The 72,089-nt window shown below is 39.8% G+C and overlaps 1 protein-coding gene across 1 annotated transcript; it reads right to left on the minus strand.

The window, feature by feature from the left end:
* Nucleotides 1-3,843: 3,843 nt before the first annotated feature.
* On the minus strand, nucleotides 3,844-56,669 carry LOC124776786 (putative defense protein Hdd11). The gene is made up of 4 exons (XM_047251925.1): nucleotides 56,628-56,669; nucleotides 32,626-32,950; nucleotides 24,904-24,995; nucleotides 3,844-4,356 (listed from the first exon to the last, which is right to left on the minus strand). Exons 2-4 carry the CDS (start codon nucleotides 32,947-32,949, stop codon nucleotides 4,287-4,289), a joined length of 486 nt encoding a protein of 161 aa, XP_047107881.1. The 5' UTR covers nucleotide 32,950; nucleotides 56,628-56,669; the 3' UTR covers nucleotides 3,844-4,286.
* Between the last annotated feature and the right edge of the window lie 15,420 nt (nucleotides 56,670-72,089).

Raw genomic sequence — 72,089 nt, forward strand, 5'->3', positions numbered from 1 at the left:
TGTTCCTTGACTTTGCAAATAAATTATGAGTGATAAAGGAAGTGACAAATGTGTGGCGATCCTCTATGCAAGGCTCTCTCAAGGAATCCTTTGTCCTTTTCTGGCTCCATGTCGGCCGTACTCATGGTCACTTCCTACATTGTGAGGACCTACCTCAGTGTCGATGTGGTTAACATTTGAGAGTGGTCCACATCTTGTTGGACTGTCCAAATTTAGCAGCCCTGAGGTGGACTTTTAATTTCCCAGATGCGCTTCCTTTGATTTTTGATGTCAATGCCTTAACAGCTAACATAAAAGTTTTAACTGTGAATGAGGTTTTTATCATTATATTTAATTTCAGACAATAGGATTCTTTTAGGGTATGGTTTTAATCTGAGACCTGTGTGACTAAGGGAAAAGGGACTGATAACCTTGCAGTTTAATCCCTTTAATCTACAAACTATCCAACCAACCAACTTACAAGTGTGAAGTCATCACAAATTATAATTACCAACAATGAACTTATGATGGAGTGCTGTGAGGCGTTATGATAAACACTATCCAGTTAATGAAATTATGCATTTGCAGTGCCATGAGTAAATACAGGTGTGTGGAAACAAAACTTCAGCTTGTGCAATAATTGTGATAGTCACCGATAACTACATGGGTGTAGCTATATGACAGAGGTATGATATTGTCAGTGTTCCAAGGGCAACCAGAGATTGTCGATCAGGTTCTCTCTGGTTTACAAGTGATAAATCATGGAACATTGGTGTTCTTTTAAAAGGTTACCAGATATGAAAGCAGAGCTACACTTTTTTATAACACGCTACTTCCTAATCTAACCATTCAGAACAGATACAAGATGGTCAAATCATAAGTGCTTATCCCATTCTTTTATAGGAAATTAACCTTTAAAAAGTGCTTATATATGCATGAACTGTTCCATGTTCTCACATCACATTGTAAGTGTGGTGCTATGAGGTCTGATCCCATTATCTTCCTGTCTGAAAATCATCCTTGGTCTGATGTCAAGGACTTTCTTCATCTCCCCATTTAGGTCTTCAGCCAAACTTCAATGTACTGTTTAAGTATGTAATAAATCAAATGGACCACATGATGTTGTGCCAATGCCTCCTTCAGTGTATTACTAAACCAGATGCTTTATTTTCGTGTGCCAGTGTTGACCCATTTGGCTCCACCAAGAATATTTACAAAACTTAATGCAAAATTAACACACTTTGTTGCAACCAAATGTACAAAATGATTTCCTCTCAACATACAACAACATATTATTATCTATTTGCTGCAAAGAACTTGAAACAACTTTATATGATTGTGCATGAATATCATTCCTGATTAACACCTTTGTAAATTACTGAATGGGAAACATGGTTGAGTGAGCTTTGTTCCAGGTTTTACTTGGAACTCTTGCCTGAATGGCACATTCTTTGTAAATAAATGGCAATGGCCATACTAATCACTTAATATGCTACAAAAGCAATTAGTAAATATAATTTTCAACCTTTTTTATAAAATGGTAGCACTTTATTACTAGCTACCTAGTAAGCTACAAATATTGTTGTAAGCAGTCAATCGTGCCCTTTAGAAATCATTACAAACAAAACATGTTTTTGAACATGACACAGTCCTTAGTGGATGCAAAATGTTCCTAAAACAAAATTTCACTGCCACGAGGGACCATATAGTATATCATAATTGTGTTGGTGTCATTTGCATATATGAAAAAGGAAATTCTGATTTCTGTGACATGTACACAGAATCAGTGACCTTCTGTATTTTCAAACAGTTTTTACTTGTTGTAGGGCAAGAAATATAAATCAACTGTGAGAGAGGTTTACACACTTTGAACTCTAGAGCTACATTGTGGAAAGAAAATTTCCGTGCTATGTTAATCTGGTGAAGAGACTCACATTTTTGTCTTGAAATCTGATGAAAAAGTATGCATATTGATGTTAGTCTCAATGTTTTTAATAAGGGTATTGTTTCCAGCAGCCATTAAAGGTTGTCTTAAGTTAATTCAGTTTCAGTGTTGCAAATGGTGTGAAGGATATATTTTCTTACTGAAAATGTCATAAAGCAGTTTATTTCTTTAAAAAGTGACTGATTTAATATTGTGGCTATGGACTACACCCATAGAATCTGCTTACATGGTGATTTACTCTTTTGGGAATATTATTTTCCCATTTTCTGATTTATGAAATCCTATGGTGCCATAAAGGCAATTCAAATCTCATCACAGAACTGTACTTGGACCTATGCAAACTCTGCTGATTCTATGAGGACAGTTAAAGCATATTTCTAGGTTACAGGTAACTGAGAAAATTTTGGCTGAGTTGCTGCAGGTCTACAAGACCCTCAGAACCTAGCACAGTGATTTCTAGCAAGTTTTGATATCTGTTAGCTTCAACAAAAGCAGTTTATAAATATAAAGAAACGCTTAATTAATAAACTAAACTTTAAATAAACTCTAATCAAGCTGTAACAAAAAAAATGTTTAAATAAATAATAAGATTTTGTTAAATATTTTACTTTAATCACTTCAGTGCTTAATTCAAAGATCTTCATATGTCTGTACAAGTTATAATGATACTGATGAAACCATTTTTAACACAAGATATTGTCTGACAACTTATAATTTTTATACATCACCTAGTAGATATATTATTTTAATACCTTCTACTAGTTTTCCAGTTAGTGTACATTTTCCTCTTTTGGTTAGCTTCTTTTGTTTTCTCTTTCCGAGCAGTTCCCCATTACTTTTCCACCCTTTTCCTTTCCCTGAGTCCTTTTGGGAATTGTTTTAACTTGAGCCTTGTTTGCATGAGGAAAAAGAGATGGATGACCCTGTAGTTTGGTCTCTTTACACCCCAAACCAACCAATCAAATGGTTCTGTGGTTTTCATGTTTTCTAAAAGCTGGACAGCCAGGAAATGTCAGAAATGTATGACATTACTGAGTGTCTCAGGAAGCTCATACAACCTACAGAAAAGAAACAGCACTCCAGAAGGCAGCGCGCAGTGTGCAGCTGTGTATGTGATGCAATGGAAAGAAAATGTATAGAGGGTTCATTGTGCATTGCATTGATTGCAACATGTCCTCTGTTTACTACCTGTATCTGTGTTTGTTACACTACCAGCTGCAGTAAGACTGACATTCTGAGTAATAAATATGACATTTGATATTTAACATGGTCTTATACCAAAAGGAAAATTCTCTCAAGTAAGCTATAAAATTGTGAGACATAGTTGCTGCTCAGTACTTACCTTCAAGAGAAGTGACAATAATGTGTCATAGTAACTTGCAGGGTGACTTCCCTACAGCATTTATCATAAATAATAAAATTCTATTACAAATATTTTCTGGTTCATCTTCCATTAGAATTTACTTGGTGCTCTTGACTTAGCCAATGTTTTCTTCCCATATTTACATAATTTTTCACATTCTATTTTTTTCCTTATTCTCCACCACATCTCTTAGTATTGTTTACCACTGTAGCTGTTATTAACTTAAAGTAGTTAGTTTGATATCACAAAATAAAGGCAAATATTTGTTGTTTTATGTTTTATAGGTGATTAAATGTGTTCCACTGAAAGAAATGTAAGATTATGTTTAAAAAATTAATTTTAAACAGCATGGAAGTAAGTAATACAGTAATATATGTAGAATGAGGTTTCCAGATATATTTGTCTCATGAAGAGTCTTTACATTTAGGCCAAATTGTTGTTAAACTTTTGATCTGCAATTACCTAAGAATATCATACTCTAATTCTTTTCATGTCATTGAAAATTATATTTTCTGGAATTATTTGCAACTGTGTTGTTGAAAATAGAAAATTCTAATTTGTTTTGGGAATTCTGTATTTGTGAAACATTTCTTGATGACATACACAGCTTCACTGATGTCCTCCATTTATTACACCTGAACAGTTCTTAGTCATTTTAGTTTGAACATATGGTGTACTCATTATACTGATTTTCATTTTCGACTAGTGTCTGTCTATTTCACACTTATTTACCCATAAATACACTTTCAGTCCTTTAGCTTCTGTAAATAAACAATGTGTCACATTGTGGAAAGTTGCATTTAATATTTTAGTGTTAGATATCATCATTTTGCCTAACATGTTCCTTGTGATTTCACAAAGATTGTTTCATGAGAAAAGTTCCATCAGCCATGGGCTGACAGTCTCATTGAACTTTAAGAGTTTTCATTTCTTGTTCATGTGGTATTAAAGTGTTTCCCACAGTTTCAGTACTGTATAGAAAGCACTCACTGCTTGCATCTACTTCACTGAAATAGGCTCAGATTTCTCAGCAACCCAGAAGGTACCTCCATCTTTAGCAACTGTACATCTGTGAAAAAAAAATTATCAATAAGACAAAGGATACAAACAGGTTAACATTGATACACTTTGGTTTATAATATCATTAAAGACTAATTTACAATCAATAACTTCAGAACTATTGAGATGATGTGAGCTGATATTTTGTAAACATGCAGATTACTTAATTAAAATAAGCATCCCATTAATTTTCTTAATCCACTGAAGAGCACCAATATCCTGTATGGCTGGGAAAAGCAGAGAGGTCAGTTACCGTCTTTTATGGACTGTAAGTCGCTACGGGCTGCAAAACTCACGATAATTTTTAAGCATTTTTTTTTTTAAATTTACCATTCTTATCAATAGATTGCAAAGCCAGACTAAAAAAAAAAAATCTTAGTTTATAAAACTGAACTGATCTTTAAAATGCCTGAAAATTATCATCTGAACTTTCTTCTTCTTCTTCTTATCTTCAACATCACTGTTGTCCTCTTCATATGTAAGATGGTCTTCACTGGCATCAAGAGCATCACTTATGTTGCAGTTCTTGAAAGATTTAGCAATAATATCTCCTCTCTCTCTAGACCATGACTGTTTTATCCACTGACACACTTGTTTGATTGAAGATTGTTTTAAAGCTCCCTGCAGTGTGAATTCATGTTGGGTTTCATATGTCATGCATTTGTTCCATTCCCCTTTCATATACTCTTTACATGGTTTATTTATCAAGACATCAAGAGTTTGTAATTGTGAAGTAAGTCCTCCCAAAATCTCTGTCACATAATTTTTCAAATGATTACTAAATTGATCTAACACAAGAAGAGAATTCTTCTTCAATAAAGCATCTTTCCTTCTCTCCCACACTCTGTTAATCCAAAATTTCATACCAGCCTGATCCATTCAACTCTTGTCACATAGTGAACAACAACATCTGGCGGTGTTTCAGAAGGTTTTTGCATTGTTTTGCCATTGAAAATTATCATTGGATTAAGTTTAGCACCATCAGCACAACGTGAAAGGACCACAGTGTAGTGCACTTTTTCATGTGAACTTATTTTCATAGTTACAATTTCAGCACCTTTCATGGTAGTAGTTCTGTTAATCAGCATGTAAAATTTTAGAGAAGTTTCATTGATTTTCACTATATGGCATAGTTCCACACTGGATTTCTTTCGATGTTGAATAATAATGCAATGAAAGATAATATTTTCTCTTCATACTCTTGTGGCATTTCCTGAGATACTTTGGTTTTGATTTGCATGCTAAGTCCACGACACTTCATAAACCTTTAGCACCAACCATCTCCACCCTTAAAGTCTGTTAAGTTCCACTGTAGTACCAGCTTCTGAGCGTGTATTTGAATCATTCTTGTATTAATTCCAATGCCATTTTGATGGTGTCCTTGAATCCATTTCAATATGTCTTCTTCTAGTTTGGCCATTTTGCAGTCAGACCTCCATTTGCACATTTAGTCTTCTTCATTTCTTTCAGTTCTTCATTGTGGTTTGATGAACTCTCTGCCAGGTGCTTATGTGTGATTTGGGGAGTATCCAGGTAGATGTAGATGTACTAGCCCACCAATTGCGAACAGTTTTTTGTGTTGGTGGAATGCTGAAATGCCACACAGCTGGTCTGTTTCCATGTTATTCTGCATAGGCTATTGGTTTCAATTTGTGGCCCACATTATATGAATATCTTTTATTTTTTTTTCCATTATCAAACTAGCTACTAACAAATATATTGTACTATTACTGATAACACAAATCACTTTCAATTCGAGTTCACTGGGACCATAGACTGCAATAATGCATCATAGACTAGACAGTGTTCTGGGTTTGTGATGGCGGGGTGAGAGGGAGACAGTGTTATCAAGCTTGTGAATCCCCGCAACTCATGTTCATTGCATTGGTACACTGTTGCTGCCCCAGTTGAATCTAATGTTGCTGGATAGAGACAGGTCTCCTGCAGACATTTTTAAGACTGGTGGAAATTTTAAATCAAACAGTGGACATTTTTATATTAATTTTGGGTGTGGTATAAGACACACCTGAATTTTGGAGCCAATTTTTCCATACGTGTCATGATTAAAGAACTCTGTAAGATCAATATGAATCATGCAAGCACTTATTTTGTGAAACCATGTTCACTCTTCATGAAACACATATGCATATAATTTTTTTTAAAACCAATTGACAACTATTTTGAAGCCAACAATTACCTTTTCCAACCTTTTTTTTTTTTTTTTTTGCCCGTTCTCTTTGGGACCTCCATATTTCATATTTAAGATGTTCACTTACTTTTAACATTATTCAATAATGCCAAATTTCAAGTGGTTTTATTTTATTTTTCTCTGAATTTCCCATGATCTGTTTTTCACATCCATACAATCAGTCTACATCTAGATGTAGATTTAGAGAAATTATATCCTCAGTAATGTATCAGTATTTCACACTATGAGAGCTGTTATATTTGAGATAGTATTCTTTGTCTGTGCAGATAATTCTTATATTATCCTCATTGTTTCAGTCATCCTGTATAACCTTGCTTCCTAGATAGGAGAAGTCTTTCACTTTTTCTATTTTTGAATCACTCATCCATTCACTAATTTTCAGCAGATCCCATCAAAAAGGAGAACTTCTACGGATGTGAAACAAGTCAAGGTGCACATTAACAAAAGACAAACAACAGAAATCACTATACTATTTAATGCTGTTCATGTTAAGTTAGTTACATATTCCATATAACATTTGAATGATTTTTTTTTTCAAAATGATGTGGAATGAGTCAGTTTAGAGGATATATATACATGATTAGGGTTAACATTAATGAACACATTATTATTTTAGTCCTACAATTAAAAACAAGGTGTTTTGTTTACAGGCTACCAGTTTTTAAGTAGAAATTTGTCAGTGGACTAGAAGTAGCTGTCCAGGACAAATGATCTGAAGTTAGATTTAAAACTTAATATGTTATTGGTTAAATGATCAAAGGCTTTTGTTGATACATATTGATTTCCTTTACAAGCTACTGGCAGCTTTAATAGTTGGTCATACCGGTAATTTTTCCTTCTAGTGTTGTAGGTATGGACTTTATTATTGCTTTGTGAAAGCACAGTTAAAATACCTAGCTCCTTGAAAAATGCTTGGTTTTGTGCAGTCAATACTTTCTTTTTAAGTGATGATTTACCCCAGAAAAGTATTCCATAGGATATTACTGAGTGTAAATACACAAATAATGTCAGGAGATTGATTTGTTTGTTTCCAAGACTAGGAATTATATGAAGAGCAAACATACCTGAACTTAATTCTTCAAGAAACTCAGTAATATGCTTCTTCTAATTTTCATCATTATGTACACCCAAAAATTTGGAGCATTCTACCCTATTTACTGATTCCTGTTCATGTGCTACATCAATTGTTGGTATGACCATTAGATGTACAGAACTGAATATAGTGTATCGTTTTCAAAACTGAGGGAGAGTCCATTTTCTGAGAACCACTTTATAATTCTTTGGAAAATATCATTTGCCATCTCTTCTGTTGCTGTCTCTCTAATGGGATTTATTATAACACTAGTATTGTCTCCAAGAAGCTCCAATTCTGTTTGCTGAATGATAAGTGGAAGGTCATTCACATATATAAAGCATAGGAGCGGGCCCAAAATTGAACCCAGGGCCTTCCTTTGTGATTTCTTCCCAGTCACTAAATTAGTCACTAAATTAGGTAGAAAAAAGGTTGCTAATTTGAAAACACCTGTTGCCTGATAGTGCTTCTGTCCAATTGGAAGCTTAATATTTACTTGATTACAATGGTGTGTTTCAAAAGAAAATATTCAACTATATCTTAAAATAAGGAACCCTGTTTACAGTACATAACTACTTGTCATACACCTTTACAATGAACCCTGCTACTTGAGATACAGCTAACAAAAATTTTCAATCTTTAAATATTCAGATAATTTGTCGATAAAATAGCTCATGAGGTACATATTTAATTTTCTTTTGGAGTGGTTGGGATCCTCAATTTCTTGTTTTGTCTTTGATGGGGACCTGTTAAATATTTTCTCTATGAACCCTAGACATAGAGGCCAAGTTTATATACAATTTTTTTTGTGTTTTGTGTAGATCACAATTCAGCTGAAATTAATTTCTTGTATCAGCAGCAAAAGCCATTGAGGAGTTAATGTGTTGGGTAGCGAATGTAAGAACTCCTTAAAAAGGCTACTCAAAGATTTAGGCAGCCCATTAATTTTCATAATTAATGTGCTGAAGAACACCAGTGTCCTGTGTGGTTATCTAATTCCAAACAAACCCCATTACGTCATTCCTAATTTTGATGTTAAGTATGTTAGGATGGAACTTTCTGTCTTTCTATTACTTTTCTTAACCTCTGCTTTAGTTTTGTTTATCCTTAAGCCATATTACCTACTAAGTATGCTGTCTGCTCCATTCAGCAGGTGTTCCTTACTTTCAGCCAGATGGCCCATGTTATCTTGACTATTATCATATATTTTTGCTGAGCACTTTCACTTCACTTCCAAATTTTCACTTTACCTCCTTCATTGCTTCTTTGGTGTACAATTTAAACAGCAGTGCTGATACACAGCAATCCTCCCTTCCACACTACTTAACATGAGTTTACTTTCTGGAACTTCACTTTTTTTCTCCTACTTAGTTTTTGTCAATTTTATAGATTACTAGATTGTCTCTCTAAATTAGTTCTAATTGTCTGAAGATTGCAAAACCTTTCATTTATTCATACACACATCACGTTCTCTGAACTCCATCATGAAGGGCAGCCTTTGAGGATATGAACTGAGACAAATTATATGTCAAGCACCCACAGCAGGCTACATCTATAGAGTATACGGTAGCCTGCAGCCAGGCGACTAGCACGAGTTTTGGTGTTCTCGTAAAGTTAAGTCATTTTAGATTATAAAAACAAATAGTTTAGTACTGATTACATGGTAAATAGGTGCATTAGTGTGCTTTTTAAGCGTACCATTAAAGGTTTCATTTTTATTTACGTAATATAGCAGAAAACGCGAAAAGATTGTACAGTCGTATTTTCCGTTTACGTTTTGCCGCAGCAAGTCAATAGAATTTCGTTTAGTTGCTCTTTGTTCTCTCCAGCAATTTAACTGCAGCGTACCTCTTCATTATTTAACTCACATTTCCGGGAAGTAGCGTAAAGTTTAAGTTGTTGTTTCAGAAACTTTGCACTGTTGTTTTTGTTTACACACAGTCGCGTGTAGGCCAAATTTGTGGAACCATATTTTTGTGTTTATCTGTAATTTAACTGCCTTATTCTCAATAAACTATTACGTTTATCATGAGTGAAAAGTGCTTGACTTGTCATAGAATTGTTAGGTCGGGGCTTTGGTGTGATGGGTGCTGTAGTTTTTTCCATGTGGGTGACTGTAGTGGCGTGGGAATAGGGGAAGTAAATGAGACTCATCAGTGGTTTTGTAGGATATGTAGTATAGACAGGAAGATACTAGAACAGGAGGGGAAAATTGCCACCCTTCAGGTTGAGTTAGACAAGGCCAGGGGAGATCTTGACAGATTAAGAAGGGAGAAGGGTAAAGAGAGGTGGGAAGTAGCAACAGGCAACAGGAGGAACAGGCCTAGAACTTTGTCTGACAGCTTCGTGGTGAATGTAGAAAATCGATTTGATCCATTGCTTCAGTTAGAAGCTGGTGAGCCTCAAGCAGTTTCAGGTGTAAACAGGGCACAACAAACTTTCAGCAGCAAATTGAAAAGTAAGAATGTAGGGAAATCAGTAAAGAGAAAGAAAGTGTTGTTGTTAGGTAGTTCCCATGCAAGAGGTGTGGCCAACTTTTGCAGGATGAACTAGGATCAGAATACCAGGTCACCAATTTTTTTGAATCTTGTGCTGGTCTTGAGCAGGTGACAGAGGATTTAGGATCACTTTGCAAAGATTTCACTAAGGAAGACACTGTGGTTATAGTGGGTGAGGCAGGTAATAGTATTGACAGAGATCCTGGGTACAGTACACAGTGTGACCTGGCAAAGATTGCATCAGCATTGAAGCATACTAGTGTTGAGTTTGTATCTGTTCTTGGGCACCATGACTGACCTCATTTGAATTCTTCTGTCAAAAGAGTTAATTTGGAGTTGGAACAGCTGCTTATGTTGGGTGCAGGGTCACACATTGGTGTGGTTACTATTGATTCTCTCAATAGGTGGGATTATACTAGGCATGACCTTCACCTCAACAGGAAAGGGGAGGGCAAACTGGCTGGGAAAACAGTAGGAAAGTTAAAGGGGGAGGCACTGTCATGAGTGATAAAATACCAGTGGTTATAGGGTTCAGAAAAGACCCTTTTTTAGGGTAGGGAGGATAGAAAGAAACCAAATTTTAAGAGAGGTTAGGACTGAGACAAACCTTCAGTTTGAGAAAGGAACCAAAACACATAATTCTAGCTTTTTACATCAGCAAAAACAGCTATTGGTTAAAAATTTTCAACAGTCAGCAGATATTTCAACTTTACCCAATTTTAACTCAGTCAATGTGAAATGTCAGCTATCTTTATTGCGTCAAAATATTCGAGGACTGAGAAATAAAATTAATGAATTAATTGTCTGCATAGATGAATTAGAATCTTCAAACCTATCTGACATAATCTGCCTCTCTGAAGATCATGTGACCAACGGTATAGAACTTTTAAGTGTTACAGGATTTAGGTTAGCATCTCACTTTTGTAGAGCAGTACTGGAGAAAGGAGTTGCCACATTCATTAAGAACTGTCATAAATTTAAGAACATAGACATTCATAAATTTTGCCTAGAGCAACATATGGAAGCATGTGCAACAGAAGTAGAATTTCACAAAAAGTCCTTCATAATATTAAGTGTACATTGAGCACCTGCAGGTAACTTTAATCTGTTCATAAACCACCTTGAAGCTGTACTGGCCCATTTAACAACCAAAAACAAAGAAATAGTGGTTGCTGGTGATTTCAATGTAGATTTCCTTAACGACTCTCCCAATAAGAACTTATTTGAGTTAGTAACACTATCATTCAACTTAATTCCCACTGTAAAGTTTCCCACTAGGGTAGCCAATTGCTCACAAACAGCCATTGATAATATCTTTACAGAAAAGTCCAATGAACAAAATTATGTTACAAAACCAATAGTTAATGACCTCTCAGACCTTGACATGCAGTTCCTTCTGTTAAATGTTTATACCGAACAGGATATAAAATCTGTTAAATCTGAGCTCAAGATGTTAATCAATAAGCTAAAAATTGATTACTTTAGGACACTCCTCAGAGACATTCACTGGAACAATGTTTACAGTGCTCATGGCATGAGTGAAAAATACAACACTTTTGCTGATAAAGTGCTTATGTTATTTTTCTCCAAAACTAACCAAGGTTAGAGCAAAGGCTACAAAGAAGCCGTGGATTACTCAAGGAATAGGGGTATCTTGTAAAACAAAAAGAAAACTGTTTCTGTCAATCCGAAACAGTTCTGATGTTGATGCTATAGCACATTACAAGAAATACTGCAAAATATGAAAGACAAGTAATACGGACATCAAAGCAAATATATTACAAGGAAAAGATAGTCATATCAGATGACAAAATATAGTGAAGTAGGAGACTGGTAGAACCAGACATGAAGAGGAACAAATAGCATTAAGAGTAAATGATACATCGATGACAGGTGTGTATAGTGTTGCAGAACTTTTTAACAAACATTTTATAACTGTTACTGAAAAGATGGGGTTGTCAGATTCTGTAGATGCTCCTATGGAATACCTCAGATTAGACATTTCAAGTAAGTTCCATAATATGAATTTGACCCTCCCAACCCCAGCAGAAATAATTTCCATCATAAAATCTTTAAAATCAAAAGCATATAGTGGGTATGATGAAATATCAACAAAGTTAATTAAAGAATGTGATTCTGAGTTAAGTAACATATAAAGCTATCTGTGTAACCAGTCGTTTATCAGTGGAATATTCCCTGAATGGTTAAAATATGGTTAAGTTAAGCCACTGTTTAAGAAGGAAGATAAAGAAATAGCATCAAATTTCTGTCCAATTTCACTTTTGCCAGAATTCTCAAAAATTTAGAAAAAGTAATGTACAATTGGCTTTATAACCATCTTATCTCAAATAACATACTGTCAAATTTGCAGTTCGGATTTCTAAAGGGTTCTGATATTGAGAAGGCTACCTACACTTACAGTGAAAATGTTCTTAATTCATTAGACAAAAAATTGCAGGCAACTGGTATATTTTGTGATCTGTCAAAGGCATTTGACTGTGTAAATCACAATATCCTTTTAAGTAAATTAGAATATTATGGTGTAACAGGAAATGCTGCTTAATGGTTCAAATCTTATATCTCTGGCAGGAAACAAATGGTGTTATTAGGAAAGAGACATGTATTACGCTATCAGGCATCATCCAACTGGGAACTAATTACATGTGGGGTCCCACAAAGTTCCATTTTAGGGCCCTTACTTTTTCTTGTTTATATCAATGACCTTTCATCTGTAGCATTACCAAATGCTAAGTTCATTTTATTTGCCAACGATACAGACATTGCAATAAATAGCAAATCAAGCGTAGTCTTAAAAAGACTGGCTAATAAAATATTTGTGGACATTAATCACAGGTTCCAAGCCAATTCTTTGTCACTAAACTTTGAAAAAACGCACTACACGCAGTTCAGAACTTGTAAGGGGTGTCCCACGAGTATATGCCTAACATACCATGTCAAGCAGATAGAAGCAGTCTTGGGATTACAGCTTGATAATAAATTCAACTGCAAGGAGCACACCACAGAACTGCTGAAGCATCTTAACAAATCTCTATTTGCAATGCGAAATGTGTCAGGCATTGGGGATACAAAAATGAAAAAGCTGTCGTACTATGCTTACTTTCATTCCATAATGTCATATGGGATTATTTTTTGGGGTAATTCATCAAGCCAAGCTGAAGTTTTCTGGGCACAAAAATGTGCAGTAAGAGTTATATGTGGTGTGAACTCAAGAATATCCTGCAGAAGCCTGTTTAGGGAACTAGGGATACTAAGTACTGCTTCCCAATATATTTATTCCTTAACGAAATTTGTCATTAAAAATGTATCACTTTTTCAAACCAACAGCTCAATTCATGGAATAAATACTAGAAATAAGAATAATCTTCACAAGGATTTAAAGTCACTTACTCTTGTGCAAAAAGGTGTGATTATTTAGGAACACACATTTTCAATAACTTGCCAGCAGCCATAAAAAGCTTAACAACCAATGAAATTCAGTTTAAGAGAAGCCCAAAGGATTTATTGGCGGTCAACTCCTTCTACTCCATTGATGAATTTCTCAGTAGAACCAACTGATTTTGTGTATATCTGTATATAAGTACAATATAAATTCTGCACAATTTCAGTGCAGTAATGTGTTCATTGTAAATAAGTGTGTGTGTGTGTGTGTGTGTGTGTGTAAGTACAATCTAACTTCTGCACCAGCTCAGTGCAGTAATGTGTTCATTGTAAATAAGTATTATAGTAGTTCTATTACATGTTTATTACCTTATAAATAAATAAAACTTTTTTATTTTAAATTCAGTGCATTAGTGTTTGTAAAATGATTCTCTCATTTAGTGTTCATAAAAAAAATGATGATCATTCCACTTGGGACCTGTGGAAGGTACATTATCTTATTTGTTTCAGTTGTAAATATTTGTCATCTATTATTATTTTTCTGACATGTTCTACATCCTGGAGGACCTCCTCACTACAGATCAATTGGAATGAAAGTAAATCTAATCTAATCTAATCTAATCTAGTAACAACCAATTACAACTAATGCTAATCTGCTCATAGTGATAATCATAGAAAATACTCTTAGTTTACTCAATGCATATATACATAAATATTAAGGGGAAAATAGTACTTTAAGAAAAGGCCACTTCCCTTCATCCTATGCTACTCAGCTGTTGTTTTTGTGTGCTACTTTATATAACCTTTTATGTCACTTTACTGATATCACAGAACACCAACAGCTGTCTGTATACCAGCAAAGTTAAAAACCTGAAATAAGTGATGGGGACGTTACGGATATGTGGCTATGACATGTAATGTCAGAACAACTGTACTGTGTATGTATACTACACACAAAGTTAAAGAGAACTGAGTCACAATGCACATTGTAAATAAAAGAAAAAAGGCAGAACTATTCAAGTAAAGAAACATCTGAAAGTACTAAAGGAAGAATGTAGCAGCAACAGTTTAAATTCTAAAGTGCTCCCTCAGTTTTTACAGCCATGATATAAATTAAGAAAGAAGTCTTGATTTGATAATTTTAGACTTGATGACCACACCCTGCAACACACTTCTCAAGCTTGGATGGATGTCTTCTGTTGGCTGATATTCCAGTTTTTGTGGGAATTCTCAAAGAGCCTGACATATTAAATGAAACTTAATGTGAATATATTATGTCTTTGAGAGAAAACTTGATTGTATGCTAACTTTCCACCAGGGTGACTGTTCTTGAACAAAGAGACATTTTACAGGTACCTCAGTCCCAGTTCTTTAATGAATAATGACTGGTGAATTGCTTGATTGTTTGAATATCATGAGATCACTACTTTGGAAAAGGTGAATTTCTATACCATTTACAATGCTCCATCAGTTTTGGTACATTTATCCTTGATATATATTAGCTTCCTGTTGATTGTTAATTTGAAATCTCTCAGGATTCACTTAGTAACTTGCCAATGAATAATATTCTGACTGATTTAACTTACTGACTGCATAAGATATGTCAGACTAAGTAGTTACAGCAATGTACATCAGAGCTCCAGCCAGTTCCCTGAATGAAAGATGAATATGATCCTCTGTGGTGAAAATTGTAGCATTCAATTTGGTGTGCCACAGCCAACCTGCCTGGTAAATTCCATAAATGGTTTTCCTCAAATTACACACATCATCACCAGATACCATCATCTATCAAACAATGGAAAATCCAGGATTGAACGTAACAATATTACGAAAAGGAAAGTTGCTACTTATCATATAGTGGAGGTGCTGAGTCACAGATAGGCAAAACAAAAAGACTGTTACAAAAAAAGCTTTTGGCCAGCAAGGCCTTAATCAAAAATGGATGACAGATACACACACATACTTATGCAAATGCAACTCGCACGCATGTGACTGTAGTCTCAGGCAACTGAGCCCACACTGTGAGGTGTAGCCCTAATGGGTGATGGGAGTGGCAACAGCTCCTTCTTACCCCACCCAGTTGCCAATCCCATCATGCAATGGTGCCTCAATTGCCTGAGACTATAGTCACATGTGTGTGAGTTGCATTTGTGTGAGTGTGTGTGTGTGTGTGTGTGTGTGTGTGTGTGTGTGTGTGTGTGTATCTGTCATCTATTTTTGATGAAGGCCTTACTGGCCAAAAGCTTTTTTTGTGCCAGTCTTTTAGTTCTGCCTATCTGCAACTCAGCATCTCCACCACATGGTGAGTAGCAACTTTTCTTTACATAATATTGTTAGCTATAGATATCTAGAGCATGTTTGTCAACTTCTTGACTATGCAGTCATCTTTGTCAAGTTGTGTCATTGACTGTAAGATTTCAACAAGGGACTTTGACTGTTACATGAGTTCTTGTGCTGATGTTCAAAATATAAAGCCATCCAAGAATAAGCCAAAAATAATTTGGAAATTATTAAATAAAAAACAAATAAAAATTAGTATCTAAATGAAATTACACTCTCAAAACCAGCCGCAGTAAAAATGGTGACACTTTCAAATCATTGGTCAGCAAGTTCAAAGATTACTTTCTCACAGTGGCTGAGAATTGTGCATCCACTAATAAACAACCAAAACAGATGCATTAGATTTAGTTGGGCAAACACTACATAGACCAGCAGTAAGTATTAGTGTCATAAATATAGCCAACAAGGAAAATAAAGAATTCACTGGATCACCAAAAAGTAGTAATTCTGCTGATTATTAAACTCTTTCACTGACATGATAGGATTATCCATATGCTATCTTTGTAATCAGTCAGTGATTCATGGGAAAAAATCAGCTGAAAGACTTGAACCTTCTGTAGTAAAATCCAACTATAAAACTGCAGATAACCAAACCACCTCTAATTACAGTCAAATTTCATTCCAGCCTTTCCAAAAGTGTTTGAAAAAGTGATCTATGACAGAATACTGATTCATATAACAGGGCAGAACATGTTAACTGCCCCCGAGTTTTGTCATTTTTAAGGAATTTTACAAAGGGAAAACAATACAGGACTTCATAAATGATGTGATGGGAAAGGTAACAAGAAAAATTATGACATTAATATATTTTGTTTCCTTGGCAAATCCACAAGCATATTAATTAAGAAACCAGACTCAGTCTTATCAGACACAGCTCAAACAAACCTAAAAGCGATTAAAACTAACAGTTTAAGCCTGAATCTAACAAAGAATAATATTATGTAATTTCTAAAAAGCAATAATGGCATGTTATCACCAGAAGTAGACATTAATAATCACACACTAAATGAAACATCCTGTGTAACATTCCTTGACTCCAGTTGGATAATAATTTAAAATGGAGCCAACACATAGATGAGCAATCGAGAGGCTCAGTTCAGTGTTTTGCCCTGATAAGCATAATTCACTGTGTTGGATGAAAACCAAGAGTGTTTGCTTATTTTGGATAATTTTGTTCCTTAGTGTCTTATGAAATGTATCTTCTGGATCAGTGCACTTAAATTAAATAGGGGATTTATTTAGCAAAAGTGAGTAGTAAGAACATGGTGTAGAGTAGATACTGTAACCATATGCCTTGAAGAAGCCTTTTTCAGATCTTGGAATTCTGACAGTGGCTTCCCATCACATTCTCTATTACTTTTGTTTTGTTTTGTTTTGTTGACAATAAAAATCAGTTAAAGCTGAACCTTGATTTACACTGAATGAAGTTATATGCCCAGGGGGGAAGATATTCAACAAACTCGAATCTAACATAAAGCTCAAAATTGGAGATTACTATTGCTGTAGTGGTTTTCAGTCAGAAGACTGGTTTCATGTACCTCTCCACACTCGTCTGTCTTGTGCTAGTCTCTTTATCTTTGAATAACTACTGCAATTCATGCCTTTGTTTCACTCTAAAAATTTTAACCCCCACCCCTTGACAAGCAACTATTCCTTGACGCCTCACGATATGGCCTACCAACCAATCTCTTCTTTTAGTCAAGTTGTGCCATAAATTTCATTTTCCAGTCTGTTTCAGTGCCTCCTCATTAGCTATTCTATCTACATATCTAATGTCCAGCATACTTCAGTACTACCACATTTCAAAAACTATTCTCTTCTTGGCTGAACTGCTTAGCATCTGCATTTCACACCTATAAAAGGCTACAATCCAGACAAATACCTTCACAATAGACTTCCTATCACTTCGATTTAAATTAGATGTTAACAAATTCTTCTTTGTCAGGAATGTTTCTCTTGCTGTTGCCAGTCTGCATTTTACACTATGTGATTAAAAGTATCCAGATGCCCTCAAAAACAAGGATATCCTTAAACTGACTTGATTACTGAAGTGCCTTAGTAGTAAAGAATACACTATGTGATCAAAAGTATCTGAAAAACCCCTAAAACATATGTTTTTCATATTAGGTGCATTGTGCTGCCACCTACTGCCAGGTACTCCATATCAGCGACCTCAGTAGTCATTAGACATCATGAGAGAGTAGAATGGGTTGCTCTGCAGAACTCACAGACTTTGCACATGGTCACGTGATTGGGTGTCACTTGTGTTAAATATCTGTATGCAAGATTTCGACACTTCTAATTATCCCTAGGTCCACTATTTCTGATGTGATAGTGAAGTGGAAACATGAAGGGACACACACAGTACAAAAGCGTACAGGCTGACCTCATCTGTTGACTGACAGAGACTGCTGAAAGTTGAAGAGGGTTGTAATGTGTAATAGGCAGACATCTATCCAGACCATCACACAGGAATACCAAACTGCATCAGGATCCACTGAAAGTACTGTGATAGTTAGGCGGGAGGTGAGAAAACTTAGATTTCATGGTCGAGCGACTGCTCAAAGCCACTCATCATGCTGGCCAATGCCAAACGATGCCTTGCTTGGTGTAAGGAGCTTAAATATTGGATGATTGAACAGTGGAAAAATGTTGTGTGGAGTGACGAATCATGGTACACAATGTGGCAATCCTTTGGCAGGGTGTGGGTATGGCAAATGCCTGGTGAACATCATCTGCCAATGTGTGTAGTGCCAACAGTAAAATTCAGAGGCGATGGTGTTATGGTGCGGTTGTGTCTTTCATGGAGGGGGCTTGCACCCCTTGTTGTTTTGCATGGTATTATCACAGCACAGGCCTACATTGATGTTTTAAGCACATTCTTACTTTCCACTGTTGAGGAGCAATTCGGGGATGGTGATTGCATCTTTCAACACGATCAAGCACCTGTTCATAATTCATGGCCTGTGGTGGAGTGATTACATGACAATAACATCCCTGTAATGGACTGGCCTGCACAGAGTCCTGACCTGAATCCTACAGAACACCTTTGGAATGGTTTGGAACACCGACTTCATGCCGGGCCTCACTGACTGACATCAATATCTCTCCTCAGTGCAGCTCTCTGTGAAGAATGGGCTGCCATTGCCCAACAAACCTTCCAGCACCTGATTGAACATATGCCTGCGAGAGTGGAAGCTGGCATCAAGGCTAAGGGTGGGCCAACACAATACTGAATTCAAACATTACCAATGGAGGGCGCCACAAATTTGTAAGTCATTTTCAGCCAGGTGTCTGGATACATTTGATCACATAGTGTATGTTTTCTCTCCTGTGCCCAGCTTCAGTTATTTTGCTGCACAAGCAACAAAACTTACCTACTACTTTAAGTACACAATTTTCTAATCTAACTCCTTCAGTATTGCCTGATTTAAATTGATGAAATTCCACTACCCTTGCTTCACTTTTGTTGAGCTCACCTTATAACCAGATTTCAACTGTCCTTGGTTTTTCTTTACTACATTGCCAATGTACAGATGATAGTCAGATGTAGGCTACATCCACATCTCTTTCACTTTGCAACCGTTGCACCTCCTTCCATCTCCTGTAGCTCTTATAACTGCAGCCTGTTTGCTATACACATTGTAAATATCCTTTTGCTCTCTGTATTTTGTCTCTGCTAGCTTTAGAATTTCAAAGATTGTACTCCAGTCAACATTGTCAGAAGCTCTAAATCTACAAAAGCTATAAATGTAGGCTTGCCTTTCTTCAATCCATCTTCAAAATATGTTTTAGGGTCAGTACTGAGTCATGGGAATCCTGGAAAAACATAAATTCTGTCCATAGGCCCTGGCGTGTCCATCTGTAGCAACTGACCTCCATGTTATTGTCTACTAATGGTGTCATTGGATGTAGTATGCAGGGGTGTGAGGTCACCACACTGCTCTCCCAGCCATTGTCAGTTTTTGTGACCTTGAGGTGCTACTGCTCAGTCAAGTAGCTCCTCATGAAGCTGAGTGCACCCTGTTTCAGTCCTCCCACCAAGGAACAATTCCTGGCAGTGCCAAAAATCAAACTCATGTCTTCCAGACGGCAGCCAGCCTCACAGACCATTCAGCTATGGAGGTGGGCAATTGGAATCCACACTATTTATAAATAAAGTTAAAAACGTACCTCATTTGCCATTTTCCCTACAAATTACCAAAATATCTAGAGTCAAGCACTGAAAAGTTCTGTTAGCTACATGGCAAGTAGCATGGTTTGTTATAAAGCAGTATGTTGAGTAGTAATGCAGGCCACTGTAAATAAGATTCAGTACGTACAGATATAGGTAAATATTTTCTTTGAAAAATATTATTGTAATCAAATAAATATCAAGCTACCAAAAGGAAATATATAAAAATTGAAGAAGCAGTATATTTCTTCAAAGTAAAACCTTTCTTTCTACTATGTTGTATTAAATTTAGATGGCATAAAAATGAACAGTGTTAAGTAGTGTAGTCACAGTTTATTGTTAATACAATACACAGCCTAAGTTTCTGTTTTTTGTTTCTTTTTTGGTAAAGTATACCTTGGTTCATTCCACATCCCTAAAGGTTCCCTTCTGGATGGGCTCACTATGATTGAGTGAATCAGTTCATACACTCAAGGTTAGAGAGTTATTTGTCGGAAATAATTATGTTATTTCAGCTTATTTGCGTTTGTGGAAACAAGGGGGAAAAGTCACATGGCCTATTGCATCAAAATAATCAACAAAACATATTGATTGATTTATTATAGTGGTTTTGCAATGAACAAACACACCAAATGCTTCAGATCTTAGAAAAATGGCTTTTGGTATTGTGTAAAGCAGTCTCTGTCTTAGATGTGAAATGCCACACATTTTAATTCTTCCCTCAAACTGGGAAAAAACCACCAGTACTGTGTGTGTCCAAAGGACATGAACTGTACCAGTTTGCTTTTGTTCTACAATATTGTAGAACAAAAGCAAACTGGTGCTTTTCATTTATTATTATAATGTTGTTCTACCAAGAACCGACGGAAGATTCTGTTAATATGACATGAACTGTATTCACAGCTGTGAATATGGACTACCATCGGCTGTAGATGGACTGACGACAGTGAAAATTTGTTCTGGACCATGACTTGAACTGGGATTTCCTGCTTATTGTGAGCTGTTGCCTTACGGTTTGGCTATCTGAGCATGACCCAAACTTCCACATGTTGCCAATCATGTGTCTACAACCTGTGCTCATACATTCATTATGTTTATTCCCATAAAGGGGAGACATTTTACTTAAAAGTCACTTCCCCAATGTTGGGGGATACATATGATATTTAATGTCCTTCTGGGCACTTTGTCATGAACAGCAGTAACTACTTTTCTCCAAAATGTGCTCTGGCCACTCTTCAGTGGTGAAACATGTCAACAATTTCATTCATTGTTGTCTACAATGACACACTATAGATTAGATTAGATTAGATTAGATTTACTTTCATTCCAATTGATCCGTAGTGAGGAGGTCCTCCAGGATGTGGAACATGTCAGAAAAACAACAATACATGACAAATATTTAAACTAAAACAAATAAGCTAATGTACCATTCCACAGGTCCCAAGTGGAATGATCGTCATTTTTTAATGAACACTAAGAGTCATTTTACAAATACTATTGCACTGAATTTAAAATAAAAAAGTTTTATATTTATTTATAAGGTACGAAACATGTAATACAACTACTGTAATACTTATTTACAATGAACACATTACTGCACTGAAATGGTGCAGAAGTTAGATTATACTTACACACACACACACACACACACACACACACACACACACACACACACAAATTTTCAGTGAACACATTACTGCACTGAAATTGTGCAGAAGTTATGTTGTACTTATATACAAATCAGTTGGTTTTCCTCAGAAATTCATCAATGGAGTAGAAGGAGTTGGCCACCAATAAATCCTTTAGGCTTCTCTTAAACTGAATTTCATTGGTTGTTAAGCTTTTTATGGCTGCTGGCAAGTTATTGAAAATGTGTGTTCATGAATAATGCACACCTTTTTGTACAAGACTAAGTGACTTTAAATCCTTGTGAAGATTATTCTTATTTCTAGTATTGATTCCATGAATTGAGCTGTTGGTTTGAAAAAGTGATATATTTTTAATGACAAATTTCATTAAGGAATAAATATATTGGGAAGCTGTAGTTAGTATCCCTAGTTCCCTAAACAGGCTTCTGCAGGATGTTCTTGAGTTCACACCACATATAATTCTTACTGCACGTTTTTGTGCCCGGAAAACTTTAGCTTGGCTTGATGAATTACCCCAGAAAATAATCCCATATGACATTATGGAATGAAAGTAAGCATAGTATGCCAGCTTTTTCATTTTTATATCCCCTATGTCTGACAAAATTCGCATTGCAAACAGAGATTTGTTAAGACGCTTCAGCAGTTCTGTGGTGTGCTCCTCCCAGTTGAATTTATTATCAAGCTGTAATCCCAAGAATTTAACACCGTCCACTTCTTCTATCTTCTTGTCATCATATGTTAGACATATACTCTTGGGACACCCCTTACAAGTTCTGAACTGCATGTAGTGTGTTTTTTCAAAGTTTAGTGACAAAGAATTGGCTAGGAACCAGTGATTAATGTCTACAAATATTTTATTGGCTGATCTTTCTAAGACTACACTTGATTTGCTATTTATTGCAATGTTTGTATCATCAGCAAACAAAACAAACTTGGCATCTGGTAATGTTACTGATGAAAGGTCATTGATATACACAAGAAAAAGTAAGGGCCCCAAAATGGAACCTTGTGGGACCCCACATGTAATTAGTTCCCAGTTGGATGATGCCTGATAGCTTGATACATGTCTCTTTCCTAATAACACCCTTTGTTTCCTGCCAGAGATATAAGATTTGAACCATTTTGCAGCATTTCCTGTTACACTATAATATTCTAGTTTACTTAAAAGGATATTGTGATTTACACAGTCAAATGCCTTTGACAGATCACAAAATATACCAGTTGCCTGCAATTTTTTGTCTAATGAATTAAGTACATTTTCACTGTAAGTGTAGATAGCCTTCTCAATATCAGAACCTTTTAGAAATCCAAACTGTGACTTTGACAGTATGTTATTTGAGATAAGATGGTTATAAAGACGACTGTACATTACTTTTTCGAAAATTTTTGAGAATGCTGGCAACAGTGAAATTGGACGGAAATTTGATGCTATTTCTTTATCTCCCTTCTTAAACAGTGGCTTAACTTCAGCATATTTCAGCCATTCGGGAAATATTCCACTGATAAACGACTGGTTACACAGATAGCTTAATATGTTACTTAGCTTAGAATCACATTCTTTAATTAACTTTGTTGATATTTCATCATACCCACTAGATGTTTTTGATTTTAAAGATTTTATGATGGACATTATTTCTGTTGGGGTAGTGAGGGTCAAATTCATATTATGGAAGTTACTTGAAATGTCTGGTCTAAGGCAATCCATAGCAGCATCTACCGAACCTGACAACCCCATCTTTTCAGTAACAGTTATAAAATGTTTGTTAAAAAGTTCTGCAACACTATACACATCTGTCACCAATGCATCATTTACTCTTAATGCTATCTGTTCCTCTTCATGTCTGGTTCTACCGGTCTCCTCCTTCACTATATCCCATATTGTCTTTATTTTGTTATCTGATATGACTATCTTTTCCTTGTAATATATTTGCTTTGACATCCGTATTACAGTCTTTAATATTTTGCAGTATTTCTTATAATGTGCTATAGCATCAACATTGGAAATGTTTCGGATTGACAGATACAGTTTTCTTTTTGTTTTACAAGATACCCCTATTCCTCGAGTAATCCATGGCTTCTTTGTAGACTTTGCTCTAACCTTGGTAAGTTTTGGGGGAAAGCAGTGTTCAAATAAGGTAAGCACTTTATTAGCAAAAATGTTATATAAGATCTGTCAATGTTGTGGGTGTCTTTCTCTCCCTCCAGCTCAGCCCCTCCTGCCACCATGTGTAAGCAAGTAAGAAATCTCTTATTCATCCATGCTTCCCTAGTACCCTACCACTCTTTCTTTCTGCTCAATATATTTCCAATATGACGCACACTATAAACGAAATTTTGCAGCAGTTAAGAGTCTATATTCATGTTTGGGAAAGGTGAAACTAAAGGAAGATCTCATTAATATTGTTAAGGACACTGAATGTGAAGAAAAAACTCAGATGGCTTAAGTGGGATGGAGCGATAATCATGTATGATCTTTATCAAGCAATCATTTAAGTGTCTAAAGTCAATTAAAGGAGCCAGTTGTAACTGAGAGGAGTATGGCAAGGAATTTTATACACCAACACAAGCTACACATAATGAGCTGTTTTGAAATTGAAACAACATGCACGGTTATCACAGCGGACACTTTGACAAATGTTGTTCAAACAATACTTCACCTAAATGAAAAGCGTCTGGTGCACGGGTCTTGGTTTTTTGGTTCTTCCCAACTGCAGTGTGCATTTGAATTTGTGTAGCACTTCTTTTCTCCTCTCCTTGCAAGATATCTTCATTCACTCATTGTGTTCCTTCTCTATTCTTTTGTCGATAATATAGTTTGTTGGGGGCGGGATTCAGAGCAAATTTGTGAGTGTTAATTATGGTTCAAAATTTTGTTCAATCCTGAAAGATATCTTTACATACTTCAGTTTCCTATACATATTCATGAATTTCTGTTATTCAGTTGTTTTGGTTCTTTATCAGTAGAGCAATGTTTAGAATTTTCTTTGTGAACCTGTTATTATTGATTCTATGTATGTTGCCATTAAATTGTAATCACCAGTTTAGTGTCATTGTATTTGCACAGTTTCTCATTTATTAATTTTTTCTTTGTTTATTTTCAGATGCTGTTTTCTCAGAAATTTGACACATATTCAGACTTATACTAAAGAAATCCATATTATCTATTATGTTTATTAAATATAATAACTTCAAAATAAAGGAAATATTTCAACTTACACAAATGTCAGAGGTTTATCGAGCTTCTCAGATGCTACCCAGGTAAATTCTACTTTTGATCTCTTGTCGGCATTGATGTGAGTTACAGCATCCTGCAAATGGTTGAAACTGACTGTAAATTTAAGTTTTATGTGCAGGAACACTTTCTAAGTAATATCAATATTGAAAACTTAAAATGGAACAATAATATTACAGACATGTGAAGCCATAGACTATCCATAAAATACCATTTTTTTTGTTATAAAAATTTATTTACATTAAGGCATCACCTTGCAATAATGGAAATGCTGCTGCAAATCAGCAGCAATGGTGGTTGATTTCAAAGCAGACTCAGTCGTCAACTGTTCATAACAGGGCACTCTACCAAACTACAATTCCTCACTGACACAGGGGTTGATCTCTCAGTTCACCCTTCTTCTCATCCTCCATGGCAAAGTACTGATGGCAACTACGTGCATGCTGCGAATGGATATTCCATCAAGATTTGTGGCTGTCTCACATTACACTTAAATTTAAATTTTTGATGTGACCTCCTATGGATATCCATTGTTGCCACTGTGCTATGCTGAATTGTTGAAGCAGTTTCCTTATTGTTTACAGCCTCCTCCCAGATCTTCACAATCAATGCCTGCTTGAGTCTACAACACAGTTGTCTCATCATGGACACCTACACCATGCCAACCATGCTGGAGCCAAATTTATTGCTGGAAATTCACCATATTACAACCTGCTTTGCTAGTACTCTGAAGTCACCCATCCATTGCCAACTCTAGTATTGGAAAAATACTCGAAAGATCATCACAATTTCAGCACGGCAGGATCATCAGTCCACCCACAGCCTCGTCATCTGCCTCAAGATAAACTGAAGATTGCAGAGCAAGAGTTCTCATCAAGTTATCACAAGGAATTTGTCACTCTTCAAATAGTATCTGGGTCTCACCACTACATATTGTTCCTAAGAACAGTGATGGGTGCACCTTTGAGGCAGCTGTCAACAGCTTAATACCATAACAATACCTGATCATTACTCAGTGCCATATGTCGAAACTTTTGTTATGCACATCCACAGCAAGACAGTTTTCTCCATGATACACCTCATCCACATTTTTTGTCATATACCCATTACACCAGAAGGTATACTGAAAATCATTGCTTGTACCCCATTCAACTTTATGAATTTCTGCAATGTCATTTCAACTATACAATACCTCCTGTACCTTGCAGCACCTAATAAATGAAATAAATTAGAGTTCTGTTATGTGTATGCTGATGATGTGCTTGTAATGTTGTCCAATAAGGCAGAGCATCTAGCACATATACAGCAACTGTTTACTAGACTATAAGAATATAGCTGGGTTATTAATCCAACAAAATGTGTCTTTGAAGTGGTGCAAACAAAATTCTTAGGATGCTCAAGGAATCCTGTCACCTCAAGACACAGTTGAAGCTCTCTCTCAGTTCCCATTGCCCACTGCTATATCAGGACTATGCCATTTCTTGGGCTTGACAAGTTTTTATTGACTTTTATGCACAATCATGCATTGTTGGTAGCACACCTCAATGAAATACTAAAAGGTTTGCCTAGACCTAGACATGTGCTACAGTGGACTTATGCCTATTCTCTTCCTGGCGCATGTCTCGAGTTATGGTGGATGAATTGTCAACTACCACTGAAGCTGTATTACAGTAACATGTACAATGTGACTTGCAACCCCTAGCTTTGGTTAGTAAAAAATTATCAGTTTCACAAGCAAATGGGTCAGCGTATGATTGCAAGCTCTTATGAGGCATATGTCTCAATCAAAAAGTGTAGGCAAATGCTTGAAGGTAGACATTTCGCTATTGTTACAGAGCATAAGCCATCCGTGTTTGCATTCTGTCAGAAGTCAGACATTACATCACCACACCAGTTACAGTATTTGGACTTCATTGTGCAATTTACTGTGGATATTTTACATATTGCTGGTGACTAGAATGGACCAGCGGATGCACTATTTCATACTGATGCCACTGCAAAGGAGCTTGACTTCATAGTGCTTACCAATGACCTGGAAAGAGACAATGAACTGAAGGCGTTTCCTGAAACATTGTCAGGCTTACAGTTCCAATGCATTCAAATACCATTCCCAGACTAATCGCTACAATGTGATCTATCAATGTCACAAGCATGACTGTTTGTTACAGCAGATTTCTGCAAGCAAACATTTTCCTCTCTTCACAGCCTCTCTCATCTATAGTAAGAACTATTGTATGACTAGTGAAGAAGTCATTTTCTTGGCCAAATATCAAGAATGATTTCAAGGCATTTCTCTGCCAGTGCAATGCTTCTGAGAAAAATGAGCTAAATTGGCACATTACTGTTCTGCTCAGTACTTTCATCCCACTGAATCAACAGTGTGACAATGCCCACTTTGACATTACTGTATCTTTATCACTTGCCAAAGAATATCAGTACTGCCTGACAGTTTAACAATTTCTCTTGCTGGCCTGAAACCTATCAAATGAAAGATACAACAGCAGCAACTGCAGCCACACCTTCTTTTGCGAGTGAATTCCACATTTTAGCATCTCTCTCCACATCACTACCAATCAGGACAAACAATTTGAGTCTTACTTCTTTAAAGCATCTGAGTTTTACTTCTTCAAATCACTTTCAGCATTTCTTGGCACGAACTGAATTCGAACCTGTGTCTACCACATTTCTGCTAATGGTCTCGTGGAAGAGCTCCATAAACAGTTCGAGGTCTCACTCAGATGCTTCACAGAGTATTGAACTGACAGCTTCCCTGTTGTCCCACTAGGCCACCAAACAGCTTTAAAAGAAGATTTCAGTGCAACAACAGCTGAATTGATGTGTGGACAAAGACTTTGACTACCTAGAGAATTCTTCATTGACATGTCAAACAATGTTATTGAAGCATCAGACTTTGCACAACATCCACACTCACAAGTTCACTAGCTGCATCCAGCTGATTCAGAAGGAAATTTTATCAAGTGACAATTCATTTTCTATGACTTACAGTCCTATAAACAGGTTTTATCTGACATCACAACATTCTAAAAATTCTCCAAGCACCATACGATCATCTATATACAGACAGAATACTCAATGTTGACATCAATGACTCTTCCTTCATGATATCCATTGACAGGCTTAAGTCAGCCCTTTCCTCAGCTGAGACTCTCATCTGTTTAGGGATAGCAGCTAACAATGAAATGCTGTCTACGAGTGATTCCACAAGGACACCAGATGCCTGTGCTTTTGGTAAACATCCAGTCACAACTCATTTTGGGCACTGTGTACACTTCAACCTAAATATTGTTGACACTTACATAAACTCTTTGGTTATTCATGTTGTCTGTGAACTTCAAACAAATGATAAGCATACAGAATTCAGCAAACATGATCCTTAGTCCAACTATGATGAAACCCCCACCTTCCTATCATTATAATCCATTATTGTGGTTTGCACAACTGGAAAGCCAGTTTCTCTTGGCTCACATCACCTCACATGAAACTGAATATAGTTATGTGGTGGCTGCACTTAAGAAGCAGATGGGTATGGAAGTACAAGACATCTAGCTTCACCATCATGCCCTGAAGAATCCATCTCTATCAAACATGTGCTTGCTGTAGTCAGAAGCCAAGTGACCTGAAAAATTGCTCTGCAATGAAGAACTCAGTGCCTGCACACCATCCCAACTATTTTGTCTTCTTCACATGCTGGTAGTCAATGCAATTGACAATGATGTTCTGCACAATATATGACTGTCACTCTTACTTGCGGATGCACAGAAAATACTCACACAGCACATATGTCAGAGACATTTTACTGTTATATTATCTGCTGCACTCTTCTCATCCAGAATCACAGTTAACTGCTAAAATCTTAGACTACTGTCCAATTGTACCACACTTATGCTGCCAATAGGTAAAATGGGTGGCAGGTCCCCACTTAAATTAGCTTCTGCCCCTCAGCAAAAGATGAAAGTAACTCAGTTAAAATATGGAATGCAGTAATTTTTACACCACAGACGCAAGGGACCACTTTTGAAAGTGTGAAGTCATGCATTAATAGTTAGTGTTCAATTCAGAGGTGGATCAGGATTACTTCATCCCATTGGAGTCTGATGTGAGCACATCATTGGATAGTTTCTCCAATACAGTTAATAGTCCCCGACTACCATTGACTCCTCCTCCCACAGTTGCATAACACAGTGATGCACAGAGATGATGGTCAGCAGGTGAATCATTCAATACGTCACATTTTGTTCCCTGTAGGTCACTTTGATTGCTAAATTTGCTTGCTCATTTCCTGAGGTTCCCTGCAACCCAGCTGAATGATAGCGACTGCCCTGCTGTTGAAGAAGGATGAATGAATCCTGTATATTTCATGTGGATACATTTCCTAAAGTGTATGAGGGCACTTGGGATATTTTATCATATGAGAAACTTTGATGACATGTCATTTTCTCCAGTGTCTTTGAGAATTGTGTGCTGTTCTGCACTAAATAGAGTGTACACATTAGTAAGGTGAATCCTGAATATGTGACTGGTAGTCAATCCTTGGTTTAAACCTCAGTGTACAGTATGTTATATTAAAATAGTGGTGACTATCTAAAATTTTATAAAATAAGAAAATAGGAAACATTGACTGAATTTTTGTCGGTGGTTGGCAGAACACGATTAAAATATTCAAAAGGAAAACCCTTACTGATGTTCTGCAATCTTATATTTATTTGGTCACAGACTGGCTTTCAGCTTCTCAGGCCATCTTCAGGTGACAATTGAAAGTTGCAAACACAGATGTTCATTATGTGTAACTTACACAGGCATTATTTATGCAGAAGACACAAAAATGACAAAGTGTTTACATAAGAAAACATTACAATAATTACTTTAACTGGAAAATAAGGTAAACAAATTTTTATGTGGGGATACATTTAACAAAGATGATGATGTTTCTACAAAACATTTGGTAGCCCATGATTTAAAAATTGCTGCCGCTCTTAGTGATGAGCTCTCATACATTTAACAAAGGTGATGATGTTTCTACAAAACATTTGGTAGCCCATGATTTAAAAATTGCTGCCGCTCTTAGTGACGAACTCTCATGCAATGGGTTCAGTATGTCAAGAAGAAAATAATCTCCAGTAATGTCATTGCTACCAAAGCAGATGAATCAACAGTTTAGTTCTTTTGAACAAAGGTTATTACATTACAAAAGTGAACCAGCACCTTAATAGTTCCAATTTCCAACATCTACAAAATGATCACATTGCTACTTTCAGTGAACAAATGAAAACTGCCATCAGTTCATGCAAAAGTATTATATCTGAAACCGACAGTTGTATGCTAGCTAATATGAATCCCTTGGCTCCTAAATTATATGGCTTGCTCAAATTACATAAAGATGGTGTTCTAGTATGTCCACTAGTGGTATCCTTGTTTGCTCCCATGTTACCTGCTATTGAAAGGGCTTGATTATACTATTAAAATGAAAACCAGTTTTAAACCTAAGTTTGGTATCAAAAATTTTATGACTCTTGTCGACAAAAATGGAAGATATGCAAATCACACCCAGTTCTAAAGTAGCATCATTCAATAGCGCTAGCTTATTTTCAAATGTTCCTACTGATGAATCTGTAAACATATCAGTTGATATTTCCACTAATCCAAAGTAAATCTCAGAATTACATGACATAATTGATGCTACTCAAATGAGTGTAGAACAGAACTACTTCTACTTTCAAAACAAGTATTATGGTCAGTATAATGGTCTAAGCATGTGTTCACCTCTTAGTCCTGTACTATCTGAAATTTTCATGGAGAGTTCTGAAAAAATTTTCTTACCAAAAGAGCCATTGAATTGTAAAATCAAGTATTAGTTCAGATATGTTGATGAGGGCTGTGTTTGTGGAGTAGTGACATTAGACAATTAGATACATTACTACTGCATTTAAAGCCACAACATAACAAAATTCAGTTTATAATAGGTCTGGGAGGCTCTTCTATAAATTTCATGGATATTAACATAAATGTTATTACAAGAAAGCATGCATCTAGCATAGTTGCTGATATGGTGACTCCTGCAAGTTCCCAGCATCCTCACAATCACAAACATGCAGCTTTCCATTCAACAGTGCATTGTCTCAATCTATTCCACTATCCAAATCAGCCTTTCAAACAGAACTACAAACCATCAAACAAATTGCTTCCAGCAGTGGCTAAAGCACTGCCTTGATTGATAGTATTCTATGAAAAAATGAAGATGAATAAAAATAAATTTACATGACTTCTATATTCTGGTCAACAGCAGTCATTCAGCATTTACAAGGTCTGGTGCAAAAATCAATTTATTGGCAACATTCCAGACAATCTTGTGAGAAAAGTTAAAGTTTCACAACTACAGACCTGCATTTTATAATACTAATAACACATCATAATTTTAATCAGAAGTAATGATAAATTGCAATCCTTGGCAAGGAGTGGCGTATATAAAATCACTTGCAAACAGTGTGAAAAAGGGTATATTGGTCAGTCAGGAAAAACTGTGGCAGTTAGGCTACATGAACACGAGAGAAGCTGGTGGTTAAGGAAGAAAGATTTGACCTTTTCTGCTCATCTTTTAGTAGAAATAATTAATATGATGTCAAATGTGAAATTTTATATTTTGTCAAGAAAAGCAGAAAGATGATTCTACTGTAAATACTGAGAATCAAGAAACACATGACAAAGAATGCCAGCCTAGTATTAAATGATCAGACTCATTTTCCATTTCCCCTTTGTTAAATTAAGTTTTTGTTACAAATACTAGAGTCAAACTGTGCATTCATCTTATTTCTCATTATTTGTTGAATGTATCTTCTTATAAAAACTTTTGTCATTTTTGTGTCTTCTGTTCAAATAATGTCTGTGTAAGGCGGACAACATATTTATCTATGTTTGCAATGTGCAGTTGTTTCTCTGAAGATGGCCTGAGGAGATGAAAGCCAGTTCATGAACAAAGAAATATAATTTTGCAGAACTTTCAGAAGTGTTTTCCTTTTTAATATTAATAAAATATGAACTTAAAAGTTATATCAGGACTGCATTACTTCTTAAAGTTTGTCAACTCCAACATAATTCTGGGCAAAGGTGGAGATCTGCTACAACCTTAGTGTATAACTTTCAAATGGCAACCCCATCTCTGAAAGTCAGCTCTTCATGCAGATCTGAAAAGGCCTTGTTGTCCATCAATGAGGCCCAGAACTTGCATGTTCAGTGCTCTGTAGCTTGATAAAGGACATCTCGATGTGCATCATGAGGTGCAGTTCAGAAGTATTTATATGCCAGACTGGTATTTGGGTGTATAGCTTTTCATCATTGACACATACTGTGTGCATCTACATCATCTGACGTGTCTGTCAAGTATACAATCTTTATGTCCATTAAACATGATGTGAATCTTTGTGGTACACAGATTGTCATGTGTACATGTTGTTACTGTGAAACAATAAAAACCATTTCACAGATGATGTGCCTGAATACTGAACTTGAAAATAAATACTTTCAAAGTGCAGCTCATGGTGTACATTAATATGTCATTTATCAGTGAGGTCCATTAAAACACAGCAGCCATCACCCCCATTCCCACACCTAAGAGCAATGATATTATCAAATTTCCGAATTATTTCTACTGCTCATTGTACAATAAATTATTTCTTGAGTAAAGTCCTTACCTGCTTTCCTGGGCTACAGTTAACAATCTGGACTTCATCAGCTTCTTGGAAGTCACCCACTCGGCCTTTCTCATGTGCCTGACACATAAATCCTTTGAACTTTTCACCTTTTTTACCAGTGATGGTGACCTTAATTGGCTCACCTACTTTAATTTCCCTCTTACTGACAGTGATAACATAGGGACAGGGGTCTTTCCGAGCTGGTACTCCGTGTCGTGGCACAAGATCTTCACAAGCATCGGTGGGTGCACCACTGCTGTAGCCAGCTGCATGGTGCATCAGTGCAACCAAGCATATTACTACCAGCAAAATAAATGCCTTCATTCTGAAACAAGGTGTTTGCTCACTGTCAGTTTCATATCAAAATGGTTACATGTACAATAGCACAGTTATGGGGAATGGTTAGTAATGCAATGATAGAGTATGTAACATACATATATATAATCTGCAAGAAGGACAATTTTTTTCAATCACTTTAGCAAGTAATTCCACAGGTGCGAGGCAAAACAATGTAAGTGATTTGATTTGATCTATTTGTTGGCCCATTTATTCTTTTCTGTACAAGGGTGCAGGAGGATATAGAGAAGTCCATTTGTGATGAGAATGAATATTGAGAGAATATGTTCATGACTGTGTTATGCATACATTGGTAATGTTATAATTATGTAATTATTACAATCTTTTACAGTAAATAATGACAACAGAAATTGTTGTGCACATAGATACTGCTGTATCGAGGTCTTGCACCCACTCAGCCAGCAACCGACAACCCAGATGGATTATGCAGGCACAGACTTCATAGGGGACAGCTCCTCATATGACAGACAAGGAATGACTGCATATCATGTGACCACCAAGTGGCAACTCAAGCACCACCAGAGGTCACTCACCCCACAAACCTTTTCTCCTCCATGGGCTGCATGCCTGAAAGTAGTGCCTGCAGTGTACTGACACCCAGGCAGTATTTAGGTCAGTGCCTGGGCAACTCTCTACCAGTAGTTGAGTTTCATGGGCCAGGCACTGATTGCAAAAACTTTCCCAGAAACAGGATCTCACTCTGGAGCCACTGCTATGACACCAACACTGTCCATGTTAGCCTTTGCCTCCCAGAGCTGCCAGCTATGGACCTACACCATTCATAACCTCTACACCAAAGAGACGGCCTCCAGTGCTGTGACAGCAGTTGGACTCTGTTATATTTGTCTTTATTTTCATTGGCAATATGCTGATCTTAAACTTTCATGTCCCTAGGAACTTTAATTATTGTTTGTCCTCCTGGGGCTTTGATTGTGGCAGTCTTTGTGTATACTCACTAGATTTTGGAACTTTCAGTTTACTGTGACATTTTCAGATCTTCAGACTTCAGAGATTATTATTGTTCTCCCAGTATTAAAGAAGTGACTTGGTTTCATCTATGCTGCCTCCAATGGACACATTGTCTGGTGATGAGGTTCCTTCTCTTCTCCTTCTTCTTCCTGCCCCAAGCCAGTGTCTCTCATATTTGCTCTGACCCATGTAGACATTGTTTTTGTGTGTCTTCTTCCACTTTCTAGTAGTAGGCTTACTCTCATGATGGAACCAGTAGATGTCTCTGACTGTGTGATGTTAATGTTCTAGTAGAAGCAGCACTCTCATGACCTGCAACCTGCCTTTTCCATGTCACCTACAGAGCTCTCTAACTGCCCCCCCCCCCTCCCCACATCAACTCCATGGTCAAAGCTTCTGGATGGTGCCCCCCTGTTCTAGCAGTTTGACAGGAAGGTCAGTCTGTGGGCACACTATGTTGCACACATGGAACAGCACTTCTTAGCCCACGGCATCACAGGTAATCTGCAGCAGTGTGCCTTCTTTCTGGCATACAAGGACCCAGACATTTACCACCTCCTGCAACAACTTAACCCAGAAGTGGAACCCCACACTCTGCCCTATGGCAGGCTGAAATCCAGTTTGTTAGAATACTTTGACTCCCACGTGCCTGTGGCAGCAGCTCGCCCTAAGTTTTCCAGCTACCATAAATTTAATGAACTGTCTTACTGGGAATGGAACACCCGTTTCTATGGTTTATCTCATGACTGCCATTTCCAGTGTAGTAATCCTCAGTGTCAGTAATCGAATGTGGCTTTCTTGGTCTGGAACGTGATTTTCATGCATGCTCCTTATGTGGGACTGCACATGGATCTCTTTAAAGTGAAAGACCCTTCTTTACAAACAAGTCTCCACATTGTCAGAGCTTTTGAACAGTCTCTCAGATCATCATCCACCCTGCATGCCCCATCACAAGTGTTCACCACCCAACAAACATGTTGCCCTCAGCCCCAGTCATTACTCCCCCCCCCCCCTCCCCCCTGCCCCACCTGGGTCAGATTCATACAATTCAGGCAAAAACTCAGCAGCCAGATGCCACCATCAACAGGTCTATTTCTGTAGCTAGCATTTTATTAGTCATTAGAGACACTTGTGCTCCTACCAGCATGCTAATGCACCTCTTGTGAGTGGATGCAAAGATGGATCACAGGGTGGACCTGTTCACAGATGTATCATACTCTCAGTCTGTGCTCCTACACTCAGAGGAATCTCCATTGCTCATGGTAGCCATCAAAAATGCACTCATCAATCTGCAGACAGATACAGGGTCCTCTGCGACCATCATAAATTGGCAATCTTATTATCGTGTGATGTCCTCTCCCCTTCAACATTTTAACACTCCGCTGTGTATTTATAGCAGTTACATCATTGAAGTCAATGCCCAATTTACAGCCCAAGTTCAGTACCATTCAACTGCCCTCACAGCCAGGTTTTGGTTGTTGACACTCTGGGAGCAATCAGTCTCTTGGGCCTGGATCTGTTCAATTTTCTTGGCTTAGAAATCCACAATACTGTCAAGCTGCCGGTTGCCAAACCCCACCTAGAACAGTTCTTTTCTAAGTTAAGCTCAGTGTCCATTCAACCCTCCTCAGTTGTCAAAGATTTTGAGGCACATATGGCTCTTCTCCAATCAGTGGCACAGAAGTTCTTCAAAATCAGAAATGTTCCCTTTGCACTCAGAGCCAATCTTCAACTGCAGATACAGTGGTTTCAGGATGAGGGTATTCTCTCTCCTGTTTCCAACAGCTGAAGGGCCATCCCCATCGACTTTGTAGAGAAATCAAACAGCACATTTTGCATTTTCAGGGACTTCAAGACAACCATTAATGCCCAGTGAGTAATAGACACTTTTCCTGTTCCCAAGGCAGAGGTCACAATGCTCCCATGAGCAGTTGCAGAACAATTACACCACCTCTTATGCAAAAATGTTCACTGTCATCAGACACTGGCATGTGATAAAGCCTTCCAGGACTTGATATGTGCCCTCCTCCACCCCCACATGCCTCACAGAAAAAGACCCTTCCAAGCCTCCAATATTGGAAGCAGAAGCATCAGACAATGGGTTGGGGTGGTCCTTTCATATGTGACTGATGGGAGTGGCCAATTGCATTTGTGTCTAAGAGTCTCTCCACTGCAGAGGATAACTCCAGTTGGATAGAAAAAGAAGCTCTAGGACTCAAATTTGGCTCAAAAAAGGTTCCATGACTATGTCTATGGCCGCCATTTCATGCTGTTCATAGACCACAAGTATTTACTCCCTCATTTCAAGGTGTCAGCAAATATTCCAGCCAATATGGAATGCTGCCTGCAATGCCAGGCTCTATTTCTTTCACGCGTGCTAATGCTGATCTCCTCATGCCTTTGGGCCAGGAACCGGGCTTCCACATCAATCCCACAGTCTGCTTCCACATGGAAGTCACTGCTGAGGTTGCTGAAGCTTGATGCCAACCTTGTCGCATGCCACACTGCCAAGGAACCAGTGATTAATGAGGTATTCTGCCTGGTGCTACATGGTTGGCCACCAGACTGCAAGCAGCTGCAACATCCAGAGGTCCAGGACTACTTGTATTGTTTGATTGAGCTCTCCATCTTCAATGATATGCTCCAGCTCCAGGGGGACAATGGATGGACCAGGGTTATGGTCCCAGTGGCCCTTCAGCAGTGTATCTTATCTCTCGTGCAAATCTGGCAATGGGAAGTTGTGCTGACAAAGTGCCTGGCCTGCCATTGTGTCTACTGGCAGAGCATGGACACAGCGATCACCCACATGATTGCCTCCTGCAGGCAGTGCAAGCAGGCTACCCCTCCAAGATTTTTTTTCCTTGACCAGGCCCTTCTGCCACCTGGTTGGGGCTACACATGGATTTTGTGGATCCCTTTCTGAGATAACCCAGGTTAATTGCCATAGATGCTTGCTGTGTCTCTCACATGTCTACCATACATGCAGGGCACACCACTCAAACCCTATCTCAATTTCTTTTCAATTGGAGTGCTCCCAGAAACTATTGTCACAAATAATGGCTCTCAATTTGCTTTCATGGAATCTTTGCTTTCTGTGAAGCAAGAGGTATAGTGCTGATACATACTGCACCTCATGAGGTCCTTATGCTCTTTCTGGATCCTTATTGTTCTATTCCCCAGGACAGGTCGACACCAGAGAAAAACTCCACAGCCCACTACATTGGTTGCAGATATCTGTCATACATCCCATCTGCACCCACCCCTCCTCTCAGTGGTCCAGCCACCACTGTTTCTCTCTCTAATAACTTGTGTGGGTACTTCTCTTCAAAACAAAGAATGCCAGCATTGGTTTCTTGCAGTCATTTCCAATCTTCTTGATCAGGCCATGGCCAAAGAGACATTCAAGATGGCACAGTATGCTGTAAACACATTAAGCAATTGTGGCCTCTTTGTGGTCCTTTTCCTGGGTCTGTCAATCTGTCATCATCTTCTGTTCCAGAGGCGGAATTGTCCACAGTACCCATCCCAGACACTGCTGGCCTATCTCAGTTCCAGCCTGTGGCCAGTCCCTGAATGGGCACTTAGCTGCCCCACATGCCATACCAGTGCCAACGCTGATGGAGGTAGACCTCAGCTGCCCCAGCCACCAATGGGAACTCAGCCCATTTCAGAGACATGGAGATGTGCTACCACATTTCCTCCCCTTTGGGGGGGGGGGGGGGAGACAGGATGGAGGGGGAAGGGGGGAATACTGTGGTGAGTCTTTGTGCCTACTCATCCAGAAACCAACAACACAGACTTCACAGGGAACAGCTCTTCAGATGACAGACAAAGGATGGCCGCACTCTGCTGACCCATCAGCCATGACAAACCCAAGTGCTATGAGGGGTTACAGGACCTGTGAACCTTATCTCCTCCATGAGCCATGTGATTGAAAGTAGTACCTGCAGTATCCTGTTGCCTAGGCAGTATTGAGGCTGGCACTCTGCCCTACACTTCACCAGTAAGCTCTGAGTGAGTTTCCTGGGGCAGATGCCAATTGCAAAAGTATTGCCACAAACGGGATCTCACTCTATGGCAATGCCTCCATCCACACCAATCTTCATCTTCCAGAGCAGCCAACTATGGACCTGCACCATTCATGGCCACTGCACTAAAGTGCAATGATCAGCAATTGGACTTTGTAATATTTATCTTTGTTTCTCATTAGCAATATGCTGGACTTTAACTTTAGGAATTTAACTTTTGCATGTCACTTCCAGACTTTGATTGTGGTGTGCTTAGATTCTGGAACTTTCAATTTACTGTGACATTTTCAGGCCTTTGCCTTTCAGAGATTGTTATTGTACTTTCAGTATTCAAGAAGCGACTTCATTCCAATTATTGTGTTCCAAACTGATTCCCATTAGAGAATAATGTTTTTGTGTGTTACAATAAACTTCATATTCATTTTATACGTGGGTATTTCTCATGTGCCACCTTCATTGGATACATCAGATGTGATGGTAGGTCAAATGAAAACTTTAGATGTTTCATAAAATAACCCTAAAATTGCACCTGCAGCCTGTAAAATGCCAGGTGTTTTCCTAATAGTGTGACACATAGTCAGAAGGAGACAGTATCATGCAGATGAACAAACACTATAAAAGATACAGTGTAATGATGGCTTTCCAATTGCAATAGTCACCATGGATGAATAATGTTCTGTTATTCATTTTATATGTCTACATCTATACTTTACAAACCATTGTAAAGTGCATGACAGAAGGTACTTCCCAATGCACCACATATTCTTCCTATTCCCTTCTTGCAAATGATAGTGGTACTAATAGCTTCCAAAGAATAGCAGTTATCTAGTTGCTCAAGACAGAGATATTTCAAGAGCAACAATTGCTACTTGTCATGCTGTTATCACATATCTGCAGACATTGAATCTTATTTATGTATGGACACGAGTGAATTCTTTAATTGATGGGAAGTTCTTCATTGTTGACTAAGTTTTAAACACTCAATATGACTCAACATAAAGATACAGCTTTCTTTTACATAAGCACTCCATCTTCAGGCCACAAGTGGCCCGTCAGGACCATCTGACTGCCATGTCATCCTCAGCTGAGGATGTGGATAGGAGGGGCATGTGGTCAGCACGCCGCTCTCCCAGTTGTTATGATGGTTTTCTTTGACCGAAGCCGCTACTATTCGGTCGAGTAGCTCCTCAGTTGGCACCACAAGGCTGAGTGCACCCCGAAAAATGGCAACAGCACATGGCAGCCCGGATGGTCACCGATCCAAGTGCCGGCCACACCCAACAGCACTTAACTTTGGTGATCTGACGGGAACTGGTGTATCCACTGCGGCGTCCATTGCCTTTCTTTTACATGAAGATGGGCAAAAGCATTCGACAAAGGTTACTTTAAAAATACATATGAGGCAGGTCAAGAATGTCAAAAAAAGTTCAAAACTAGTTTTCAACAGCATTTTGTTGCAACTTAAAAACAAAATTACTCAAATATTGTGCTGATTTGGTAGTACCCATTTTTGTAGTCAGCTAATTAATCTAGGTGTATATCCTGAAAGACTGAAGCATAGAGGGGAACCTTCTTTGTAAAACTGGAGACAAATAAGTGATCCTCTACTTATAAAATCTTTCTCTTCTCATGTTCTCAAAAATTTTTCAGAAGCTGACTTTAAAAGAAGTATTAAACTGCTTCTCTGAGAACATCTTAGTCACAACTTAGTTTAACTTGCATAAAAGCATTCTATAGAGAAAGCAATATGGTCTCACAAATGCATTTCTAGTAGAAATAAATAAGAAAAACTACTGTTTTGGCAATTTGTGTGTTCTTGCCAAGTCCTTTGATTGCGTGGATCATGAAATTCTACCAGGGCAACTAAAATTGTATGTTGTCAGTACCATTCCCCTTTAATGGATGGAATTGTGTCTCAACAACAGAAGACACAGGGTCACATTAACAAATGGTACAACATAAATATGAATAAATGTGAAATGGGGAAAATTTTAAGGTGTCCCACAAGATCTGACACTTGGCACCACTGTCATTTTTTAACTAAATAAATGATTCTTCTGCAACATCAGCAGGTTCTTCAAAAACTCTGATGTTTTCTGATGACACTAATACATCAATATCAGGTCAAAACACATTCATAACAGACACAGCCAGAAGAACAAGGGAACAAGCTTGTGACTGGTTCATAACAAACAGTTAAACCTTAATCTTACAAAGCAAGAGTGTACCCATATTGGTTGGTTGGATGATTAATGTGGGAGAAGGGACCAAACAGTGAGGTCATTGGTCCCATCAGATTAGGGAAGAATTGGGAAGGAAGCCAGCCATGACTTTTTAAGGTAATCATCCCACCATTTGCCTGAAGTGAATTAGAGAAATCACGAGAAACCTAAATCAGGATGGCTGCATGTTGATTTGCACTGTAGTCCTCCAGAATGCGAGTCCAATTTGCTAACTACTGTGCCATCTCACTCGGTAGCATACCAAGATCTGGTCTAGGGGTTTGGGGGCGTGCAAGAGTTGGACTGGGAATGAGCATCATGGAGGGGGGAGGTATTACTCATGTTAGTGTTGTGTTGAATAGTGAAATAGTTGTTAGATTTCACAACAAATGGCTCTGGGAATGCATGCTACTAGTAAATGCCCATTACATATTCTGGTTATTGTGAAACTGACACTGAGTTGATATATCTGTCTGTTTGACTGGACAGGATGCAAGTTTAGTTTAAGAAGACCATTTTTCTTACATATTTTACATACTTTTACTCAGTACTGTCCTACAGCATAATGTCCTGGGGAACTGCTACTAAGGTCAAAAAAGCATTTACCTTTTCTGAAAAACAACTGTTTCTAATCTGCCAGGAAGTTTCATATCATGCATACTCAGCTGCAGAGTGAAAATCTTATACTGGAAACATCCCTCAGGCTGTGGCTAAACCCTGCCTCCGCAATATCCTTTCTTTCAGGAGTGCTAGTCTTGCAAGTTAGCTTTGGTGAAGTTAGAAAGGTAGAAGATGAGATACATGTGGAAGTAAAGTTGTGAGGACACATTGTGAGTCATACTTGTGTAGCTCAGTCGATAGAGCACTTGCCCACAAAAGGCAACAGTTCAAAGTTTGAATCTTGGTCTGGCACACAGTTTTAATCTATCAGGAACTTTCATATCTCTGCACACTCTGCTGCAGAGTGAAAATCTCATTCTGTAAACATCCTCCTGGCTATGGCTAAGCCAGTCTCTGCAGTATCCTTTCTTCTGTGAGATCTAGTTTTGCTAGTTTCACAGGGGAGCTTCGGTGGAGTTTAGAAGGTAGGAAAAGAGATACTGGCAAACGTAAAGCTTTGAGGATGAGTCATGAGTCATGCTTGGATAGCTCATTCAGTAGAGCATTTGCCCAGGAAAGGCAATGGTGCCGAGTTCGAGTCTTGATCTGGCACACAGTTTTAATCGACAAGGAAGTTTCACGTCAGCACACTCTGCTGCAGAGTGAAAATCTCATTCCGATATCAAAAAGGACTTTACAACTTTGAAAACTCATATTGATTTATTAATTTAGCTTACAGACATGGTTTTAATGTCATATTATAGCAAAACATATCAATTTTTTTACCATATACCTAAACAGGTTAAAAGTGAGATCCACTGAGTGTGTGACACATATGCCATCTGAAGCCAATTTCTTGCCAAACTTGCTGCAGCATGTCAGCCATGACTTGTTCAATTGTGAGGCAGATTCTAGCTCTGAGCTCTGGTAGAGAGGCTGATAAGGTTGGAACAAACAAGATACCCTTCAAGATATCCCAAAAACAAAAATCATAAAGCATCAGGTCCAGTGAATGTGGGGGCCATGCATTTGGTGAACTTCAGGCCATTTGCCTACGTGGAAAGTGGGCATTTAGGAGATAATTAGGTTGTTAACATCAATATGCATTAGGATTTTGGAGCATATACTGTGCTTGAACATTATGAATTACACAAGGGAAATGAACTATTGACAAACAGCCAACACAGATTCAGAAAATATTGTTCTGGTGAAACACAACTAGCTCTTTATTCTCATGTAGAAATGAGTGCTATTGACAGGTGTTGCAGCTAGATTTGTGATCAGAAAGGTCACAGTTCATAGTATTTGACAGAAAGTCATTGAGCACTACAGTAGTAATATCTAGCATCCCCCAAGGATTAAAACTGTGTGCCGGACCGAGACTCAAACTCAGGACCCTTGCCTTTCGCAAGCAAGTGCTCTACCAACTGAGCTATCCAAGCATGACTCACACCCTATCCTCACAGCTTTACTTCTGCCAGTACCTTGTCTCCTACCTTCCAAACTTTACAGAAGCTCTCCTTGGAGAACTAGCACTCCTGAAAGAAAGGATATTGCGGAGACATGGCTTAGCCACAGCCTGGGGGATGTTTCCAGAATGAGATTTTCACTCTGCAGTGGAGTGTGCGCTGATATGAAACTTCCTGACAGATTAAAACTGTGTGCCGGGGTGTGAGTCATGCTTGGTTAGCTCAGGTGGTAGAGCACTTTCCCGCGAATGGCAAAGGTCCCGAGTTTGAGTCTCGGTCCGGTACACAGTTTTAATCTGCCAGGAAGCTTCATATCAGTGCACACTCCACTGCAAAATGAAAATCTCATTCTGGAAACATCCTCCAGGCTGTGGCTAAGCCATGTCTCTACAATATCCTTTCTTTCAGGAGTGCTAGTTCTGCGAAGGTTTGCAGGAGAGCTTTTGTAAAGTTTGGAAGGTAGGAGACGAGGTACTGGCAGAAGTAAAGCTGTGAGGACAGAGCGTGAGTCGTGCTTGGGTAGCTCAGTTGGTAGAGAACTTGCCTGTGAAAGGCAAAGGTCCTGAGTTCGAGTCTCAGTCTGGCACACAGTTTTAATCTGCCAGGAAGTTTCATATCAGTGCACACTCCGCTGCAGAGTGAAAATCTCATTCTGGAAACCTAGGCCTCATTTAAAGAACCTTGGAATAATTTAAGGAAATAGTGAGAAACCTAAGTTAAGATGGTCACAACATGATTTGTAACTCATTCTTCCAAAATCACATGACCGAGCGAGATGGCATACAGGTTAGCACACTGGACCCACAGTCAGTAGGATATGGTTCAAATCCCCATCCGACCATCCAGATTTAAGTTCTCCATGATATTCCTACATTGCCCCAGGAAAATGCCCCAATGGTTCCTTTGAAAAGCACATGGCCGATATTCTTCTCCATCCTTTCATAACCAGACATTGTGTTCCTTCTCTGATGAACTGATGAGACATTAACTCTAATCTTCTTTCCTTCCAAATACCACAACTTCTGTCAACATGTATCTTCTGCATTTGCTTGTCAGAGGAGTAATAGAAATACTACTATTAGTCTTGCAGAGTTGTGAGTTAGGTACTACAGTGAATAATATACCTTCCTGTATGTCCATACAATTTACGCAAATAAAAAAACGTTTTGCATCACCTCAGTGCCGAGAGTTCTGGAGCCTATACAGAAAATTGGAAGAGAGATCAACATAAACAGCATATCTACCTTTTTTATTGCCCATGAAAACCACACATTGCATGTTGTACCACTAAACTGCGAGACCATCAGAGGCAGTGGTCCAGATTGCTGTACACACTGGTACCTCTAATACACAGTACTATGTTCTCTTGCATTGATGCATGGCTGTATTCATCATGGCATGCTATCCACAAGTTGTTCCATATTAACCCACACTTCAATGGCAATTTGGTATAGATCCCTTGGAGTGGTTGGTGGGTCACGTCATCCATAAGCAGCCCTTTTCAATCTGTCTCAGGCATGTTTAATAGGGTTCACATCTGGAGAACATGCTGGCCACTCTAGTCAAGCAACATCATTGTCCGGAAGGAAGTCATTCACAAGATGTGCATGATGGGGATGCAAATTGTTGCCCACGAAGACGAATGCAGCACCAGTATGCTGCCGATATTGTTGCACTATCGGTCAGAGGATGGCATTAATGTATTGTACAGTTATTATGACGCCTTCCATGGCCACCAGGGGAATACGTTAGCCCCGCATAATGCCACCCCAAAACAGTGGGGAACATCCACCTTGCTGCACTCACTGGGCAGTGTGCCTTAGGCATTCAGCCTGACCAGGTTGCCTCCAAACACGATGCCTCCGACAATTGTCTGGTTGAAGGCATATGCAACACTCATCGGTGAAGAGAACGTGATGATAATCCTGAGTGGTCCATTTGGTATGTTGTTGGGCCCATCTGTACTGTGCTGCATGATATCATGGCTGCAAAGATGGACCTCGCCATGGATATCAGGAGTGATGTTGTGCATCATGTAGCCTATTGCACACAGTTTGAGTCATAACACGATGTCTCGTGGCTGCACGACAAGTATTATTCACGTTGGTGGCATTGCTGTCAGGGTTCCTCCAAGCCATAACCCGTAGGTATCAGTCATCCACTGCAGTAGTAGCCTTTGGGCGGCCTGAGCGAGGCATTTCATCGACAGTTCCTGCCTCTTTGTATCTCCTCCATGTCAGAACAACATCGCTTTGGCTCACTCATGCATGGTTGTTTACTTCTTTGAGTGGGTTTAGTGAAATCTCTGAACAGTTGAAGGGACTGTGTCTGTGATACAATATCCTAGTCAACGTTTTTATCTCCAGGAGTTCTGGGAACCGGGGTGAAGCAAAACTTTTTTTGTTGTGTGTATAATAATGGATGTACATTTGTATGAATGTAAGTAAGTATGTTCCATATTTCCTCTTAAACCATTAGATCAGTTTCAAGCAAACTTGGTACTCATATTATTTACTGTCTGGAAAGAATCACTGTTGGGGTAAAAATCACCCACCTATCAAAGAGTTGGGGGTGCGGGTGAAAAAGCAGTGTAGCACGTGAAGTGAGAATAGCTACTTTAGTCATCCAGTATTTGAGAACAAGAGCACTTAGAAACCTGCACAAAACTTTACACATAATTTAGGACCTATGTGACACTTTTTCTCTCTGACAACTGCCACAAAATAATGAAAGGACAAAATTTTGTCACTTACTATATTTTCGTTGTACGTGAAGCACCACATTTTAATTTATTGCCCTTTTGCTACTAACCATATTCATGTCACTTTTTGCATACAGTATTCACATATACCACTAAATGTACCAGAAAAATTACATCATTATATGGCATTTGGTTTACGAGATAAGACATCATAAACACTGAAATGAGTGAAAAACTACTGCATCATGCAAGACGTTTTAATTTATTACTTCATAGCTATTATTTTCTCAACATTTTTTCAGGCAGTAACCGTAACTGCTGCTGCTTGTGCATACACAAATTTATCATAGTATGACACACTGAGTTGCATGAGAAACTGTGACATATTGCATGTTTCAATTTATTACTTCTTTACTCCTAACTCTATTTGCAACACATTTTCCAGATGGTATCCACATATGCCCCCGAATGATTGTAGAAAAATACTCTCAGATGAGAATGGTTATGGGATACCTCCTAATGTAATGTTGGACCGGGGATTGCCTGGCATAGTGCAGCAACTCAATGTGGTACAATGGGATTCATGTTGGGCGATGTGGGTGGCCAGATCATTCGCTCGAACTGTTCGAAATGTTCTTCAAACCAATCACGAGCCATCATGACCCGGTGACATGGCACATTATCATCCACGAAAATTCCATCGTTGTTTGGGAACATGAAGACCATGAATGGCTGCAAATGGTCTCCAAGTAGCTGAACATAACTGAGGACCCAGTCCATTCTACGTTGAACACAGCCCACAACAATATGGTACCATTACCAGCTTGCACAGTACCTTGTTGACAACCTGTGTTCATGGCTTCGTGGGGTTTGTGCTACATTTAAACCATACCAGCAGCTCTTACCAACTGAAATCAGGTCTCATTGGACTGTGCCATGGTTTTACAGTAGTCTAGGGTTCAACCAGTATGGTCATGAGCCCAGGAAAGTCTCTGCAGGCGATGTTGCGCTATTAGCAAAGGCACTCGTGTCGGTTGTCTGTTGCCATAGTCCGTTAACGCCAAATTTCGCTGCACTGTCCTAACGGATACGTTCATCGTACATCCCACATTGATTTCTGCGGTTATTTCATGCAGTGTTGCTTGTCTGATACCACTAACAGCTCTAGCAAATGCAGCTATTCTCAGTCGTTAAGTGAAGGCCAGCGACCACTGCGTTGTCTTTGGTGAGAGGTAATGCCTGAAATTTGATACTGTCGGCACACTCGTGACACTGTAGATCTCAGAATACTGAATTCCCTAACTATTTCCAAATTGGAATGCCCCATGCGTCAAGCTGTAACTACCACTCCATGTTCTAAGTCTGTTAATTCTCGTCATGTGGCATAATGTGCATGTCCCTATCCGATGACTTTTGTCAGTTCATTGTGTATCATTGTGTGACTCATGTTTCGGGAGATATAACGTCATAAAAAATGACCAACGTGAGAAACTGACGCATCATGCAAGACATTTTAATTTATTACTTCTTCATGATAAAAAGCTCATCCTAAATCAATGGAATGATTTCAGCCAAATTTGGTACACATATTAGTCACTACTGGAAAAAAATACTGTAGGGGTAAGTAGCTCCAGCGCCTCTATTGGGGCGAGTAAGATAACGTGCACAGGGAAGGACAATGAGGTGGAGAAGGAAATAGGCACAGATAGGAGGAGGAGGAGGAGGAGGAGGAGGAGGAGGAGGAGATGAACAGAGATAGGGGTGGGGGAAATAGACAAAGAGAGGAGTGAGAAGGAAATGGGCATAGAGAGGAAAGAGGAGGAAATAGGCAGAGAGATGGAGGAGGAGGAAATGGACAGAGAAAGGGAAGAGGAGGAAATGGACAGAGAGAGGGGGAGGAGAAGATGGAATTAGAGAGGGGGGAGAAAATGGACAGAGGGGGTAGAGGCAGATGGATACAGGGAGATTGAGGAAGGGGGAAGGAGATGGGCAGAGAGTGGGGAGCGGGGGTGGAGACGGAGTGAGAGACATGGAAGGAGGAGATGGACTAATAGAAGAATGGAATAAATGCATACCCGGGAAACACCGGATACGCTACATGGTTTATAAAGTGTGGTCATTCCACTTTAGGGCGCTGCAAATGGTTACTTCTAGGTATGTTACTGTTGTTACTGTTTCCAGCAATACACCGCCATCAGTATAGTCCAAAACTAGTGGATTTCTACGGGTATTTATGTGCAATATGTTAACATTTATTTACGTTCAGGGTCAATGTCAGTCCCAGTACCAAAAGTAGATCTTTTGCAGGTCATCCTGTATTTCGTTACAGTCCTCTGGCGTTGCAGTCTTCGTATAAACAGCATCGAACGCAAAAAGCTACTTGGGCTCCCGACGTTTTCCACTGAAACATTTATATACACAGTAAACACGAGTGATCTTATAGCACTCCCCAAGGATTTTCGAAAAATTATCGTTATATCTGTCGACTTGGTTCCGTTAAGATAGCGTCGAATTCTATCTGCTAGGGAGTCGTTGAATCCAGTCACAAACTTGGTCCTGTACTCGGTTAGTTTGTATTTCGCTCTGTAATTGATAGTGCATAACTGTATCGCATACTTTTCGGAAGTCAGTAACATGGCATCAGCTTGGATGGCTGCGGCTCTCTGACGGGGCAAACAGAGCGAGCAAAGTTTCACAAGAACCTTGTTGATTCCTATACTCCAGATTTTTTCGAAAGAGTCATAATACGTGAGCATAAACGGCATAAGGAGCCGCTATGTCAAGCCTGAAGCGTTTCGGTTAGGGCAGTTTACTTTCGCGGAAGAATCGGTAGCGGTTCCGCATCGCTAGCGCAATAACCGCGTGACAACGCTCTATCCCAGTCGCTGTTGGTGAAAGTATTCGAAGTTACGTGTACTACGTTACTAAAATAACTCAGTCCGCATTCATAAACAATTCTTCAAGCTTTCCTTTGCGTGCGTCGAAAGTGTAGTGAAATGTGCGTAGTGTACTAGAGCAGAGAGCAGACCCCTTTCAGTTGTCGTTACTTTGTCAGTGTGCAAAATTGTTTCGACTAATAAACGTCACGACACTGTACAGAACATGGGATATACGTGACAGCGTAGTGGTAAAAATTAAGTCTTATGGCAGTGGATGCCAACCTGGCGATAATTAGCCCGTGAGGGGTAAAATTTAATTTTATGAGGGTAAAAAGAAAAGGGTTCAATTATTTTTCGGTCGCGAAATTAAATTACATTTGAAAGACGATTACTACTATCAGTATTTCCTAAGACTGTATGTAACAGTGATTATGTAAGTTACCAACAGTTACAATTTTTTTTCAAATACAAACATTAATGCCTGATGCAATGTGGCGCAGACTAAAGTTAGCGAAACGAATGTATGGACATCAACCTCCTCACCCAGTCTACCCACAATACAAACACTTTGAAGTTTGTACCATGTACCTATGACAGTAAAATTGAGATATATGCACCACATATGCTTAAATATCTCATGATAATGCCTTCTAATTGACAGCACAACACAACTACTGTGCTGTAGGGCCTACGCTGTATTATTATGATTACTATTATTTGCTGCGGTCAGACACAACGCATTGACAGTCTGGAGTCTCGGTTTATACTAGTAAGGAGTCCAATAATCAAATGATTTACAAACGGTAGGCCGAAGTATAGTGCATACATTTTAATTTGGTTGATTACAAATGGGCTTGTAGGGTGTGGGTGAAGCAAATGTCGCTATAGAGAGTAGTGGTGCAGAGAAAGCATGCTTTGTAACAACTGTCTACCCTCAAAGTGGATAGTTAGCATTCTTTTCTGAGAATAAAGTAAAGGTAGCTCTAGCGATGGGCCGAGAACTGCTACATCCTCCACAAACACTACAAAAATTGACGTACATATGTGTGCGTGATTCATACCTCCTCCTAAACCACCGGACCGATTTCAACCGGACTTGGTTCACACACGCCTTACTGCCAGGCAACAATCGCTATGCGATAAGAGCCACCTACCTATCACAGTAAAGGAAATATAACACCATAGACAATGAGATGAGCGACAAACTGCCGCATCATGGCCCACGTTCATACATATTACACTACTGGCCATTAAAATTACAACACGAAGATGACGTACTACAGACGCGAAATTTAACCGACAGGAAGAAGATGCTGTGATATGCAAATTATTAGCTTTTCAGAGCATTCACACAAGGTTGGAGCCAGTGGCGAAACCTACAACGTGCTGACATGAGGAAAGTTTCCAACCGATTCCTCATACACAAACAGCAGTTGACCGGCGTTGCTTGGTGAAACGTTGTTGTGATGCTTCGTGTAAGGAGGAGAAATGCGTACCATCACGTTTCTGACTTTGATAAAGGTCGGATTGTAGCCTATCGCGATTGCGTTTTATCGAATCGCGACATTGCTGCTCGCGTTGGTCGAGATCCAATGACTGTTAGCAGAATATGGAATCGGTGGGTTCAGGAGGGTAATACGTAACGCCGTGCTGGATCCCAACGGCCTCGTATCACTAGCAGTCGAGATGACAGGCACCTTATCCGCATGGCTGTAACGGGTCGTGCAGCCACGTCTCTATCCCTGAGTCAACAGGCGAGAACGTTTGCAGGACAACAACCATCTGCACGAACAGTTCGACGACGTTTGCAGCAGCATGGACTATCAGCTCGGAGACCATGGCTGCGGTTACCCTTGACGCTGCATCACAGACAGGAGCGCCTGCGATGGTGTACTCAACGACTAACCTGGGTGCACGAATGGCAAAACGTCATTTTTTCGGATGAATCCAGGTTCTGTTTACAGCGTCATGATGGTCGCATCCGTGTTTGGCGACATCGCGGTGAACGCACATTGGAAGGGCGTATTCGTCGTCTCCATACTGGCGTATCACTCGGTGTGATGGTATGGGTTGCCATGGGTTACACGTCTCGGTCACCTCTTGTTCGCATTGATGGCACTTTGAACAGTGGACGTTACATTTCAGATGTGTTACGACTCGTGGCTCTACCTTTCATTCGATCCCTTCGAAAGCCTACATTTCAGCAGGATAATGCACGACCGCATGGTGCAGGTCCTGTACGGGCCTTTCTGAATACAGAAGCCAGCATATTCTCCAGACCTCTCACCAACTGAAAACGTTTGGTCAACGGTGGCCGAGCAACTGGCTCGTTACAATAGGCCAGTCACTACTCTTGATGAACTGTGGTATCGTGTTGAAGCTGCATGGGTAGCTGAACCTTACACGCCATCCAAGCTCTGTTTGACTCAATGCCCAGGCGTATCAAGGCCGTTATTACGGCCAGAGGTGGTTGTTCTGGGTACTGATTTCTCAGGATCTAAGCACCCAAATTGCGGGAAAATGTAATCACATGTCAGTTCTAGTATAATATATTTGTCCAATGAATACCCGTTTATCATCTGCATTTCTTCTTGGTGTAGCAATTTTAATGGCCAGTAGTGTACTTATGCTGCTAAAAGTTCTTACACAATTATATCATGGTATCACACATGGTTCAGGAGATATAACGTCATAAACACTGAGCTGCGTGAAAATCTGCCGCATTGTGCATAACGTTTACATTTATTACTTCTTTATTACTGACTCTATTAGCAACACATTTTGAAGACAGAATCCACATATGCTGCTGAATACAGCTACACAAACATGTCATTGTACGACATATAGTTCAAGAGATAAGACGTCATAAACATTGAGACGCGTGAAAAAATGCCTCATTATGCGTTTTAACACATTTATTATTCACTACTAAGACACTTCTACATCGAGTCAACTTAAGGAAATCCCTGACACCTGGCAGCACTTTTAACAGCTTTCAGCTGCGAAACGCCAACGGCTGTAGGCGAAAACAATAGTTGCCTATAGAGCTATGAAGAGGCGTTGCCACACAAATTTTTACAAAATCGCGTTGTAGACGCTCGAAGCAGCTGCACCTGGCGTACTAGAAATATTGTTTATAATAAAATTCTGAGTTATGTAAACATTATAGAGGATTTGTATTTTGCATACAGTGTGTCTTAATTTAGATACTGTACTTATACATTTGTACATTATGCATATTTCTTTATACCACCGTTTCATAATTTCAAGGTGTTTACACGAATACATGGAAATGAAAATTTTTCGTTTGTCATAGAAATTTAGCAAAATGTATACCTGAGTAATGTCAGATTTGTCATCTAGTCGGTCTATATATAAAAAAAAAAAGATAGTTAGAAATAAGGAGTATCAGTTGTCTCATTGACTCATCAGTTCGTGGTTTAATTAAAGAACCATAAAACTACATAAATATCATTTATCTTTCGTCATTTTAAAGTGTTCAAAGAAAATGCTTTTTCATTTTAAAGTTTAGTTAGGCGCTAATATTGATAATGGTTGTGCAAGGTTATTAGCTAATATCAGATTGCACTCGTAGGTAACAGTCTCAGAAAGTTTGGAAACCAATGTCTTATGGAATGATGGGCTGGTAGACCCCCGAGGGGTAAGTTAAACCACCCAACTGGAAAGGTTTTTCTTCCTTCACACACAATGCCTCTTTTCCTTCTCGAAGTGTTAAAGCGTTGTCTTAAGTTATCTGTTGAGCGCAGGTGAATGCAAGGGATATATGTATAGTGTAATGTCGCGTGATGATGAAACAATGGAGAGGGTGAAACACGGCGCTTGCACACAACGTACCCCTCTCGAATAACATCAAGGCGGCCGCCGAGATCATTACCATTATCGCTGTCACTTTTCCTCAGTCCATGACAGACTGCAGGAGATATGGAATTTAACCCAAGATTTCGCACAGAGTATGGTGGCCAGAGCCGTTCGCTATCACCTGTCCTCTCCGTGCCGCCCTAAAGCTAATGCTGAAAATGTTTTTACTACCGAGAACTAGAATCGGTAACATCTGAAGCGAGCGCCATCTCATGTGTACATTAGTGACCCCGGCCGTGGAAGAGGGCAATGTTCTGGTCATGCCTGTACTACAGGCCTTGGCGACTCAGAAGGAATAGTGAGGCTTAGAGTCATGTAATTGTCTGCTGCCCTGACAAGGAAAGCAAGGTGGACACTTGAAGACGGATACGGGCAAAACCTTCATGCATCCAGTTTCATCAAACGTTTTCTTCTGGTACCGAGACTTCCGTGTAAAACGATAAAACGAGTAACATTTCCCTCAACTGCACAGATATTCTAAAAAAAGATCATCTGAGGCTAACGATTTGACAATGCAGACTTATTTCCAATGGAGTCCTTTCAGATAGCAAATGCATATTGTGTTAACAACGGCACAGTTATAACACACTCCTCGATTCGGGCGTCTTTTGACCTTATCCGTTCTATCCTTACAATACGTAATATATATCGTAATAAGTGTGATAAAATACGATTTCTTATCCGGTAACTCCAGTTATTACCTGACACTGCAAGAATACGAGATGATGTTTTGCTACTTAATTTGGCGGTATTACGGAATGGATGAAGAAAGAAAGAAAGATCAAGATTTAACAGTTAGTAGACGGAGAGATAATCAATACAAAGACAAACATGGGGAAGAATTAGGCCATGACGATTTGAAAATTAACGTCTCGGTATTTGACTTATCGATGTAAGAAAACCACAGGGATTCGAATTCCTGGTGCGAGTTCAGTGCACAATTGCGCCAACCTATTCGGTTTGAGAGCTATTCACGTAATCACTCACTATCCGATAAAGCAACAAGTCTTGATACCCGGAGGTCGTATAACCTGTCAGAGCTACTGAAATTTTCCCATCATTCATCATGTGACTCTTTAACCAGTTTTTTATTATTATCAAAACTAGCTTTCGACTACGTAGCCATTCAATTAGGTTATCTGGTTCTTACAGTGCATTAGTCCTTGTTGTCTCCACACTACAAATAGTAGACGAGTTTTGATATCTGGATTGACGATAGCAGAACTAAAGAATATATACCATGCAAAATGATAAGAGTAAGTAAAACTTCACTGAAAATGAGGGAGACACGTTAGCATCTAATAAATATAGAGGTAGAAGGAAGTCTTTCTTGAATTGCAGCCTTACTTGAGAACGAAATGGGTAGATAAACAGTACAGACAAGACGAGAATCGAAGCATTTGAAATGTAGTGCAACAAAGAATGTTGAAGATTAGATGGGTTCAACGCATAACCAATGAAGAATGAATAAATTTGTGGCTCAACTTGACTGAAAGAAGGAGCAGATTAATAGGAAACATCCTGAGACATAAAAGAAGAATGTTAATTTGGTAATGGGGGAAGTGTGGGGTTTAAAAACACCAAAGAGAGACCACGTCTTGACTCCAGTAAGTAGTTCAAGTCGATGTAGGTTGTACTAGTTTTGTAGAGATGGGACGACGCGGAGAGCTGCATCAAACCACTGTTCAGCCTAAAGACAATACCAACAACAAGAACGTTAATATTTAGACTCGTTATTCATTCGTACGCAGTCACACACAATCTTTTGCCCATTTCTGTCTATTTTAATTCTGACTCTCTATGTACACAAAGTAATGGCGTATTTGAAATCCCCACCAATGTACGAGGCTGAATTCGAACCAGCGACTTCTAGTGTACCAGGCAGCAGCAATACGCCGAGACCGCGGAGAGGACCTATAAACTGAGAAAACTGTTCAGGGCGATTATAATGAAGTACTTGCGTTCTTCCCATTAGAAGAGAAACTACACTACCTTATAAAAAAAATATAGAATTTAAAATTAAAGCTTCAGTAGGGCGGATCACAAATATAGCTTTTTAGCTGGTTGAAGACTGCCTAAATATCACCAAGGCTTTCAACTTTTCATCGCTTTCCTTTGCTCTTCGCGTTGGACCTTCCGCCTATTGAAATATTGTTCTCAAGATTGCTTGCTTGCTAATGAACACTAACTTCCCACTGTTTCGTCAAGTGATAGCACTATTCGCTCACTCCACATGCGAGCGACGTATGTAGCGATCCGTCGCATCGGCAACCGATTACTTCGTGGATCGCACTTGTGTTGGCAAATCACAGCGATCAGTACTGATCACATGAAAATCCCATGCAGTCTGATGATGGATCACCTGCCATTCGTGGTTGCAATGTTTAACTGGCTGGTTATCAGCGATGTGAGACAATATGGTTGCGACTCGTTTCTCTAATTATTAAGTGTTGTCGTGCAGTTTTGTTTCGGCCCTAGTTGAGTAAGAACTTTGCGCTAGAATTTGTAGTTATTACGGAACCACCAACTACTCTGACAAATAATGTGGAGGTTGGACTCGCCATTTGAAGTAAGGAATAATACAAAATACACCCTCCGATTCTGTAGTGATTAGTATTTTGAAGCTTGTTTTATAGAAGTAGAATTGATGGGAAAGTAATAGCAATAGGCTCCATCTGATGATTTTGAGGTAATTGTGGAATAATTATACATACTGTAACTAAAATTTTTAACTTCTAACGTTCGTGATAACTTTACACAGAAGCTTTGAAAAATAGTAAATACACATGCTATACAGTAAAAACTCAACTGTGGCTGAACTCACAATCAGCGAAAGCAGCGTAGGCCATGACTGCAAAAACAGCAATAATTGAGCTACATTACGGCTAACCTTATTTCAGATGAGATGATGGTATGGCGGTCAGGAGATCCCGTCTGGGGTTGTAAGGCTGTCTGGTGCAATACTTTCAGTTTGAGGCTACTTCAGTGACTTGCACGTCTTTGTGAAGAAGGTGAGATGAAATGATTAGGCCAACACAAACGCCAGGTCCCCAAGCGAACACAATCTCCGATTCGGCCGGGGATCGAGCCCGGTACCCCGCAAACAGGCAGCAACACAAACCTTTGCTATAACTAATATATAATAGACCCCGGGCTGTGGACAGTTTCGAATGAACAGCTGTCAAGACTTCGGGATATATTGCGATTGTCCGAATATTTCGCCGAGTGGCATACAACGTTTGGCGCGAGAATATGTTAGCAATCGATTTTTAGGCGAGCTATTTTGACAATGTGAGGCAGACAGTCTGTTAGTCATATGTCATGGTGCAGGTTCGTAATAATGCACCGCCGAACATAGTAAAACACAACTTGTCAGTAAAGTTCTTGTGCCAACTGGTAATAAGTAAGAAGCAATTTAGTAATGTACAGTTACGTGGAATATATTCTTCAAACGTTAAAAATACACGCAACATTATGTGATTAATCTCTTATTTGTAGAACTGCTCAGTCATACGCACATAATCTTAAACAGTGTTATTATTTTCAGTTCAATGGGTAATTTCTCCCCCCTGCCTCTCCCCCAACAAAAATGGCCACTACAGCTGCTGGGTCCCTAGTTGTGCTACATGAGATACATCGATAAGCTGTCTCTCTTTATAAGCATTGAACATTGAGTTGTCTGCCCGCTTTAAGTAGTAACCAAAAAGCATTCAGAATCGACGTTTTTCGATTTCTATCTCGCGTGGCTGCTCCCAGATGTCTCGTTGCCTAGAATCTGCCCAGAGCTGCCTAAATGCAAAAGTGCAAACACGTAAAGTACATAACATAGATTTTTTATTAATATGTGTAAACTCTATATATAAAAAGGAATGTCTTGACTGTTTGACTCATTATCGCCCAGCCCAAAACGCTAAGAACAGAAACTTGGAATGTGGGTCAATCTTTTACTGCAGGCGTCGTTTAAGAAGAGATTTTTCGAAATTCCACCCCTAGTGGGTGAAATAGAGGACTGAAGGTTTTTTGAAAATATATCGCTATTAAGACGATCTTGAGCTAGGACTATGAAAATTTGAATCTGGTTAAGTAGTAGGCAGAAGTTTATTTTTAAAATAAAGTGTTATTAAAAAAACTGCTAAAGCATTTTTTAAAGCTGCATCTATGAAAATTAACATTTGACTTCTCGGTCAGAAATAAAAAGGTACGTATTGCAGCGCTTTTAGAACTTGCAACCCCGAAGGGATTGAAACAGGGGAAGAAAAGTTACATGAAAATATTTCAGTATGAAAGTACGTTTAAGGGAGATACTGTGCACAAGAATACCTGTTTAAGATAAGGCAATTCAGTTCTAGGTGTAACACTGGCGCTAATAACTATAAAGCACTTATCCGATTTGTCTTTTTTTCGGTTTTTGGTCTGAAGTACATTAGGAAAAGTCAAGCTTCAATGGCTTTAATTAGTGTGAAAAGTTTACAAGGTGTTATAATTTATGGACTAAATCATGGAAAACTATTTAAAAGTTATTACTGTAAATCGACTTAGCTAGAATCGCATGGAAAAAGGAGCAGCTCTTTAATACATAATTTTTCAGTAGGTGTAAAATATGTTTTTAAAATTATTTTGTTGTGATTACTAAGCAAACATGAGCGAAGCAGCGAGCGCTGTGTTAGTCGCGTATCACGATGGACGATTCCTTGTAAATTGGGTTATTCCAAAAAACCATTTGACGATAAATTTTTTATGTTGTAGATATTTTATCTGCGAAAGCTCCTAAGACATTAAAAATCTCGCAACACACCAAAGCGGCCAGACAGGGCGGTTGAGAAACGCTGCCGTAGAGCGTTCTACTATAGGCTGCCACCCACAGGCGTTCTCGCTGCAGCGCAGTGGTTGGCCCTCACCTGAGTGTTGTCCGCGAAGATCTGTGCTGCAGACTGCGCTGGTCGCGGCCGCCTTTTGAAAGCGAAAGTGTGGCCCTGGAGGGAGGGAAGGAGGGGGAGGGGGGAGGGCTGCGGCGCTAACCAACGGCCCCGGCCCCCACCCACTACCACCAACAATTCCCTCCACTAATCTCCAACTTCAGCGCTCGGCGTCATTGTTGGCTTCTCCTATCAAAATTCGCCTTATCTACAGGGGCTGGAGAAGGATGATGGATTAAGAAGTAAAATGTTTGAGGCAACACTTCCTAAACAGTTGCCAGCTCTTGGCGTGTGCGTACCGAGGGCGCAACGGAAATCATGAATCCTCCTGGTCATCACTGAGTTCGTCGTCTGTAGTTATAGTTTCGTCAGTACATGAGTGCTCCTTTAGGATTTCATTACCAATAAGGCGTGAAGATCGTTATATTATGCTTAGCGTTACTACACTACTGGCCATTAAAATTGCTACAGCACGAAGATGACGTGCTACAGACGCGAAATTTAACCGACAGGAAGAAGATGCTGTGATATGCAAATTATTAGCTTTTCAGAACATTCACACAAGGTTGGCAACGGTGGTGACACCTACAACGTGCTGACATGAGGAAAGTTTACAACCTATTTCTCACACACAAACAACAGTTGACCGGCGTTGCCTGGTGAAACGTTGTTGTGATGCCTCGTGTAAGGAGGAGAAATGCGTACCCATCACGTTTCCGACTTTGATAAAGGTCGGATTGTAGCCTATCGCGATTGCGGTTTATCGTATCGCGACACTGCTGCTCGCGTTGATCGAGATCCAATGACTATTAGCAGAATATGGAATCGATGGGTTCAGGAGGGTAATACAGAACGCCGTGCTGGATCCCAACGGCCTCGTATCACTAGCAGTCGAGATGACAGTCATCTTAGCCGCATAGCTGCAACGGATCGTGCAGCCACGTCTCGATCCCTGAGTCAACAGATGGGGACGTTTGCAAGACAACAACCATCTGCACGAACAGTTCGACGACGTTTGCAGCAGCATGGACTATCAGCTCGGAGACCATGGCTGCGGTTACCCTTGACGCTGCATCACAGACAGGAGCGCCTGCGATGGTGTACTCAACGACGAATCTGTTTGCACGAATGGCAAAACGTCATGTTTTCGGATGAATCCAGGTTCTGTTTACAGCATCATGATGGTCGCATCCGTGTTTGGCGACATCGCGGTGAACGCACATTGGAAGCGTGTATTCGTCATCGCCATACTGGCGTATCACCCGGCGTGATGGTAAGGAGTGCCATTGGTTACACGTCTCGGCCACCTCTTGTCCGCATTGATGGCAATTTGAGCAGTGGACGTAACATTTCAGATGTGTTACAACCCGTGGCTCTACCCGCACGACCGCATGTTGCAGGTCCTGTACGGGCCTTTCTGGATACAGAAAATGTTCGACTGCTGCCCTGGCCAGCACATTCTCCAGATCTCTCACCAAGTGAAAACGTCTGGTCAATGGCGGCCGAGCAACTGGATCGTCACAATACGCCAGTCACTACTCTTGATGAACTGTGGTATCGTGTTGAAGCTGCATGGGCAGCTGTACCTGTACACGCCATCCAAGCTCTGACTCAATGCCCAGGCGTATCAAGGCCGTTATTATGGCCAGCGGTGGTTGTTCTGGGTACTGATTTCTCAGGATCTATGCACCGAAATTGCGTGAAAATGTAATCACATGTCAGTTCTAGTATAATATATTTGTTCAATGAATACGCGTTTATCATCTACATTTCTTCTTGGTTTAGCGATTTTAATGGCCAGTAGTGTATTCTACAAACAGCAGACTGAACAGCTTCAGAGTAGCAACTTTCCTTATAATTTACTTCATTAAACTTAGCTGGGATTAGTGTGAATAGAGGTAAAGCATTATAGCGGTAGTTTATTGTTAATTCAATATATTGTATTACGGAGGCTGATTCCGAAATGATGTAACAAACATTCAGGGATGATGGAGAAGGGTGAATTTATCAGTGTGAGGCAAGGGATCCTAGGCCGTAAACGACCGAGTCGAAAAGTATAAGCGAAAATCTACTCAAGTTCCGCCTTAGCCTTGTGTATCGCTCAAACTAAGGGCCCCAACTTCCGAACCTTAGTCATGACGTACAGAATTCCCGCTGGAAACCTTCAGATAACTTCCGCTGTTGATGGACTAGCAACGGCGCATGTAATGTGATGTCAGGCAGACAGAAAATCGCAAGTCTGCGGTACAGTAATAATGAATTCCATTTACCTATGTTTCTGAAGTTACTACATTTACGACATGTGTTCAAAATGGCGTCTCCCAGCGCCAATGCAGGCAAGGCACCGTTGCACAAAGACCTGTGTTACCCGTTCTGATATCCCCGGTGTCTTTTGAACAGTATTGCAGCCAGCGAGAATTCTGGCCAGGAGACCCTCTTCAGTCTCGACATGCGTCTCATACGCAAGACTTTTTACGTGGCTCCGTAAGAAGAAATCAAGTGTGCTGAGATCAGGTGAACTTGCTGGCCACGAAACAGCCCCCCCCCCCCCTCCCCCCTTCTGCCAGCCCACTCTTCAGAGAATGTCTGACCCAGGCTGGGTAGTCAGGTGTTCTGCATTTTACCGAACTGATCGGTGTTGCAGCCCCGTGTTCGGTGTTCGGTACCGAAGTATGTGTGGTTCGGTGTTTTCATAATTCCATTCACGTCACACATTTATTTATTGATTTGCAAAATCAAATCAATATACATTTGATAATTCGTACATATGAAAAATACGTAGAAAACATCAAAGGTGCTGGGCACTGAAGACGACAGTGATAAAGATAGTTTTTACGAAGAGGTCCGCTTACTAAATAAAACTTTGGAACTACTACAAAGTCAAACTTCTACGTCCACAAAAAAGTTTTGTCGAAATCATTTTTAGCAGAGATGAAACGCCTAATATAAAAACATCATCACGAAATCACACTAACACTATGATTCTTTTCACCTACATGAAAGTTCTCCTTACCCTTGGGAATGCAATGTCTCGATCACATTGTGAACAGCATTCCAAGGAGGATCTAAGGTTGGCGTAACACACAGAGTGTCACTGAATGCTACCCAGCAGAAGATTTTTATTTCACTGATGTGCATAAGATGTGCACTTTCGAACAGCGTGCCTTTATTTTTGCTATTGTTTTGTTTTTATTTTGCAGTAAAGTTACTTTTCTAGTTTATTTTCTCATTCTGGTGCCTCTTATGCAGATGGTGCAAAACACTTTTGAGCAATTTTTGCTCTCGGTATACCGATTGTTGTTGGATGCGACGGAGTACCACCGTATTAGTGTGTGGGGATTTTTCATCGTTACTTGTATCACTCTGTGGATTAACCTCGAAGTCAAAAAATAGTGATCAGCGGGGTGAGCGGCTGAACCCTTGTAGACCATTGCTGGCTACTGGTGCCGCGAGCCTGGGTCCCATTCGCGTTCATTTCGGAGTTATACAGTGGAGTACACACAGCCTTGTCACACCAAACGAATAGCGACTATGATCCACAAGCCGCCGATGTTGTTTGCACTTGGCTGGTAGCGACACGACATTATCATTAGGGCGGGCAACGAATCAAGGAGGCAAATCGGTGTTTACGGGTAAGATTGGCAGGGCGTAACTTAAGGGGTATCTGCAAACTTCATTTTTGTTATTCTTATCCAGACAAGTGATGTTCTTCCCAGAGACGCGTCGTTTCCTTGAGTACCCAGAGGGTCAAAACGGATCATTCAAATACAAATAATAAAAGGATCGGCTATTTGCAGTCGTCAGCAATGAAACTTGTAGGTGAGTTTTGTGGCTCAGGATGTACCTGGAAAGAAAGCAGTAATGAAAACGACATCTAGAGTGGCTGAAATCTGTATGTGGCGTACTAGGAGATGGGAAATGTACTGCCTGACAAAATAAATGAAGCAATTCGAAAAGAAGGAGGAAAAAAATGGAACTTCACAGGCTGATAGGCTCTGTGATGTTATTTCTGTGATTAAAAAATCAAGTTAAATTTACAAAGAACTTGGCAGCATGAGCCCAGTAATCAGTATTATGTTGCACCCCGTTTGGTCTGCATGCACACACTGCTTCGGTTGGGCAGGGTGTCGTAAAGCAGTTGTATCCTCTCCTGAGGTAGTCTGGCCCACAGCTGTTTTTACTGGTCCTTGACATCCTGGAAACTGGCCCTGGGATGGAGTTGACGTCCGAGCTAGTCTCACACACGTTCCTTCAAGGGCAGATCTGATGATCTTGACGGTCACTGGAGAATATCATCATCACGGAGACTGTTCATAGAGACATGTGCCATGTGTGGACGAGCACTGACCTGTTGCAAAAAGGCACAACGATACTGTCGCATGAGAGGCCAACACTTGAGGATGCAAGATGTCCGTGATGTGCAGAGTGTATCAAAACAATCATCCGATTTTAAAAATCATAACTATTATGTTATTGGCGATATGTACGTGAACAACATACTGTTGGAAAGAGCAAACTCACGAGTTTTACATGGTTCCCGCTAGGTGGCAGCAGTGTCCGCCCACTTCACCTCTAGTAAAAATGGTGCCGGGACAACAGAAAGCATTTTGTGTTCTACGTTTCACGCAGTGCGGTTCAGTAATAACTGTTCAGTGTGACTTTCGTACTAGATATGGTGTGGATCCTCCTACATCACAGAGCATTAGACGACGGCATGAACAATTCTGAGAAACAGGTTGTTTGTGTAAAGGCAAATCGCCGGGCAGTCCCCGAGACTGGTTTAGTCAGTTTATCCAGGTCCCATCTCCTTAAATTCCCACCTTTCTGCAGTTACTTCATTTTTAATCTACAGTTCATAACCAATAATTGTGGTCAGAGTCCACATCTGCCCCTGGAAATGTCTTACAATTTAAAACCTGTTTACTAAATCTCTATCTAACCATTATATAATCTATCTGATACCTTCTAGTATCTCCAGGATTCTTCCATGTATACAACCTTTTTTTATGATTCTTGAACCACAGATTTTCCATTTGTGTTCATGATATTTGATTGAGTCCAAGAGAGCTGTCATATTTGCATATGTCTCCTTCATGTGAACAGCATGACCAACAGGAATAGATGTTAGAAGGTTCCCGTTGTGAAGTAACACAGCTTTCAAACTAAGCTTGGAGGAGTCTATGAATAGCCTCCATTCAGTTGGATCATGGTTCAAATTCAAAGATTTCATCAAGCCATTAATGTCGCAGCAAACAACAATATTATTTTTCTTCTCAATAAAGGGGAGCAGTTCCATGTGACGTTTTCTGTACTGTGATATTCTCACATCACTTTGGAGAAGATTCCATTGCTGTAGTCGAGACCCAAGAATTTCTGCATTCTCCTTTGATAGGCCAAGGTCTCTAATGAGATCACTCAATTTCGCTTGCTGAGTCTGTACGGTTTATCATCTTTCCCTCAAAATTAGGGTCATGAGATGTGGAAAGCTTGTTTGGTTCTTCTTGTTCCACACTGTCTTCATTTTCTACTTCAAACACACAATTTTCGGGTGGAGTAGGAACTGGTAAACTATCTGAATGTGGAATGGGTCGAATAGCAGATGGTAGATTCGGGTACTGAACTGTTCTTCTTTTCTTCATAGACAATCCTGCCTTTATAGGTGGAGTCAGGCAGAAATAGCAGTCATCTTTATGCTTTGTAGGCTCCCGCCAAATCATAGGCACAGTGAAAGCCATAGATCGTTTCTTCTTTTTCAGCCATTCTCGCAGTGTAACTGAACTTATCCTGGTCCCCTACTTTCATACCGAAATAATACTGATAGACAGTCTTTACAAGAGGCGTCAGATTGCGTTTCTGTGAGGAAAATGTTATTTCACCACAAATATAACAAAAGTTATTCATCATATTTACACATTTTCGTGGCATTTTTACAAATTTTACACTAAAAAAAGCACTCGCAAACCAGAAATTTTGCATTAATTTGAGTAGAAACTACATGTAATTCACAGTCACGGCAAGAGTATCTATGTTTATGACTTACAAACAGCTGAAGAGCATCTGTGTTTTGTTATTTGACAGGTGCGCCAGCCCCCCCCCCCCCCCAAAAAAAATCCCCCAAATTTAAAATCTTCACTGTAAAAAATGAAATGTCACTTTATCTTCAAAACAAGCGCTAATCCGTCATTTTTATGGTGATTTTTGAATTCAGCAGATGGGAATACATGTAAATTTACTATTTTTAAGCCCGAAACATTTTCATTGTTGCCCAGTGTTATTATCGTATTTTACTTTGCGCCAACCGGGAACACAAATGTTATTATAAGTGCTACCTAAATAATGTTTGTTGTAGCTAAGTTCGGAAAGCATAAATGTGAAAAGAAGAAACGAATATTGTGTACAAAAATTTTTTTACGTTGGCCTATTTTTTTGGCATTGCGGTCAGAAGCGCAGCAAAAAGCAGTGAGAATTATTCATGCTAGCTGGGCAGATCTTAACGCTTCGTTCTTACCAATGTAATAAGGAACATGGACAGCGTTCCTGTTGTAGCTACCGTAGCTATCAGAGGCAGGAAAGGTATGCGACAGTTCGAGGAGTAGTAATATTTCATCATGAGTTCTTAACCGCAGTTTGGGCTTCGTTCGCTATTGTTCGTGTAACTCCACGATAACTGTCAGACATTTTATCACGTAGGTCTTGTAAAGAACGTGCTGTATCTTCAAAACATATCTTTCCGTAAGTGGCCCCTGACATTAGGTGTAAACATTGATGGCACAGCTGAGAAGCCACTATCTCGGCAGGGTTTAACGTTCTACAATCAGTGAGGACTACCCACCAACAGCTGCAGCTAACCAAAGGGAATGCAACTCAAAAAAAAAAAAAAAAAAAAAACCACTTAGAACGTCTTGCTGAGTAAAAGAAACATACGTTTTAAAGGACACAGTTGATTTATTTTTATATTAAGTCACAGACTTAACGGCGTGTTGAGTAACGGTGTATTTCCTTACAAAACGGGACTGAAAGGATATGTGTGTTAAAGTAGCATTGTGTGAGATGGTGCTTTCACTAGCTGCAGCAATTCCCGTCCAGTTTACAATCGATTGTCGCTGTTACGGCGTGACGATCGACTGCATTCCCTGCCGGTTAGGATTAGAGTAGGCTACCGTAAGTCAGCGTATACTTCCTAGTAGTCTTGGTCACTTAAGATCCTAACCACATTACCAGTGCACGAGATGTGTTGCATACCTATCGGGCGTTAACTCATTTCTATCACATTGTTTGCGTATGCCATCAGTGTAGCACTAGATTCCCCTAGCCCCTGGTAACCGGAATTATATATATATTAAATCTTGATAATCTGTCATTGTAACAGCAGTAACCGATATAACAGCTGCACCAGACACTTGTGTCTTATATACGCGTTGCCGACCTCAGCGACTACATACGAGGTGCGACAATAAAGTAATGAGACTGATGTAAAAAAAAAAAAAAAAGTTGCTTAGCGTTTTAGTCAAGTTTAGTATTGTCTGCTTCAAAATAGTTCCCTTCTGATTGCACACACTTTTCCAGCGCTTCTGCCATTGATGGCAACATTTCTGGAACTCATCTTCTGTAATATCCTCCAAGACCCCCGTTACAACTTTTTGACATCTTGTGCTGTTTGAAAATGGTGTCTCTTGATCACCGTTTTGAATCTTGGAAATTGCTGGCACGGACACAAAGAATTCTTTTACGAAGTCATTCTAAAATTTCTTTGTAGTAATAGACTATTAGTTAACTGTTTGTCCAGGAGGCACTCACTCTTTATGAACAATTCCCTTGGAATCAAAGAAGCACACAAGCATGCATTTCACTTTTGACTTTGACATGCGAGCTTTTTTTGGTCTGGGTGATCCTTTTGAGCACCATTGCGAACTTTGGCGTTTTGTCTCTGGATAGTACTGAAAAAACCAACTCTCATCACCAGTGATAACACGGCTCAACAATTATGGATTGATGGCATGCTGTTGCGCAATATTATGCGGTTTCATTTCGGTGACGAGAGACACAAACACGTGTTAACTTATTGCAGCACAATTCACGACTGAACAGTTGCATCGAGGTGCTGCTTGGACTAGAAGCAGTTTATGGAGCAAGGTCAAAGATATTGTCCCTACGCAAGCCTACAGGGTTGCCACATCTTGCAAAGAAAATCAGTCTTATAGGCATGCGTATTCAAATACAGAAATACGTGAACAGGTAGAAGACGCCGCTCCGGTCGGCTTCGCCTACATAAGACAAGTGTGTGGCGCAGTTCTAAGATTGGTTACTGCTGCTACAATGGCAGGTTATCAAGATTTAAGTGAGTTTGAACGTGGTATTACAGTCGGCGCACGAGCAATTGGACACAGCATCTCCGAGGTAGCAGAGAAGTTGGGATATCCATGTCTGATCAATTCATTAGTGTACTGTGAATATCAGGAATCTGGTAAAACATAAAATCTCCGACGTCACTGTGGCCGGAAAGAGATCCTGCAAGAACGGGACCAATGATGAGTGAAGAGAATCGTTCAGCTTGACAGAAGTGCAACCTTCCCGCAAATTGCTGCAGATTTCAATGCTGGGCCATCAACAAGTGTCAGCGTGCGAACCATTCAACGAAACATCATCGATATGGGCATTTGGAACTGAAGCCTCACTCGTGTACGCTTGATGACAGCACGACACAAAGCCTTACACCTCGCCTCGGCCCGTCAGCACCGACATTGGACTGTTGATGGCTGGAAAAATGTTGCCTGGTCGGACGAATCTCGTTTCAAATTGTATCGAGTGGATGGACGTGTACGGCTACGGAGACAACCTGATGAATCCATGGACCCTGCATGTCAGCAGGCGACTGTTCAAGCTGGTGGAGGCCCTGTAATGGTGTGGGGCGTGTGCCGTTGGAGTGAAGTGGAACCCCTAATATGGCTAGATACGACTCTGACAGGTGACACGTACGTAAGCATCCTGTCTGATCACCTGCATCCATTCATGTCCATTGTGCATTCCAACGGACTTGGGCAATTCCAGCACAACAGTGCGGTACGCCACACGTCCAAATTGCTACAGAGTGGCTGCAGGAACACTCTTCTGAGTTTAAATACTTCCGCTGGCCACCAAACTCCACAGCATGAACATTATTGAGCATATCTGGGGTGCCCTGTAACGTGTTGTCTGGAAGAGATCTCCACCCCTACTATGGGCAGTCCTACAGGATTTATGGTGTCAGTTCCCTCCAACACCTTTTCAGACATGAGTCGAGTCCTTGCCACGTCGTGTTGCGGCACTTCTGCGTGCTCGCGGGGGCCCTACACGATATTAGGCAGGTGTACCATTTTCTTTGGCTCTTCAGTATCCCTTTACATAAAGGGTCATGTAATCTACTGTAAATTTTTGTTCTACATAGTTATCCTCTTGCTTTTACCTAAAAATAATAGTATTAATAGCAAATTTGAAATTGTCAGTGCTTAATTCAGGTTTTGGTTTGTAACCTGAAACAGACGCACGTTGTAGTAAAAATTAATAAAGTAACGACTTATAATACAGCGGTAGAAAACGCAATTTTCTCAAAAAAAAAGAAAAAAAGAGTCAGACTTCGCTTCAGTACTTCGTCGAGCTTATATGAAACACGTTTCTGTTATTCCTGAATAACTGTCGCACTTTTCAATGATAGCAGATAACACTTGCCTTTGATCACGACGAAGAACGTTCTCCTGAGTACAAAATAACAACAGCAATTATATAGATTTTTTATGTTTGTGCATATAAACTTTACTTGCATCAAAAGTAACTGCTTTGGTTGCATAAAAGTGCAGACGTTAGACGATCAGCCAATTTTATTACTTATAAAATGCAACTTATATTTTGCAAGGATACGAAATACATAATGGACTAACACTAAACGATGTGCCGTTCTAATTATTTGCAAAACAAACAAAAAACAAAGAGTAGTCGTCAGCTCCAAGAGTCTCCCTCATCCTTTCATTTATGTTTCTTTCCCTACAATGCTAGCAATACTGCCGGTAATCCTACTATTTATTACGTCACTTGCGAGTGGTACGAAAACTACCGAACTGTAATTTTGGTACAGTGCAACTCTAGTTGAATCTTTTTACGACCGCTATTTTTACTCCTTGATAAAAGCCTGCGGGTGGTACAACATTACTTGTAGAAACGATGGACAGTTCGCGTTGAAATACCAACACATCCGGCATCTTCATTCACCGTGTGGTCATGGGCACATCCCGATACGATAGCTACTTTCTACCATTCTGTCATTATACTGCACGGATTTCATGCAACCGAATGGCGCAGACACAATGCTTGACTGCGAAGCGCTGAAGGATCACTTGATTGTTGGTACCTGTATGCCATTTTAAGGGGGTTGAGTTATATTTTGTCCAGTGAACTCACTAACATATCGAACCATTATCCAACCATAATCAGCTGAACTGGCTTACTGGACACTTACCTGGTACCGTTTGGCACCCCTTCACATTATGATGATGATGCCGACGTTTTGTAGCACAGATACAGCGGTACGCCGGATACGTTGTGCAGCTGTCCTGGTCCTCGACCATTCATCAGCCACGTACAATTTGCAGAAATTGGGTGTAATTGTGGGTCCGTGGCACAAAAGTCTCGCTCGAGGGAGTCCCGGATGTATACAACAGGACTGAGGTCATGTGACATGGAGTGAGCATACAATGCCGTGTTACTCGGGCCATTCTGACTGTGGGAGCGAAGTGTTAGTTCCTGTTTGCTTTTGGATAACACTTGCCATTCCATTCACTTTGCAACGTAACGTGCTCGATGTAATAAAATAGACCAGATCTGATCGTCGTCCTGGAAATCTTGCCGAGAACTGGATTCACATTTTAGGTTTATGCAACGTGTGAATATGTAATAAGCTCAGGATATGCCGAGGACCTTTTGATAACACTTTATTTCACAATGCGACACAGATCGAACGTCCCAGAAGCCGGACAACGGTGAGCCCAGCTCTCATAACTCGATTGCTTCTATAAATTTCATGACAATAGGAACATTGTCGATAGCGTTGATTTTACGAGTAAGAATTAAAAGTCATCACATCTCGGTAAATTAATATGCATTTGGAAATATTACAATTACTATCATTCGATCAATACACACAAATCGGTCCGAAGAAGAAGTTATGATAGGAATTTACATCAAATATGCGAAGCAAACAATGCTTTTTATAGATATGTTAATTACACACTAAATAAATTAGGCACAGGACTACTGCCATATATTAGGTGTTTGATTGAAAAGACTCTTTTATCAGTAATACCGGATTGAACAGACTCTTTCATCAGTAATATCAGAAATTCCGACGTTTAAATAGTAAGCGGGTTTTAGTTGTTGTTTATAGTTTCTGATCACTTAACATTCCCTAGGTAGGGATTACTAGTACTGATATTTTATTTACACTATGTTATACTGTCAATTGCAATCTAGGGTGATTACATACTGTAATTCAAGTATGAGTTTTGGTATCGAAACATTCAGTTTCCTATCTGAGCTAATCTGTTACGTTTCAGAAGGGACGGTGTAATGTTTTGCTGAAAGTACAGGTTGTGTGTGAGGTGCTACAGACTCGGAAACGAATGCTCGTGGTCAGACCATAGATTTCTCTATCGGCTACCGATGGGAGACGGATTTTTTTCACGGCTGGTTCTAGTTTGGAATCGTCGACGTCATCCAGCCAATAGGTAACACTGTAGTATCTGCTGTGTATAAACGCCAATTAATTGGCAGTACGTCTACCGGTGCATTCCCTGTCTTTGTTGTTACAGCTATCGTCACACAGTAATTACACTACTGGCCATTAAAATTGCTACACCAAGAAGAAATGCAGATGATAAACGGGTATTCATTGAACAAATATATTATACTAGAACTGACATGTGATTACATTTTCACGCAATTTCGGTGCATAGATCCTGAGAAATCAGTACACAGAACAACCACCTCTGGCCGTAATAACGGCCTTGATACGCCTGGGCATTGAGTCAAACAGAGCTTGGATGGCGTGTACAGGTAGCTGCCCATGCAGATTCAACACGATACCACAGTTCATCAAGAGTAGTGACTGGCGTATCGTGACGAGCCAGTTGTTCGGCCACCATTGACCAGACGTTTTCAATTGGTGAGAGAATGTACTGGCCAGGGCAGCAGTCGAACATTTTCTGTATCCAGAAAGGCCCGTACAGGACCTGTAATATGTGGTCGTGCATTATCCTGCTGAAATACAGGGTTTCGCAGGGATCGAATGAAGGGTAGAGCCACGGGTCGTAACACATCTGAAATGTAACGTCCACTGTTCGAAGTGCCATCAATGCGAACAAGAGGTGACCGAGACGGGTAACCAATGGCACCCCATCCATCACGCCGGGTGATACGCTAGTATGGCGATGACGAATACACGCCTCCAACGCTTCCAATGTGCGTTCACCGCGATGTCGCCAAATACGGATGCGACCATCATGATGCTGTAAACAGAGCCTAGATTCATCCGAAAAAATGACGTTTTGCCATTCGTGCACCCACGTTCGTCATTGAGTACACCATCGCAGGCGCTCCTGTCTGTGATGCAGCGTCAAGGGTAACCGCAGCCGTGGCCTCCGACCTGATAGTCCATGCTGCTGCAAACGTCGTCGAACTGTTCGTGCAGATGGTTGTTGTCTTGCAAACGTCCCCATCTGTTGACTCAGGGATCGAGACGTGGCTGCATGATCCGTTACAGCCATGCGGATAAGATGCCTGTCTTCTCGACTGCTAGTGATACGAGGCCGTTGGGATCCAGCACGGCGTTCCGTATTACCCTCCTGAACCCACCGATTCCATATTCTGCTAACAGTCATTGGATCTCGACCAACGCGAACAGCAATGTCTCGATACGATAAAGCACAATCGCGATAGGCTTCAATCTGACCTTTATCAAAGTCGGAAACGTGATGGTACGCATTTCTCCTCCTTACACGAGGCATCACAACAATGTTTCACCAGGCAACGCCGGGCAACTGCTGTTTGTGTATGAGAAATCGGTTGGAAACTTTCCTCATGTCAGCACGTTGTAGGTGTCGCCACCGGCGCCAACTTTGTGTGAATGCTCTGAAAAGCTTATCATTTGCATATCACAGCATCTTCTTCCTGTCGGTTGAATTTCGCGTCTGTAGCACGTCATCTTCGTGGGTGTAGCAATTTTAATGGCCAGTAGTGTACTTGTACACCAACGCAGGCCATCTGTTTATGGGATGGGGGATGTGTTCTTCATTCACTGTGAAGATAGTTTTCCTTCGAGACGACAGCATTTCACTTCTATGAGCTGTGCAACACTGAATGACAGAATGCCAGTGTCCCTGAGTTGAAGGAAGACAGAGGCTGAAAATTAAATGTATGCTCAAGAACGCTGATTGGCAGAATGACAAATTCCATGAACTGAAAGAAGAGAGAAGCTGAATGTGATATCTACATTGAAGACTTTTATTACGAAAGTAAATGATTACAGTAATTAACTTTGTGCCAAATAGATGTATCGCAAGCAAAGGGCGACAGACAAAATAAACAATGTTCGTCAGTGTACTCAATTCCTGAGTCGCTGGTCTTGAAATGCCTAATATCGATGCTTCTGAAGAAGTGGCCGCGACCAGCCGGGAGCGGCGCTTACGTTCTCTTCACATCGAGGCCGCTGCCGTCGTGTTGTCGCCCTAGAGAGGAGTCGGTCAGCGTGCAAATGGCTGACGTCTTCTTCACAGCCCTCTCTAAAAATGGCTCTGAGCACTATGGGACTTAACATCTGTGGTCATCAGTCCCCTAGAACTTAGAACTACTTAAACCTAACTAATCTAAGGACATCACACACATCCATGCTCGAGGCAGGATTCGAACCTGCGACTGTAGCAGTCACGCGGTTCCGGACTGAGCGCCTAGAACCGCTCGGCCACCACGGCCGGTCACAGCCTTCTCTGCTCTCTCGTTTCGGACTGGCGTGCCGCCGCTTCACTTTACGACGCAACATGAAGACCTGTTCAAAAATATATCACAATGAAAATTCGCTTAAAATTTATGTTATGGAAAACGTAACACGGCGGGATGAAATGACCATAACCCACCTCCGAATAGGGCACTGTCCCCTAATACATTGCACATTTTAACCAAGAGCACTTCTTATGATTCCCCAGAAGCAACTGGCCAATTAAATTATCCCAGCGATCAGCCAGCCCCAGCTATCTGATCTACTATTATAATTATTTTTACTGATTTTCCTTGTTTTTTCTTTTTTATTGTAAGTTTTAAATCTGACAATACACATGTGTTTCACCATTTTATGTGTGTGTGTGTGTGTGTGTGTGTGTGTGTGTGTGTGTGTGTGTGTGTGTGTGTGTGTAGGGCGTTTTTATATTTTCTAAACTGTAACAGAAGTTTTATTATTCTGTGACTTTTATCTGCACTCGCCTTATTAATTTTTCGTACTGGCACTAAAAATTTAGCTACTGTGCGCCCTAAAGCATTATCATCATCATCAACGGTTCGCAGGTTATTGTATTCCACGGGTGGAGTTACTCCACAACACGTTTGGCGCTGTAAATTTAGACTCACAAGGAGATCGTGCCTACTCATCATCACCGATTTTATCCAGATGTATGATTTAAGCAGGGCTTGGTCAGGATTGGAAGTGACTGAAGTGGGAGCTCCAGATGGCTAAGCTTTTACAGAAAACAGCATTTCTGGTGCGGGCCGGTTAAGGCATCAGACATTTCTGTTTGGCCGTTGGCGCAGCGGAAAGCGGACGGAACGGTAATGCGTGGGTCGTGGTGTCTGGTCCCTACTCAGAAACATTTTTTAAATTTCAGTTTTTACCTTACTTGCACTGCAAATAAACCAAAACAATGTTCAGTATACTTCATTTATTAAGCCTAGAATAACAAGATGCACAGTCTGAGACATATATAAACAAGGTGAGGTAAAAAGTAACCTCAAGGTTTTCTAAATGATCTCTGTTAAAATAAAGTTTCTGGAGTAATATATAATAATAAGCAAGCACTATGGAACATTTATTACAAATCATTGTCAATTTTTACAATATGTGAAGGCCAATAATAATTATAATGTCAATGTATTTTGTTTTATCATTGATGTCATCTATGGAAATATCAGATTGTACTTTTCTTTGGTATTCAATTAACCTTTTTATTATAAAATTACGAAACACAGTAGAACATATCATAAAACATAAGAAGAATAATTGAAACAAACAAGTGTTATTTAGAACATTATAATAAATATTATGTATATTGGTAAAAAATATAAAGCTAACAGCTACGAATAAAAATAGTTTATCATGTAAAAGGAAATAAAGATCTCCATAAATTAATTTCGGAATTTGATGAAATATATAAG

This window comes from Schistocerca piceifrons, chromosome 2 (assembly GCF_021461385.2).
Source record: "Schistocerca piceifrons isolate TAMUIC-IGC-003096 chromosome 2, iqSchPice1.1, whole genome shotgun sequence".
NCBI lineage: Eukaryota > Metazoa > Arthropoda > Insecta > Orthoptera > Acrididae > Schistocerca > Schistocerca piceifrons.

Coding starts and splice junctions, on each gene's coding strand:
- LOC124776786 (XM_047251925.1), bottom strand. CDS start 32,949: ATGAAGGCATTTATTTTGCTGGTAGTAATATGCTTGGTTGCACTGATG. Junction 24,996..32,625: donor ACTGTAGCCCAGGAAAGCAG/GTAAGGACTTTA, acceptor AACCATTTGCAG/GATGCTGTAACTCACATCAA. Junction 4,357..24,903: donor GATAAACCTCTGACATTTGT/GTAAGTTGAAAT, acceptor TTTTTTTCACAG/ATGTACAGTTGCTAAAGATG.